Source organism: Chanodichthys erythropterus, chromosome 3 (genome assembly GCF_024489055.1).
Source record: "Chanodichthys erythropterus isolate Z2021 chromosome 3, ASM2448905v1, whole genome shotgun sequence".
NCBI lineage: Eukaryota > Metazoa > Chordata > Actinopteri > Cypriniformes > Xenocyprididae > Chanodichthys > Chanodichthys erythropterus.
The window spans coordinates 2,295,640-2,367,728 of record NC_090223.1 but is presented as its reverse complement, the minus strand read 5'-3'; the positions used below and the strand labels follow the sequence as shown (position 1 = coordinate 2,367,728).

Genomic DNA, 72,089 nt, shown 5'->3' with positions numbered 1-72,089 from the left:
ATTTGGCACAGTTGTAGAGATGCTCATGAATAGTGATTGGACCAAATTTGGAGTCTCTAGAACCAACTCTATAGCGCCACCACCAGTTCAAAATTCTAACGGTTTTAACATTTGAACTGTTTGTCATAGAAAAATTAAATTTAGTTCATCTGATTCGTCTCTTCATGCTGATGCTATTCAACTTCTTACATTAAGTCTCCACCCATTACAGTAGCGGCCATTTTGAAAAGTACAGTATTTGTTTTTTTCGCTTCTCCTCCTTCAAAATTTGTCCAATTTTGTCCAATCTTTGATCAGATTATCTTTGGACGGAGCCGCACAGAAATGACTGAACAGATTTTTTTTATTCATTTTTTATTCAGCGCCACCTACAGGTCATGAGATATGAAAAATGGCTATTTTGGCCAATAACTTTTGAACAGTTTGTCAGAAAATCAAGATCTTGGTGTCTATGGATTCCTTGGATCATGCCGAATCCGACGATACCGATTCTGTCAATATTGGATGTATCACGTGTCCGCCATTTTGAATTTTGTCATAAATTGCGATATCTTTTAAACAATTTGACATATCTTCACAAAAATTGGTATGTATGACCTTTAGAAGGTCGTGAAGGTACCTGAGAAGTTTCAGCACAGCGCCACCTACTGTTCCACAGATGTAATGATTATTTCAAAAACGCTTATAACTTTTGAAAACACTTTCCAAAATGTGTTTGCTTCATGTCATTTTATTCCCTGGCTTATGCCGATTCCGACAATGTATCATTTGCCATTTTCCTTAAATGTACCTGTCTGCCATATTGAAGTAAATGAAAAACAGTTTTTTCGCTACTCCTCCTACAGATTTTGGTCAATTTTGTCCAAAATCAGCTCAGATGATCTTTGGACCGAGCCGCACAGAAATGACTGAACGGATTTTTGATATTCGCTACCATTTCCGAGATATTCATCTCTGAATGTGACCTTGCTTGTGTTTGTTGTCTTATGCTAGTTAGCTTAGCACAGTAATTGCTTAGCATGCTAAACTATTGCTATTCTTTCTAATGTGGTCTTCAGTCAACAGGTTAACCAAAACTTAGTTGGCATTAAATAACTTTGCATACTAATATGGTTAACATGCTATGAAGCTTTTTTTTTTGTGAACTCTTTCTCACACTGAAACCTCTGCTTAGCATACTGATGAACTTGCATGGCTGATTAGCTCAATGTGTTACGCCACGGATCCCGAATGCTCTGCATCGTGGGTTCGAAACTCAGTGTGACACATGCCCAGACCGCATGAGGTACTGTGGCAGGAAAAGATGCAGAACTTGTGTCTGTTCTAGGCATTCTGCCTAAAACTGGTCTAATCTGAAGCTATCGCATGCAATTCCTTTATGTCCAAATTCGTAGTTATTCTTCTTCCCCCTGTATGGTAATCAATGAACCATAAGAAGGAAAATTATCAAATTTGGCATGCTTGTAGTGATAGTAATTAAAAGTAATTTGACCAACTTTGGAGTATCTAGGACTAAGTCTATAGCGCCACCACCAGTTCAAATATTCACTTTTGTAAAGGTTATAACTTTTGAACCCTTTGTTCCAGAAAAATGAATGTCAATACAACTGATTCCTCTCTTCATACTGATCACATTCAATATCTTACATTAAGTCTCCACCCAGTACAGTAGTGGCCATTTTGAAAAGTACAGTATTCCGTTTTTTCGCTACTCCTCCTTCAAAATTTGTCCAATTTTGTCCAAACTTTGATCAAGTGATCTTTGGTCTGAGCCGCACAGAAATGACTGAACAGATTTTTTTTATTCATCTTTGTTCAAAAGTTATGATGTCACGAAGTTAACAAGGTTGACCCAAAATTGCTATAGAGGCTGTATCTCGGCCAAACTTTGAGCAATCAAAACTAAAATTGGTACACTTGATCAAGACCATGATCTGAGGTTCCATGCCAAATTTGGGAACAGCGCCACCTACAGGTCATGAGATCTGAAAAATGGCTATTTTGGCCAATAACTTTTGAACACTTTATTAGAAAATCAAGATCTTGGTGTCTATGGATTCCCTGTGCCATGCCGAATCCGAGGATATCGAATTCGTCAACATCGGATGAACCACATGTCCGCCATTTTGAATTTTGTCATAAATTGCAATAACTTTTAAACAATTTGACATATCATCACAAAATTTGGTACATATGACCATCATAGTGTCCTGAAGGTACATGAGAAGTTTCAGCACAGCGCCACCTAGTGTTCCACAGATATAATGATTTTTGCAAAATTGCTTATAACTTTTGAAAACATTATCCAAAATTTGTGTGCTTTATGTCATTTTATTCCCTGGCTTATGCCGATTCCGACAATGTGTCATTTGTCATTTTCCTTAAATGTACCTGTCTGCCATATTGAATTAAATCAAAAACAGTTTTTTCGCTACTCCTCCCACAAATTTTGGTCAATTTTGTCCAAAATCAGCTCAGATGATCTTTGGACCGAGCCGCACAGAAATGACTGAACGGATTTTTGATATTCGCTACCATTTCCGAGATATTCATCTCTGAATGTGACCTTGCTTGTGTTTGTTGTCTTATACTAGTTAGCTTAGCACAGTAATTGCTTAGCATGCTAAACTATTGCTATTCTTTCTAATGTGGTCTTCAGTCAACAGATTAACCAAAACTTAGTTGGCATTAAATAACTTTGCATACTAATATGGTTAACATGCTATGAAGCTTTTTTTTTTGTGAACTCTTTCTCACACTGAAACCTCTGCTTAGCATACTGATGACCTTGCATGGCTGATTAGCTCAATGTGTTACGCCACGGATCCCGAATGCTCTGCATCGTGGGTTCGAAACTCAGTGTGACACATGCCCAGACCGCATGAGGTACTGTGGCAGAAAAAGATGCAGAACTTGTGTCTGTTCTAGGCATTCTGCCTAAAACTGGTCTAATCTGAAGCTATCACATGCAATTCCTTTATGTCCAAATTCGTAGTTATTCTTCTTCCCCCTGTATGGTAATCAATGAACCATAAGAAGGAAAATTATCAAATTTGGCATGCTTGTAGTGATAGTAATTAAAAGTAATTTGACCAACTTTGGAGTATCTAGGACTAAGTCTATAGCGCCACCACCAGTTCAAATATTCACTTTTGTAAAGGTTATAACTTTTGAACCCTTTGTTCCAGAAAAATGAATGTCAATACAACTGATTCCTCTCTTCATACTGATCACATTCAATATCTTACATTAAGACTCCACCCAGTACAGTAGTGGCCATTTTGAAAAGTACAGTATTCCATTTTTTCACTACTCCTCCTACAATTTTTGTCCAATTTTGTCCAAAATCAGCTCAGGTGATCTTTGGACCGAGCCGCACAGAAATGACTGAATGGATTTTTGATATTCGCTACCATTCCCAAGATATTCATCTCTGAATGTGACCTTGCTTGTGTTTGTTGTCTTATGCTAGTTAGCTTAGCATGCTAACCAGTTGTCATTCTCTTTAATGTGGCTCTTCAGCTATCAAGTTAACCATGAGCTTCATTAGCATTAAGTTAGCTTAGCATGCTAATATGGTTAGCATGCTAAGTAATGCTTTTTTGTAAATTCTTTCTTACACTAAAAGTTCTCTTCCACAGATTTTTGAATGTGCATCCTCAAGTAGCTCAATATGTAAAGCCAGTTACCTGATGAGCTCTGCACCCCAAGATAGTGGGTTCGAATCCCAGGTGGAGTGGTTTTATGAAATAGTGTGTTTTGATTCCTTTACTGCCTCTTGGATTAGAAATAAATGCTTTTTGTTTCATGCTGTGTTCATTTTCATCTAAGCTTATGTACATAAGTTCTGAGTTCATTTTCGCCCGTAATTCTGAACCAGCTGTTTCATGTTTGTTCATTTTCTGCTGTTTTTCCTCTTCCTGCTCTGTATTGCGCTACAGCATGATGAGCTGCAGAATGATCTAAAGTAGTTATTAAATATAACATTCAGTGCAGTTTTATAAAAATTCTTCATTTTGAGTTCATTTTCACATGAACTAATCAACTTCGGCAGGTATGCCAACATTCACCTGCACAGTGGTGCAATGAGTTGAGAAATGGACATTGGACCTGGAGGTTGTGGGTTCGAATCCCGTGTGGGGTGCCTTTATACAATTGTGTGTAATGAGTCATTTTGATACCTTTTTTATCCAAATAAGCATTGTACTAATCTTTATTCCTCTTGAATGAGATACAAGTGTTTTTAGTTCATTCCGTGTTCATGCTCTGAACTTCTATTAATTTTCATTTCATTTCCACCTGTCCTTCTGAACGAGCTGTTTAGCATGTACATTCAATTTCTGCTGTTTTTGCTCTTCCTGCTCCGTATTGCGCTAATGCCCCTTCTGGGGCTTGGCCCCGAATTGCTGCTTGCAGCTATATTTACTTTATTGAAATTAATGCAGTTATCATAAAATCAAACTATATTTAGATTAATATGGACATATTGTGTGCTGTAGTTATTTATCTGTAGAGGTTGATGAAGATGAGTGTCATTAGTGTTTGTTTTTTTGTTATTAATGTCATATTGTGAGAAATATCAGTATTGTCTTTCAATAGATCAGTTTTATAGTCTTTTCTCATATATCCTGACTCAAATAATCAGTTTCTAACAGTAAACACTCAGAATAAAGTGAGATGATCTGAATGTCTTGTTGAATGAGTGTTGATAGTCTGAGAATCATCAATATTAACAGAGAAACTGCTGAAAACACTCTTTATTTCATGTCAATAGTTCCTGTTTTCACCTCATTTATTATGCTGATGTCTTCAGATCTGCTGTAAATTGACACGTAAAGCTCATTTCATTGCTGTCAACAGACTGAGGTGATTTAATGACTACAAATATCTACATTTATTTCTGTCTTCATGCTGCATTTGTTTTTCTTATCATTATTTATATTTGGAAGAATTTACATTATTTATATTCTCTTATCAAGACATCAAGATAAAACACACAGTAACTGACATAATTTTTATTTTGGCAGATCAGCTTCTAGTGCAGTTCATCATCAGTGAAGCTCCTCCCACAACAATCACATCAGCAGTGAAGCTCCTCCCACACCACTCACATCATCAGTGAAGCTCCTCCCACAGCAGTTCATCAATAAATGCTGGAATATTCCCATCAGACGAGCATCAGAGCATCAGGAAGAGCTGAAATCTGCAAAGACTGAGTTTATTAAAGAGGACAGTGAGAACATGAGTGATCCAGAACCCTGCAGAATGAAACACACTGAAGATACTGAAGAACAAAGAGGTTGGTGTTTATTCTTCATTCATTCATGATGCTGAACAACATTCATGATAGAAAGATTCAAGCACTTCTGCACATTTAGAGAAACAGTCAAACTATGAAATGGTACAGAAGTTTCTTGTTTGTGTTCAACAAATGGTCAGTAAAAGGAGGTTTGAGAAACTTTCATACTGATTTTCAACGTCAAGTAAAGTATATTATTTTAACAGATTTATTTTATGTCACCATAATTCTGGACAGTTTTCAATATAGTTTACATAATTGATTTTTAAGAAGTAATCAGATTTATAGTTACTGATGCATTTATCATAAATTATAGAAGTTATTCATACTCAGAGCTCAACCCTAATCTGTGTCATGTGCTTGTATAAAAATCATGATAATGAGTAGAGATGCACCGGAACCAAATATAAAGAAACACTTGACTAAATACCGAACATGTTTTTAACACATTTTTTTCTGATTTATTTTGCAAATGTCTTCACTTTTGTATAACTTAAATTAGCTTTTAATTATTTTGTCTTGCTTTTCAAAGAAGAAATCAATTAACATACTACATTTTAAAAATATTATTTAACACTGAACATTTTTCAACATTCCAGCAGACATTTTACCAACAAAGCTCAATATAACTGAATCCTCTGGGGTCTGAGGGGGTTTTGGGGCAGAAGTTTTGACATGTCCTGATATTTGTGCTTTTATCAGTTTCTTAAAAACATTTTCATGTCTAAAGTCTGATTCCACTGTATTCAGCACAATGATAGACATGATAGATGATCGCACCGGCGCCTCCGTGTCATGCAGTAAACACGCTCTCCACACAAATATATGGACATGAGCCAGATAACAGCACACATTGAGTGAACTAGACTAACATTAGAGCGAGAGGATTGTAAAGTTACTACTGCTTACATGTTTCAAGTGACAAGCCATATTTGATGTTGATGAATGATAGGCGAATGTTTGGGTTCCCTGCTAAGTTTTTTTGCACCTAACCGACTAATCCAATCTTGGTCGATCAAGCCTCTTCTAGCTCATTAATGGTTAGTCGACTATTATGGGTCATCCCTATACAAAACTATATAGTGATTTATCTTTTGTAAGACACTCTTAGTGTCAGAATGGCTGTATGTGGCGAGGGCGTGAAGCATCATGAATAATGCTGTGATTCACACCTGAGGAGACAAAGACCCTCTGCTGGGCCTGTCCATGACGAATGTGAAGAACTAGAGAATGAATGTGAGGAGACTTGATGATTTAATGTGTTGTTTGTAGATTATTCACAAAATCAAGTTTACTTTAAAATAAGTAATCTAACTATACATATTCTATGTGAATATATAGTAAAAATTTTATTTGTTCATGTAATTAAAGCTGAATTTTCAGCATCATTACTCCAGTCTTCAGAGTCACATGATCCTTCAGAAATCATTCTAATATAAAAATGTATTTGATGAACAACATTATTATTTAACATAATATTAACTTTTAAAAAATAGACAATAGTGGCATAATTTGGGCTCCAACTTTTAGATTGACATTTAATTTATTTTACTGAAAAGCTTTTAATTATTAAGGGACTGTCACACTAGACCTAAGATGATTTGATACACAAGATGCCTTATATTGTGTTACATAATGACATAATTTTACAAAAGCCGTCCATTTCCGATAAATGTTGTTCTTTTGAATTTACTTTTTATCAAAAAACAGGGTTTTCAACATTGTTTCTTGAGCAGCAAATCATCATTTCTCACCACTCAAACATGGGATTTGTGCCTATAATGTTTAAAAAATAATAATTGGAAGATTTACCGAAAATAACATTAAACATTTATATATTTTTTCAGACCTGATGGAAGTGAAGGACGAGAGTGAAGAACTGAGTGAAGTGGAGGAGAAACATCATGTCAAACCAGGAGAAAAACCTTTGAGTTGCTCAAAGACTAAAAAGACATTTTTAAAGAAAAGAAGAGCCAAGAAATCTGCAACCTGCACTCAGTGTGGAAAGAGTTTCTCAACAAAACAAAATCTTGAACTTCATATAAGAGTTCATAGTGGAGAGAAGCCATTCACTTGTTATCAGTGTAGAGCTTTAAACAATTAGCACATCTTACAGAACACATGAAAGTTCATACTGGAGAGAAGCTGTACGCATGTGATCAATGTGGAAGGAGCTTCACACAATCAGCACACCTTAAAAAACACATGAGAATCCACACTGGAGAGAAGCCGTTCACATGTGATCAGTGCGGCAAAACATTTCCTGTGTCATCAGACCTGAAGAAACACCTGAGAGTTCATATGAAGGAGCCGTTCACATGTGATCAGTGTGGAAAGAGTTTCAGTTTTAAAAGTCACCTGAAGATACACATGAAGATCCATGCAGTGGAGAAACCACATCACCACAGTCTGAGATCATGGTAAGAAGTTCATCTGTATGTACTGAGTTAGTTTCCTAACAGCCACGAGCAACAGCACATTTTCACACATACATGTTTGGCATGGAAATTCAGTCAGTTTTTCACAGTTGAGTACAAAATATAAGAAGCATTCTCATAATTATGACTTATTTTCACATAATAATGAGAATTTATAATAATAGTCATAATATTCAGAAAATTTATCCCATAACAAGATACTTTCTTGTCATAATGACAGATTTGGTAATATTGAGTATTGTAATAATGATATTTTCATAATAATCAGATGAGATTCTTTCTCATAAGGATACTTTGTTGTGATAATGACATACTTTCTCGTTAAAATGACATATTTTTTCATAATTACGAGGTGAAATACTTTCTCATAATTCTTTCCCGTAATAATGGATACTTTCTTATAATGTTACTTTGTCGTCATCTTTTTTATAATAAAGAGATACAGTTGGCCCGAGCCGCAAGGAATGCAAGCCAAGCCGCCCTCCACAAAGAGGGAGTGCAGCCTCATGAAGAAGATCACAATGCTCACAAGCTCCCTCGAGAGCTGCCTGGGCATGCTGCACTCTCAAACAAACAACACACATCTGGTGTGTATCTCTGCCCGAAATGAAACAAGGACAGGGATGAACGCACTTTCTGAAATGCTGTTCGCTTGCCATAATAAATAGTTGGTAGACAGACGACAATAAATTGGCCAAACGATTTCACATGTAGTGCTTGCTGAAGACACAGAAGCTGAATGAGTGTTTTTCGGGTAGGCTTTATAGTTCCTGGTCAGTGACGTCACCCGCCTATGATGTTCTGTCACCCTATTGGACTGATTTCATACGTGCTTCATGATGTCTCTTTCAGGGAAGACCTTGCATTTTCCAACATGACAATGCCAGACCACATATTGCATCAATTACAACATCATGGCTCGAGTTGATTTCTTAGAGTAAGTTGACATCTCCACTCTCTGTTGTCATCTTCCTTCAGGAGTGTTGTAGTCAGAGTGATGATACAGTGATATGATGAGAATAATATCTGATATCTGGAGTCTGTCTTCAGATCAACACCAGCCTGATTCACCCACAACAGATGAAGTCCTTTAGAACGAACCCAATCATCACAGGAGAATCCAGCATACAACTGACAGGAGAGAGTCACAGAGCGACCTGGACTGATCTCAGTCTGTGAGGATGATGATGATGATGATGATGATGATGATGAAACTGAACACAAGACACAAATCACAGACTCTTCAATCATCATGTGAGTTTAAGGGAGAATCTGTCCTTTTTAAATTGATCACATGATCATAAACTCACCATGAAGAACATGCAGATAAACACGTGCATCAGTTCCTTGTTTTTGTCCATTCACATATTGTCTGCAGATGTAAGATCCATAATCTTCTTCTGTGACGTTCTTGATGTTCAGAGAGCAGTCAGACCCCAGACTCAGTCTCTCATGTCTCTCTGTGTCTTTCTTCTTTATCCCTAATTCAATCAGTGCAACTGCTGCTGAATATCTGTTATAGTAGAGCCATGTAGTTGATTTACAGTCAGAAAGATCATTATTACAGGACAGACGGACATTTTCAGCAGAACTGATGAACACATGATCATAATTCACTCCACTGGACCCTGAAACACAGTATATTTGATTGATCATTATGATATATTAGGGGCAGTTGTAGTCAGATTTACTAACAGCTTGCTCCAGCACAAACCCTCTTTTGGTGTTAAAATCTCCTGTCAGGATTTACTAAAGACACACAGTGAGAAATTAGCGCTGAAAAGGTGTGGACACAGTTATCTTTGCAGCTGAGCTTATTGAATATGCATTTGTAGGAGTTTCCCTTTCAGAAGCCCTGTTCAGTAAATCTGGCCCCTAATGGTTAGAGAGTCTGTAACCTGAAGGTCACAGGTTTGAGTCTCAGTGCCAGCAGGAATGTAGGTGTGACGAGTGAATGAACAGCGCTCTCTTACACACAACTGATGTGTTTTTGAGCAAGACACTGAAGCCCCAATCACTCCCCGGTGCCAAAAACAGCTGCCCACTGCTCCAGGTGTTTGTTCATGTTCTCGCAGCTATATTTATCTTTGAAATGACAAAAACAGTAACCTGAATATATATTGACTTTACCCTTTAAAGTTTTAATGTGGAATTAGTATTATTAGTTACCTATAAAAACACATACTTTAATAACATAAAATAATGTTGTATTTGAGACTCTTGTTTTCATTAAAAACATATTTGTATTTGGTTATGCAGATATGTTTTTCTTTTCTGTACTTTCATTCCCAGTGTATAACTGTTATAATGCATTCTTAGAACTTTCTGGAGACTTTGGACTTATACAATACATTGAAATAAAGTCACCGCAGTTTTTGCAGTGTTCATTTGTGAAAACATTTTATAAGATGGTGAGTTGTGTGTGGGGGAGAACAAACTCTTTCCGCTCGTGCCTTAAGACAACTTTTATTTTCACACACAGCACAGAGAAACAACTTTCTAATAAAGCGACTAAACTGCCTGTCAAGTGATAGTGACGTATAACTGACAATGATTTCTATCTCTTTTAAACTGAAATGAAAGGCAATGTGGATAAACATTCACAGCTACAATCAGAACATGAACACCACACAAAGATAGCTATAGAAAAAAAATAATAAATACATTTTGGATCAATAAGCTGCAGGAAGGCCACACTGCAGATAGATATGCATTCTGCATGTCGGCAAATCAAATTAAATTGGCTAAATTGCCTGTGCGAGCAAGCTTTAACTTTACAGCAGAACATTGATGCACCGAAAAAACAGTCAAAAATTAATTTACAGAATTGAATTAGAAAAGAATATACCATTCTAATAAATAACAATAATTAAAAAATAAATAAATAAATGAGATAGTCATAATCAAGTCACAACTGCAAAATGCCTGAAGTGCAGGGGAACATATATTCAACACACAATCCACAAACAGTTAAATAAGATAACCCAGATATTTTTTATATCTTTTTTTCATTGATTGTGTTAAACTGCTAAATAAAATAAATTGACTCAACTGCTGGAAAGGTGTCATTTATATTTTAAAAGGACACACCATTGAAATATTAATGTTGTTTCAGCATTAACTTTGCATCAGATGAAAACACTGTTTTATGTTGTCATTACATTTCAGTTATTCAACAGAATCAAAATCTCATTGTGATTATTTTAGTTGATTTAAGTGTTAATTCAACATCAGTGATGTAAAATCAACATCATAGTGTAATGTTGATTCAGCAATATTACCGTTGATTAATTTTGTTAAGTTCAATATTTATTCAGCAGCAGTGAACATTGATTCAATAGGATTAGTGTATATATTTAATGTGTAGCCTATATTGTGTATGTAGATAGATGTGTGTAGGGGTGGGTAGAGTATCCAAAAACTGTCCTCAAGTAAAAGTACAAGTACTTATAGAAATATGTATATTATATACTACCGTTCAAAAGTTTGGGATCAGAATTTTAATGTTTTTAAAATAAGTTTTGTCTGCTCAACAAGGCTGCATTTAATGCAGAGTACAGTGAAATGTAAAAACAGCACAGTTAAAACAGTAATATTGTGAAATATTATTATAATTTCAAATAATAATAATGTAATTTATTCCTGTGATCAAAGCTGAATTTTAAGCATCATTACTCCAGTCTTCAGTGTCACATGATCCTTCAGAAATCATTCTAATATGCTGATCTGCTGCTCAAGAAACATTTATTATGTACAATTGTACAAAATATTTGTGTACAATATTTTTCTTTGTATTTTTTGATGAATACAAAGTTCAAAAGAACAGCTTTATTTGAATATAATATTTAATTGAATATAATTTTTGTAACATTATAAATGACTTTACTGTCCATTTTGATTGATTTAATGCATCCTTGCTGAATAAAAGTATACATTTCTTTTAAAAAAAAAATAAAATAAAAATACTTATTGACCCCAAACTTTTGAACATTAGTGTATAATGTTACAAAAACTTTGTATTTCAGATAAATGCTTCTGTTCTCAAGGAATGCTTAAACTGTTTTCAACATAATAATAATCATAAATGTTTCTTGAGCATCAAATTATTATATCAGAATGATTTCTGAAGGATCATGTGACACTGAAGACTGGAGTAATGATGCTGAAAATTCAGATTTGATCACAGGAATAAATTACTTTATAAAATATTCAAATAGAAAACAGTTATTTTAAATTGTAATAGTTCACAATATTACTGTTTTTTACTGTATTTTTATTTAAAGAAATGCAGCCTTGGTGAGCAGAAGAAACTTCTTTTAAAAACATTAAAAATCTTACCGATCCCAAACTTATGAGCGTTGTAGGCTATGTAGCCAAAATACAAAAGTATGTTATTAAGACATTCAAATTATTATTATTATTATTATTATTATTATTATTATTATTATCATCATAATTAGATATCTTTGCAACAAACACAGAAGAGACTAGCATTATTTCTGGCATCTGTAGCCCAAATATCATTCTTTAGCTTTGTATAATAATAACTTCTACAGCTACATTTGAAAGAAGAAAGAGAGAAATCTCTTTACATGCGCTCGCGCTCATAACCTCAACATCTGAACACAAACAATGATCAAATGTACATTGTTGGATCTTCTTCCATCTGTTCTCCAAAATGTAATCAAATGTATATTTCTGCGGGCGCGTGTAAACTGGTTAACAGTGTCTATGCAAAGGCGTTCATTTTCAAGAAGAAAATGTCGCCGGCGCCGCCATTTGCACTACCACAAATTACCGCGGGACGCCGGGTGTTCATTTCATACTCTCTGAACAATGAGCACTTATTTAATGTATAAATTAAGAATCTCTTTTAGACTCCTGGCCAAGACAAGCAGCCACAGATATTCACACAATGTTGCTTAACAAAGCATCGATACAAATACAAATACTTAACATTTAAAAATCAAATTTTCTTTTACTAACTCACAAATAAGAGATTTAAACATACTCATTGACACCAGACTTTGCATCTTCAAATCATTTGGTGAATTATTCCGATCACCAGGTGGGGCACATCGAAAAGTTTCTTTCTAAAAAAACAAGTAGAAATTGCTTGAGTCTATGTGTCAAAAATGAGAATACAGCTCATAATTACAAGTTTTAAAAATTACAAATTGTTATAAATTAAGTTCACCATGATAATGAATATCTGGAACATAAAAATAGGTGGGTGCTGTATAGCCTACATTTGTTTATTTTTACATCAGTTACTTCTGGTCCTCTAATCTGATTGGCTGAGCTGTTAAACATGAGATATAATTTGTTTTGGGTATAATATCTAATGTCCAATCTTTGGTCTCAATTTGTTCTAGAACAAATAGATTTGGCTGAGGGCAGTTTCATAACTTTATATTGTTATATAACTTTTATGCTGTATCAAAGTGCTGCCTGTGTACTTTTGACTAAATTGCTTATTAACTTTTATGATGCTATTGTTATTTATTAAATATTTTTGTTCAAAAAATAATATTTTATATAAATTATAATTGTGCCTGCTGTTCTATAGAAACTACAAATTGATTTTAGTATGTACATTTGCTTATGGGTGTAGATCACCCTGTTGAGGTTTATTCTGAGATTAACCAGCTGACTGAAGTATTTAATATGAACGATTTTATTTTATTATTATTATTAAGTGAGAAAAGACATGAAACACCCCCCCCCCCATTTCTACAATCCTTAACTTCATCATAAGAATTGGTCTTACCAAGGATTGAGAGCGTTGAATGACGATCAGAGGTTTCAAGGTGGAGTCCTCACCAGCTCAGTCAGGGTCCGGTGCTCTTGAGGCTCGATGGAGTAAAGGAATTACAGGTTCAGATAATAGTCTTATGTAAAAAGTAATTTCACTCTGAGTCTTGTTTAGAAAAGTTTACGAATCGCCAAATACAATGGCTTTGGTTTAATAACAAGATACAGAATAAAAAATTAAAAAGAACATAAAAGCGAGTAAAGTCTTCACCCGAGGTGTGGCAATTTTCTGTTGTACAACTTCCAGTATATATAGTCTAAACACATCCTCTTTCCTGACATAAAACATCTCCTTGTTTGTCAAAGTACAAGATACAGAGGTCATCTATAGGTTGCACACGTGCAGCACATCTTAACACTTTTTACTAACTTGAACTCAACGACTTTCACACTAAATATTCTAGTTCTGCAAAAAGGCATATAGCTTGCATTAAAAATACACATTTCGGTTAACTTGTGGTAAACGCATACGTTAGCTTTGCATTAGTTCCTCTTAATACTTCTCCTTTCTGCAACTGAAGCATACATTGTGGTTAGCGTTGCTTAACACTTCTAAAAAATAAGAAAATGTAAAAGAAACAAAGAATACATCTTGGCCATTCTACATTTTAACCTTTTTGGCCTTTACCTACAAACATAAATGAAAAGTGCTAATATGTAATATGATATTTTGTATCAATTTGTTAATCTTTTTGTTTTTATTCAGCATTCCACAATATTATCAAATGCAAAATCTGACATTCCAGGTGAAAAAAAGTACATTTCTATAATCTACTTAAAGTGCTCTATTTTCATGCACTAATTTTGTACTTAATATACTAAAAAAACTTATTTTGTACTTCTTAAGATAATCTTAAGAACATCTAAGTGTACTCACCTGTGCTATTTTTAGACACCATGAAATATGAACTAAAATGTGCTTTTAATATTCTATCTCTGTATTTATAAATATATATTTAATTACCACTTGTAGTACATTATGGGTTCAAATACACTATAAGTGGTATCTAAATACAGAGATAGTATATTAAAAGCACATTTTAGTTCATTTATCTCAAAATAGCACAGTTGATACACTTAGATGTTATTAAGGTGATCTTAAGAGGTACTAAAGAAGAATTTTTAGTATATTAAGTACAAAATTAGTGCACGGAAATAGAGCACTTTAAGTATATTATAGAAATTTACTTTTTTTTTTTTTTTTCACCTGGGACATGCCATTATAAAGACAGTGTATCATTCCAATTAATAAACTTGCATCTTCTCTCGTCAAAAAGTTCTCATGCCCAACAATACAAATGCATTTTATACACAGGAATTATAGAGTTACATAACAGAATAAGGTTATCAACAGTGCAAAAGCTTTATTACTGACGACTCCTAGCCCGGTCCACATTTCCACTACTTTCATCAAGCTTGTTCCATGCCTCATAGCACCATCCTATGAAGATAATGCCCAGCAATATATAGATCAATGTGGTGGTCCAGAAAGCAAACAGGTACAGTGTCTTATTGCAGTAATCAGTGCCAGTGTAATTAGGCGGGTGAATAGAGTAGATCCAAACATTACCTGTAGGGGAGACAAGGGTAAATCATTTACTAAAAAACTGGAATTGGATATAATACTTTTGACAAATCTTTTTAATAAAGACCATCATGTAATGTATAAAAATATACATGGTCTTTAACCTGTGCATCCTTAAACAGGCATCTTTTTGAGTAATGTTGCTGGGCATTTTTGCTGTTGCATTGAGAATGGGCAACACATTTCGATCTAAATAGAAATTTGTTGCACATACTCAATGGGAAAGTGCCTAAACATCATTGCTGAGCAACACTGCCCAAAAAGTTGCCGTATCACCACCTTTAGTCTGCACTTTTCTACACATTCCTTGAAGAAATAACCTTGTGGCCAAGAAAGCAGCTTTATTATACATGAAGCCAGTTCCTCCAGTGGTCATCAGCTTGTTGAGATTGCATGACCAGCAGAACATTTCTACCCAACAATTCTAAATCCAAAACAATTTAATTAAAGTTGGCTAGGATATGCCTATGAATAATATATTTTTAAATAGCCAATGTTCAAAGTGGGGATAAAGTTGTAGTAAGTAAGTAAATATATTTATAAGGAATAGCTAAATGTAACTAACAATAATATAAAAATATTTAATAAAAAAATGTACAAGGCATATTCTTTTTAATATTGATAAACTTCATTCGAATGCTGTAGGCAACATCACAAAATACAATATAATATGCACTGTTAATATAATAATTTCTTAATTCCGTGCTTTTTCTAGATTAAAATTAAATATTATTATAATCTTATCCATTTCTGATAATTCCAGGTTGCTATGGTTGCACAGGTTGTTTAAACAGAAATATACAATGTTTTCAAACTTTTGACAGGTCCTGTATAAATTAGTGTAAATTTTATAGCTACTAAATGTAATAAGAAACATTTAGTATAATGTTCAAAACATTGTGTCATTTCGTCCACGAAATCAAACCAAAAAATATTTAATGCGCCTTAAAATTAAGAAATGTATTTAAATGCATGAGCAGGTCAATTTAATTGTAAATATAAGTGGGATTTTCTGTTTATGCTTTTAATTTGTTCACATTAAAATAATAATAATCATGGGCGACGTTACCAGGTGCTGAACTGGGCTGGGTTTCCCGATAACGTTGTCTCTTAGTGCGCTACGAAGACTCCAGAGGTAGACCTTAACTGAAGATATACTGTTTGTAGGCGTGTTCCCCGAACTATCCTTTATGAGGTTTCTTAAGGTTTATCTTCTTAAGTGCGACATTACTAGGTGCTGTCCTTGGCGGCGGTGCTGAATTGGTTGATATCGATGGCTCGAGAATCGATAATTCACTCTATACAGTCGCTGCTTCGCTGCGTTATGTGAGAAATCAGTGTTCTTTATAAAAAGAAGCACTTCAGAAGTAGAAATTGCATTTATCAGGACTCATGGGATGTTATAAAAGTAATCTAAATTGCAAACTAAATCTATATTGTAATTTATCTATATTCTGGGGGCCCCATCAGCGCGAGTTTAAGGCGACCGTTATTTTAGGACACAGTTTTAATTCCTTGGAGACGCGTCATGCAGCTGACAGACATGTAGGTATCGCGTTTATAACGTTTTTTTTATTTTTATTTTTTTTCTTCTTCTTTTTTAAATCAAAATATTAACAATCTTGTTAAATATATCATGAATTTTATGATATATTCAGATTGTAAAATATGTGGAAGTGAATGTGTTTTGTTTTGCGATGAGTTTGCATGGCAAGAGCTGTCGGATTTACGAAATCTTCCCCGAAATACATAAAAGTATGTGGCCGGTGAACTGGGAGAAGAAGAGAGTAAACTTTATTGTTTCATACACATTGCGTATCTGATATAAATAAAACACTTCATCAAATTATATAATTGAAAGGGTTATGGTAGACATAAGCGTATGGAATTTAACAAACTATAAATGTATTTTTTATGCAGTAGCCTACTTAATTCAAATGTGTATTTAAATGTCTGAAACCTAAAATAAACCTGATGAGGTTAAAAACACAGAATAGCCTAGTTGTGATACATGACAAGCGCGTCTGTCTCTGGCTCATAATCCTAATTGAACACTGGGTGTATTACAGCTCCATTATATTCGTATTGACTGTCAACAGTGATAAGGTATAGCTAAGAGTGGTCCAGACCAACCTTACGAAAGTATGACTTACAGAAGGCACACTTAACCAATAAAGTTTCGGGAAACACGTATTAACGTTACATCTTAAGGTATAATTTAAGAACGACGGAGAGTTTTGAAGGTTTCAGGAAATCCAGCCCTGGTACAGCTAATTTCCCGCATTCTGCTACATCTCATGCACAGTTAAGCGCGAGGATAAAACAGTTAATCGATTTAATGCCGTGCCCGGACGCCGTTTATCCCTTCACAGTGGCACTTGGGGCTATTAAATTATTATTATTATTATTATTATTATTATTATTATTATTATTATTATTATTAGGCCTATAATTGTTATTATTTTTCTATTCATTTTATCAATTTTTCATTTTTGCATTTGCATTGTATGGTCTGAAAATTGAATTGTGAAGCGTTACACGGACCACATATCGTCCACGTTATTTCCTGTGATAATAAAAATTATAATAAATATATAATTATATGATAATAAATAATTGAGTAAATAAACAATAAGCAAACTTAAACTTGTTTTCTTAAAATGTCTGCGAATAATTTGGAGATACAAAAAGACATTTTGTACCTGCAGAAAAAAAAAAAATAAATAAATAAAATCTTGCCTACCCTAACTCGATACCTGCGCTATTTATTTTGAATTTAGTAATTCATTATTAGGCCATTTCTAAAATAATAATAATAATAATATTTTTGCACACGGTCAAAACTAGCGTTGTAACAGCTTCAAGTTAATATAACACATAATATCTTACCAGCAATGTACCAGCAGAAGAGGAAAAGGCACACAAGTAAACTGCAGCCACATTGAAAGAAGAAACATCGAAGAATTTCATCATCTTGTATTTTAATGTCCGGAAGGCAACAAGCCAACAGACCGAGCACCAATGTAATCACACCTGACACCACCAGATAAATGGGAATATAGGGCTGCTTTGGACAGTCATGCATATATATTGCACCTGTGAAAAAAAGGGAGATGATAGGCTTGTTTATATGCCCATAATAAACTAATGTGCATAAAGATCTGAAATAATAAAGACATACCAATTGCTATCTCAGCGATAGGCAGGACAGTCCCGAAGAGTTTGGAGATTCCTGTGAAACATTGGTTGTAGACCATTAATCATTATTTCATGCATTTCTCAGTTTAGTAGTTGCTCTAGTTTTATCTGTTGGACAAGGTTTATGCATAATATTTGTGTTTGTATATCCTGCCATGAAGCCTCTAACACTCTAGCTATACTCTCTATAACTGTCAAGGCATTTTCACATTTTCATTTTCAAATCACCATTAATAACATAATTTAATGAAGTATCACATTAACATTTTACACACACACACACACACACACACACACACACACACAAAGTAATTGTGAATACTTTGAACCGGTGTGTTGAGTTTGGGTGGCGTGGGAATAATTTTCAATAAGCCTTCCATCGTCTTTACTTCTGGCCTGACAGAAAAAGGGAGAAAAAAACAACAACAACAACATATATTAGGCTATGTATTATTAGTGTGTGTATACACACACACAAACATATATGTGTGTGTGTGTATATATATATATATATATATATATATATATATATTAGTAGTAGTAATAGTAGTAGCTAACAGCACTTCCTTATTTTAACCATTACGTTTTCTTGCATACCGGCACTTCTCACATGTCCATAATTAATTGTATACATTCGCGTTCGGAGCTTTTATAAGCTGTACGAACTGAACGGATCAGTTGTCTGTGCAATATGACAGTGACTGAAGCCCAGTTGTTTAATTTTGCACGAGTGGCGCGCGAATCACTGTAGGCGCGTTCACCAGCGCGTGTTAATATTTGCACGGGCCTTTCCTATGCGACGCTGATGATGTTGATGATGAAAATGTGCGACCCATATAGATTCTATTGAGGGTAGTAAAACCTTATGGAGAAAGGTGAACATGATCTAAAATGCCATGCTATTTCTCATAATGCTATTTCTCATAACAAATTTTCTAGATAAAGAAAGAAAAAATGGTAATGAGGAGCCATCTAGTCTTACCTGTAATTATATTCTTATTGTAACAAATGCAGAAAGAGGGCTTTTGACAAGCCTGCAATATCAAACAGGCCACATTAATCCACATTAGAGGATTTAACATGCTAGTTCAGATTCTGAGTTCATAAGTGGATCAATAAATATCCTACAGAATTTGCTCCTCAAATATCACTATAAACACATTACGCCACCAAAAAAAGAAAAAAAAAAACGTTTTATTGGTTTTTATGGAAACATGTTTCACATTTTTTTTTTTTTTTTTATGGAAACTGATTAACCTGTAATTAATTTATTTTCTGGGCTCATCTTTTTGCCTGTATAGTATACATCATCAATAAGGTGTAGGCTATATCCTCCAGTATCACGATCTTGATGCATTAAACCACGTTAAACTTTGTCATGATTCACCTATAACCTGTGAGAGCCATTATACGCACAACATGAATCCATTCTGACTAAGAGTCTCTAATATCTGTTCTGGTAAAGCTAAAATAAAATTTAACTGATGAATGTAATAAAAAAGAAGTCAAACCTGAGGATGTCTGGATTCCTGCTGGATGTTATACAAGATGTGTCTTGATTCCTTTAATTAGTCTTTTATCACTGCATTGTGGGCTTAAATAACTGTACTTATGCTAAACAGAATGCATGTCAGCCAATCAGAAAAGATCTGTACAAGACTTCTGCTCTCTCTTTTTCTTTTAAATCACATGACTTTAAGGAAAAAAGCAAAGTGGCTCTGGGTGGGGGGGATTTAGAAATGAGGAAGACCATGAATTTCCTTTTGAGTAGAAAGGGGGAATCTGCAAAATTCAAGGTCCTTTGAGTAAATGTTTTACTGAAGATTAACATAAATGGAACAAAATATCAAAAGTGCATAACAAAAATGTGACAAAATACAAAAAGAGGGAACAAAAAACAAAAGCAAACATTCCAGTCCATCTTGGACCATCTTCAGTGAAGATGTTAGTTTAAAACGTTTTATTGGTGTTTTTCAATCAGAGAGTTATACAGCAGTTTCTCAACATATTGACCAAAGAGATCCAGATGTGATTAAACAAATGCATTCCTTACTCTGAGTCCATTACAACAAAATAAAGAAAAAAGAAAAGAAAAACATTTTTATAGGTATCGAAGAAGTGTTTTCTGTCATGGGTAGGTTTAGTGGTAAGGTTAGTGTAGGGCAATGTTTCCCAACCACATTCCTGGAGGCCCACCAACACTGCACATTTTGCATGTCTCCTTAGACCATGGTTAATACTGCAGTAATTAAGTGCCCTATAACTATAATTTTTTTTTTTTTTTTTTTCAGTTGACAACAGCACAAGTTCCCTTTCGTGGGATTGTCGACGCTGCGTGGTAACGCATTGGGAACCTTCTGCGTGATGTCGTCACTGAAGCACTCATGTATCTAACCAATCACGTAGCGAGACGTCAGAGACGGGTGACGTCACGGACCAGGAAACTATAAAGCATACCCGGATGCAGAGCACGCTAGCTTCTGTGTCTTCAACAAAGCGCTCTATGTTATCTTGTCTGTCTGTTGCGGTTTCTTCCCCCTGGAGAGAGGCATCGGCGCTTCACCTCTCTTCCTCCGAGGAGGTTGATGTGGTGAGCGTCGAGACTGGGGAAGAGGACCCACCATCCTCTTCCCCAGCATATGAGGAGCTCCTGGAGGTAGTGACCAGGGCTGTGGCCAAGTTAAAGATTGATTGGCCAGCAGAGCGGGCAGAACCGAAACCAAAAAGTAAGCTAGATGAGCGCTTTCTGCCCGCTCGGTCCCCACCCCAGCGTCGGGGTTTGCCGTTTTTCACGGACCTCCACACCGAGGTGTCAAGGTCGTGGAAAAGGCCCGTGCAGCACCGCGTATTCAGCCCCCAAACATCTGTATATAGTAATATAGTGGGGTTGAAACGGCACGGTTATGCGGCGATGCCCCGGGTTGAAGAGACGCTTGCGGGCTATCTCTCGCCCGAGTCGGCATCGTCACTAAAAGCCCCGACGTTGCCCACCAAGCCCTTAAGAACAACATCAAGCTTGGGCAAAGCATACACGGCAGCAGGTCAGGCGGCGGCATGCCTACACACCATGTCGCTGCTTCAAGCATATCAAGCAGACCTGCTAGGGTAGATTGATGAGAGCGGGGAGGCCACTTATGATTGTATTCAAGAGATCAGGATGGCAACTGATCTCGCTCTCCGTGCCACCAAAGAGACGGCCAAAGAAATCGGCCGGTCTATGGCAGCCTTGGTGGCTACGGAGAGACATTTGTGGCTGAACCTCTCGGACATAAGGGAGCGAGACAAAGCTGCCCTTATGGACGCGCCGCTGTCCCCTGCGGGCCTCTTCGGCGACGCTGTAAATACAGTCGTCGAGAGGTTCCAGGAGGCGAAAAAACAATCGGCGGCGTTCCAGATATTCATCTCCTGCCGCTCTATTCCCCCCGAGGCTGCTGAGCGGGAGCAGCCTCGGCCGTCCACGAGCTCCTCAGCGCACCACAGAGCGCAACAGAAAGTGAGCGTGGCCACTCGAGCTCCCCCACAAACAGCTTGGGGACCGGGTCGGTCCGCTCAGAAGAAGCCTTCCAAGGGCAAAACGGACCTGCGGGCCGTTATCATCGCCAGGAAGGCTTCAAAGCGGTCCTGACATCTGTGGGTCAGGACCCAATGAGGGTGGTCCCCTCCGGAGGAAGCCGGGAAAAAATACATCTAATCCCCGCTCCCCTTCGGCACCCTCAGGGGGACAGTCCGTCAACCCTGCCACCCAGTGTGCGTCAGGGCACGGCGGTCCCCGCCGGTCCTTCGAGGAGGGCCGGCCACTTGTTTCGGTTGTCTGCCGGCACGCCGTGTCAGATCACCGAGCCAAGTGCTCAAAAAACACCAGAGACCAGTCTCGAGAGACTGGTTCCCTTAGTAGATTTTTTGGCAGAGTGGAAACTACTTCCAAATATATCAAATTGGGTGCTGCTCATGATAGAAAAGGGTTACAGAATACAGTTTGGGTCTCGCCCGCCCAGATTCAACGGGGTCCTTCCCACAGTGGTGACCCCCGAGCAGTCTCTGGTGATGGAACAAGAGGTTATGACACTCTTGCAAAAAGGAGCTATAGAAAGGGTCCCTCCTCCCAGCAAGCTGTCAGGCTTCTACAGCCGTTACTTCATTGTTCCAAAGAAGGATGGAGGACTACGTCCTATCATAGATTTACGCGTGTTAAATCGCTCAATCCAGAAGCTCAAGTTCAAGATGCTTACACTCAAACAGATTATACCACAGATCAGGTCCGAGGACTGGTTTGTGGCAATAGACCTGAAAGATGCATACTTTCATGTGTCCATCCATCCTTCTCACAGGAAGTTCCTCAGGTTTGCTTTCGGGGGCGAAGCTTACCAGTACAAGGTTCTTCCGTTTGGCCTATCGTTATCACCCCGCACATTCACAAAGTGCGTGGATGCGGCTCTGGCCCCGCTGAGGCTTCAGGGCATCCGCGTACTGAATTACATCGACGATTGGTTGATTCTAGCTCAGTCAGAGCAACTGGCAGTCCAGCATCGAGATGTTGTTCTGCGTCACATGGAGAGGCTTGGGCTGAGGCTCAACGCAAAAAAGAGTGTGCCAACGTGATACCTTTTGGCCTCCTGCACATGAGACCCTTACAGTGGTGGCTCAGGACCAGGGTATTCTCCCCGAGGGGAAATCCTTTTCTCACGACGATGCCTTCGTGCTCTGGTCATGTGGAAAGATCCCTGGTTCCTGTCCCAGGGACCCGTGCTGGGGACTTCTGGTCGTCGCGTAATGCTTACGACAGATGCTTCCCTCACGGGCTGGGGGGCGATCATGAGTGGCCGTCCAGCTCAGGGCTCATGGGAGGTCCATCAGCTCTCCTGGCAAATAAATCGGCTGGAGATGATGCCGGTGTTTCTGGCATTAAAACACTTTCTCCCAGACCTGAGAGGCCATCATGTGTTGGTGGACAACACTGCTGTGGTCGCCTATATAAATCATCAGGGGGGTTTGCGGTCTCGCCAACTTTATTACTTGGCCCGTCAGATCCTCCTGTGGGCCCCTGAGAGCAGCTTACATCCCAGGGCGCCAAAATATGGGAGCAGACGCCCTGTCGAGGCAGGGCCCGAGGCCCGGGGAGTGGAGACTTCACCCAGAAGTGGTGGATCTCCTATGGAAAAATTTCGGTCGAGCGGAAGTCGACCTATTTGCTTCGGGAGAGTCAACCCAGTGTCCACTCTGGTACTCCCTCACCCATCCAGCACCTCTGGGGCTGGATGCCATGGTACAGACGTGGCCGAGGCGGCGTCTGTATGCATTTCCCCCGATCGCCTTGCTCCCGGGAGTTCTGGAGAAAGTACGCTGGGAGGGGGTCAGCCTAATATTGGTGGCCCCCTTTTGGCCAACCAGAATATGGTTCTCGGACCTAGTGTCCCTACTAGACAGCTCCCCAATGGAGCTTCCCCTCAGACAGGACCTCCTGTCACAAGCGGGCGGCCGGATAATACACCCCCGCCCAGAATTATGGAAACTATGGGCTTGGCCTCTGAGGGGGCCAGGTTCGTAGATGCTGGTCTCCCAACCAAGGATGTGGAGACCATATTAAACTCCAGAGCTCCCGCCACGAGGAAGCTTTACTTATACAAGTGGAATCTGTTCTCTGCCTGGTGCAGACGTATTAATGTGGACCCTGTCCATGCCTCTATTAGCCACATGCTTACATTTCTCCAAGAAAAGTTCTCGGAGGCCCTATCCCCTTCAACATTTAAGGTTTACGTTGCGGCTATATCTGCCTTTCATATTCCCCTTGTAGGTGGCCTTTTGGTGGGTCGAGACCCCCTGGTCACTCGCTTCCTCCGTGGCACACTGAGGTTGAGGCCTCCAGTGCGCACAAGGGTTCCGGCCTGGGACCTGGCCGTGGTTTTACAAGGGTTGGCTGAGGCGCCCTTTGAACCACTAGAGGAGGTTCCTGAGAGGTTCCTCACTCTAAAAACTATCTTTCTACTTGCTATCACTTCTTTGAAAAGGATAGGAGATTTACAAGCACTGTCAGTTGCTCCCTCATACCTTGAATTTGCTCCAGGAATGGTGAAAGCATTCCTGCATCCTAGACCGGGCTATGTCCCTAAGGTCCCTACCCACGTTCCAGGTCCCATTGTGCTCCAGGCTTTCTGCCCTCCTCCTTTTAAATCTTCGGATCAGGAAAAACTAAATCTGCTCTGCCCTGTGAGGGCCTTGGATACTTACGTCCACAGAGCTGCCCTGTGGCGTAAGACTGATCAGCTTTTTGTCTGTTATGGGTCCCCTAAGAAAGGGGGCCCTGCATCTAAGCAGAGGATGAGCAAGTGGGTGGTCGAGGCCATCACACTTGCATATGATGCGGCCGGACAGCCTTCTCCTCTGAATGTCCGTGCCCATTCTACGCGGGGTATGGCAGCATCAAAAGCCTTGATGTCAGGTGTCTCCATCGGTGACATTTGTGACGCGGCTGGCTGGTCATGTCAGCACACGTTTGCAAGGTTTTATAACCTTGATGTCGGCTCCACTCCGGGGTCATCAGTTCTGCCAAGATAACCTGGCAAGTATTTGCCGCTACGGTACAGTTGGGATTGCGTTCCCAATGCGTTACCACGCAGCGTCGACAGTTCCCAAGAAAGGGAACATCTCAGGTTACAGATGTAACCCTGGTTCCCTGAGTAGGGAACGAGACACTGCGTCTCTTGCCGTACCCCCTGCATACTTGCGAGCATTTGTCTCAGACTTATCCAGAAGCTAGCATGCTCTGCATCCGGGTATGCTTTATAGTTTCCTGGTCCGTGACGTCACCCGTCTCTGACGTCTCCCTACGCGATTGGTTAGATACATGAGTGCTTCAGTGACGACATCACGCAGAAGGTTCCCAATGCGTTACCACGCAGCGTCTTGTTCCCTACTCAGGGAACCAGGGTTACATCTGTAACCTGAGACGTTTTGCTTCTTTATTAAACTGATTTTAAAGGTGCCATAGAATGGAAAAATGTACCTTGGCATAGGTGATAATAAGAGTAAATGGAAATGAAATACTGTGATCCTCAAACACTAGTGTTTCCTCCTTCATATGTGAATCTTGTGCGTGCAAAATACCACAGAAAAAAAGGGCAAATACCAACAAAACACAATTACATAATGGTCGGGATCATTATTTTTTACGCCCCCAACATTTGCATATACCAGCCCATGTTCAATGCAGTATTAACATCTGGAGCTGCACAGCCGAATCATCAGACGTTCTGCAGGTATTGTCAAGCAAGCAATAGCAAAAATGGCAGATGGCATGATAATAACTGTTCATGATCCATGATATCATGATATTTTTAGTGATATTTGTAAATTATCTTTCTAAATGTTTCATTAGCATGTTGTTAATGTACTGTTAAATGTGGTTAAAGTTATCAGCGTTTCTTACTGTATTCACGGAGACAAGAGCCATATCATTATTTTCATTTTAACCTGAAAACGCTTGCAGTTTGTATAATTCATAAACATAAAAATCTTCATTCTTATTGAGTTTCTCCTAGTGTGTAGCTTTAGCCCTGTTAGCCGTGTAGCACACTATCAGACTAATTCAGAATTGAATGTTAGCAAACATCCACAAAATATATGCCATACTTGCGTGATCTGATATGCATCACCAACAGTTTGTAGAGTTGCGAGCTTGGGCGCGGGGAGCAGGAGCTCATTTAAAGGCATGAACCGCCAAATCAGCACATTTTTCTCCCACCCCAAAATAGGCAGTTAAAACATGATTAAACTTAAATTGATTTACATGTATTTCTGAATTAGTAAGATCAGAGTCATGTCTTCTTGCAAACTTTGTGCACACACATGCAGTACCATCTTTGCATTTTGTGAGGCATATGCAAATTCACATACATGTTTCCAGTTGCATACAGAATACATCCATAGCTTACAGACACTCACTTAATTATTCACTCATCTCTGGCTAACTGGAAAACACACAATCACTTCCTTCACTGCAAAAAATGCTGTTCTTACTTGGATTTTTTGTCTTGTTTCTAGTCAAAATATCTTAACTTTCTTAAATCAAGAAGCATTTTCTTGACAAGTAAAAATTATTTTCTTGTTTTCAGGAAAAATAAGTCAAAATTAAGTAAGTTTTTCCTTAAAACAAGCAAAATAATCTGCCAATGGGATAAGCAAAATAATCTTATTTCAAACCAAGAATAAGCTATATAATCAGTTTTCAGTTTGGACTAAGATTATTTTGCTTACCCCATTGGCAGATTATTTTGATTGTTTTAAGGAAAAAAGTACTTAATTTTGATTTATTTTTCCTGAAAACAAGAAAATAATTTGTACTGTACTTGTGAAGAAAATGCTTCTTGATTTAAGAACTTTAAGATATTTTGACTAGAAACAAGACAAAAATTCTAAGTAAGAACAGCATTTTTTGCAGTGTTTTACACTGTCTGGGCATGTCTTGGCCCCTGCTTCTGTTAAGATGATTTTGTCTTGTTTTCTCTACTGTAACAAACATACACCCTCATTTATTTACTTTATACGTATCTAATTATGTTCATCTAACAGTTAATTTTCTGTTTAATTTAAAAGCGTGTCCAGACTGTATATGATGACTATATTTTGCCATGTGCTACATATAGTCACTAACAGTCACTGTTCTTACTTAGAGTTTTTGTCTTGTTTTCATTCCAAATATCTAAAAATTCTTAGATCAAGAAGCATTTTCTTGACAAGTAAAAATGATTTTCTTGTTTTTAGGAAAAATAAGTCAAAAGTAAGTGAGTTTTACCTTAAAACAAGCAAAATAATCTGCTAGTGGGGTAAGTAAAATAATCTTAATCCAAACTGAAAACAAGATTATATAGCATATTTTTGGTTTGATATAAGATTATTTTACTTACCCCACTGGCAGATTATTTTGCTTGTTTTAAGGAAAAACTCACTTACTTTTGACTTATTTTTCCTATAATTTTTACTTGTCAAGAAAATGCTTCTTGATTTAAGAATTTTAAGATATTTTGACTAGAAACAAGACAAAATCTCTAAGAACAGCATTTTTTGCAGTGAAGTTTTCTTATCAGACCTGGGCGTGTTGACCAGTTTCATCAGACTTCTTGCTAGATTAGATCCTTCCAAAGTTGGTGTGATGTATGAGTCTTTATTTATTTATTTTTGTCTCTTCTTAAGGTTTATTCACACACTAGTTCCTCTCATTGGACTGTGCAATTTACACTTTTCTCTTTGACGTTGTTTCTTCCTCCTTTCCTCCTATCTTTCAAATATTAGCATTCTCATTATTCTCATTACTCATTTCCATGGTTATGCATCTACAGATCTTACTGTTTGTGTTTATGCTGGTATTGAAATGGTAGAATTACAGTAAATGGCTGGAACCACAGCTGCCAGTACTCTACTGTGAAATTACAGTAAAGCTGTAAAATGAACAACGGTATTTGTACTGCTGAATTACAGTAAACAGCTGTTAACTGGGAAAACTGCACTGAAACCACAAAATTACGGTAAATGGCTGGAACCACAGCTTTCTTCCTTTAGTCATCATCAGCTCCTTCTGTGCTTGTGAACTTCCTCTGATCTGAGTGATGCCTTCATGCTAGAGTTGATATAGAGACACTGTGCCAGTTCATAATGGAGAAGTGATTCAAGTTTTGAGTGAAACTCAACTAACCCACATCTGACCACTACCCTGACAGAGAACAGACTTTGACACAACACTGGTTGTGAAACATGTTCTTCAGTGTGAGAACTGCATACTGTAAACCACACTGACTCAACACACACATCTGATCTAAATCGTTCTGAATCGGTGTGTCGTGTCCGGCATAGACACGGTGTTGCGCCACGCCGCCTGCATCCAGTGTAGACATTATATTACTGATTATAATCAATGGGTTCTATTGTCAATGTAAAATGCCACATACTATTCAATTTTATTAAATTACACTTGTCTATAATTCAAATTTACACAATTCAAATTCAGATATTGTCATAATTCTAGCTCCATAACTGTGAGGCTGATAAAGGAGCTCTTCAGTCGTTGCCTTAGTAACGCAAGAGTTTACACACGATGTGCGATGTCTTGTTATGTAGGATGATCAGTTATCTTTTAATTGTATGATTAATTTGTGTTCATGTTACTCAAATATCATGTTTATCAAGCGTCTATAAGACAGTAAACTGGCTCCGTAATTTATGGTCATACAGGTAAAAGCCAGACATAATTCATACATTTACAAAAGACACTCAAATAATGAAAACAAGCAGAATGTCTGTTTCCTTTCCTAGATCTTTGGAGTGCGCCAACCACTTTGTTTTGTTCATCTGTTGACCCAATTATGTGAGTGAAATATTTTGCGTAGCCTATAGGCCTAAATATTTCCTTTTCTTTTATGTGTTAATTAGGTTTTTTTTTTTTTCGTTCACAGAAGTGCTGCAGAGGCGTGATGTGATGTTGAAAATTGTAGGCTAGGCCTACTATCCTTCAATTTTCGCTGGTTTCAAAAAGCACAAAGCTGCATATTACTTGACATTCATTTTCGTTTGTTTCCGGTTTTCGTTTTCGGTTCAGAGCCCTGCTCAGCAGAAAATTAAAAAGTGGACAATAGCAATGAGTTTAATCAATAATTTTTTGAAGCAAATGCAAACTTTAAGTAAAAGTGACACCGAATGAGACAGATATTTCTCTTTACTGACTTATAAGAGCCAAAGCATCTCAAGAGAAGAAGCAAAGCGTTTCAAAGATACATGAAAGAATATCTTGCATTTTTATGGAAGAGTAGAAGTAGAAGATAAACTAGATTAAAACAATGAAGAATGAGTTCATTAATATCAGATTCATGTTTCTCTTAAAGCGTTATGACTCTTCTTCAGCTCCTGAACTGTGAGAGCACAAGAACACTGAGTTCGTTTAAAAAAACTTCTGCTTTCCTTCATGAAAGAGAACTGAGTGATGGAAATTCATTAGGAACATTAACACAAACTCCTGAAGATGAATTTTGTCAAATGTGGATGATGTTTGTCTGTCGTGTCTCTCGTTTCAGCTGATCAGGACAGATTTCTATAAGAGAGGCTTTATCGTGTCATGTTTGGTGTCATTGCTGGATCTGAAAATGATCTATATACTGTGATCAAGACCATAGACTAGATCATTGATCAAACTCTTGTAATAAATTTTTTAAAGTATTTAATCAATTTATGGGTGAATATATGAATATAATAAATCATAAAGGCTTATGATTATTTATGATACATTTATCGACCCAAGAGGGAATTATGCACATATATATTGTGAATTAATTAAAACAAATTATAATCAGTTGCATATATGATCAGATCTAGTTTAATAGTTGTTTAGAGAAACCATCCAAGTTTGTCCAGCAAACTGTTAGTTTTCTCACAGACTATTATAAAAAGAATGTTATTCTCTGGCCCCGAGAATAAACTCCTATTACAGCATCAAAGTGTAAAGCAATGGTGCCGGACCGAACGTAAAAGTGACTTAGGTTTTCTGAATGAGCAGCAGAACAATCGAACATGAATATAATGTATTTAATACATGAAATTGATAATACAAAGGTTATATGGCTAAAAATACACAGAGGATGTACAGTATACAGAAGCGAAAGTAAAGAAAGGGAAAGAGACAAGACAAGTAGCAAAACTTACTAACAGGCCTTGAGAGCCAGCAGAGAAATCAGTTTCATTAAATAGTATTAGATGTATTGCATCTAAGATAGAGAAAAGGTCCTTGAATTAGTTTGTGCTGAGTTTCAAAAGATACAGGTGATGGTTCAGTGCTGCTGCAGTTCGTTGGCTTCTTCCGTTTCCGCGGGAGGATTTGAACTGAGGAATTCAAAGTTCGTTTCGCCGGAGATGGTGGTCCCAGAAGAAGACTCTAATACTATTGTTTAACATGAAAATTAACCCAACTACAGTCATTTAAAGTGCCCGTCTTTCTTAGACCGGCCGGAGCCGATCCGTGATTTACATGCACAGATTAGCAGGCTAAAAGCATTCTGAAAATTTCAATGTTGGTTGGCTAAGAGTGATTCTTGTACAGACGTTACACTCTGATGTGTTTCTCTCCAGTGTGAATCCTTTCATGTGTTTCCAAGGTTTCAACATATAGCACCGTGTCATTTCTGCTGTAATATTACGAATGAATCTTCTCCTTTGTGTGAATCTTCAGGTGTTTCTTCAGGACTGATGGTCAATGTTTACCGCACTGATCACAGTTAAATGGTGTTTCTTCAGAACGAGAAGGCAGATGTGATTTCACTGATCCGCTTCTTCCCAGTGTGAACTCTCATGTAAATATTCAGCCTTTATTTACATGCATATGCGTTTTTTTGTTTTTTTTGTTTTTTTTTTTGGCTTGTTTTTCTTTTCTTGTTCATGTCCATCAGGCATAGAAGAAACATTAAATCATGTGAGATTTCAAATGAGAGACAAACATGAAATGAAACGTGAAGCTCATGATGAGTTCAATAGTCATTTTAATCCCGTCAGATCTGCTCGACAACTGCTGTGCACGATAATGATCTATTTTAATGTCATGAAGATGATTTGTGTTATAAATCACTAGTTTGGTCATAAAGCTCTAGATGGAGCAGGCTTGACATGTAATCTATAAGATATTACATAATTTCCTACACAGCACAAGCTGATTGGCCGATGCTGCTTCTGCAGCCAATGAGATGCTTGCTCAGTATTTAAATAGTGGTTCAGTGATTGCTGTAAGCTGCTCAAAGACTTGCTGAAGAATTAAAGTATTGCTTTATTAGTGGGTGAATATTCAAGCCCAGTGTGAATTTTTCATCAGAATCCAATGTTTCTGTTTAAAATCTTTATGCACCAAGCATTTGCCTTTCCTGAGTCAAATGTGTTTAAAATGTCAAATAAATAAATAAAATAGAAAAATAAATAAATATTTAACTTGGGGTTTTAGATGCTTTAATTTGTCTTTTTTATTCTCGACCTGAAACAATGTACAGTAACTCTAGTGAAGATGAGCATGTTCTTCAGTGAGGAATGAATGAGGGATGACGAATAAACACTTCTTTGTTCTTCAGCATCTTGATGTTTCATTCTGCAGGTTCCTACAATAAGTACTAAGACTAATCACATTAACAGAAATAAATAAATAAATAAATAAATAAATAAATAAATAAATAAATAAATAAAGAGCAGTAAATGTAATTTATTGGGAATACAATAGTTCAATCTAAAATATTAAGATATAAACTGAAGTAGAAAAATAACATGAAACAATAGCATAATCATACACTCGCCACAATGTGACGCCAGGCGCGACTCAAGTGTTTTTTGCTAGTTTCAGCCCGACGCAGTTATCATTTTCACGTCCTGGGGCACTTTGTTCAAATAGCAAATGCAATTGCGCTCATCAGTGTGCTGGTCTAAAATGAGGTGTGTTCAGGCGCATTGTTGGCGTGTTGCTATTTTGAGGCAACTGAAATAGACTGCAATCATTTTTGTTATTTAAAGAGATCGTAATATGACTATTGGTGAGTGTACAATGTGCGTACACTCTGCTTATTACACACGCAGCAGAACACAAACATGCCAAATATTAAAAATAAGAGGATTCCTCTCTGGAGAATCGTTCAGTTTTTCCGCCTGCTAATTCTGCCATGAAAATAGTGAATCCGCCATGGTGCAAGGGCAGCTGGCTTTTAAAGGGAATGGGAGATGAGACTCTGATTGGTTTATTGCATGTTACGCCCAAGAAACATCCATTACTTATTAAGAGAATAGGGACACTTTTTTCGATAGCACACTTCAATATTTTTACAAGATTTCTGAACAACTTTGTCATCTACCTGTGTGCGTCTGCGACTGTTTTTGGACTGCAGGCGCGGGTTGAGTGCTTTTGACGGCGAGTTGGGGGATCTGTGGCTGCGTTTACACTGGCACAAAAAATCCGATCTTTCTTTTCTTGCTCGATTTTTCTTCAAAGAAATTGCGCACGCACACATACATTCAGCAGCTGAATTTCAAATTTGCCCGGTTAATGAGACCGCCGTGTTGTTGTTTTAGGGGACTTGAATTGAAATATGTTTGATCCTCCATCATCCTTAAAATTACAACTAGATGCTCTAAACTGGTCCCAGATTGTGCAGGCCCTTACAAGATTTAATTGTAAGACTGTGGAATCTGGCTCATTAATCAATATTATTCTTACTAATAGGCCAGAGAGGTACACATCTGGAGTGTTCTGTCAAAGCCTTAGTGATCGCTGTACTATAGTCTGTGTCTGCAAGGGCTCCACCTTAAGAAATCCTCCGGTGCTTGTTTTTAAACGTTTTTTGAAAAAGTTTAATGAACAGGCTTTTCTGAATGACCTGTTTGCTATGGACTGGTACAGAATTGGGCTTATTCCTGACATTGATGAGGCATGGGCATACTTTAAATTCTTGTTCAGTACTGTTTTGAACAAACATGCCCCTCTTAAAAAGTTTAGAGTAAAAAATTGTCTCAGCCCTTGGTTCAGTCCAGATCTGTCCGAGCTTATTCGCCAAAAACACACTCTATGGCGCAGAGCAAAGACTTATAATAATATCTCTGACTGGCAAACATACAGGGCTATGCGGAATAAATGTACTCAGTCTATTAGACAGGCAAAATCGAGTTTTTTCAAGCACCATTTGACTGTTAACGGCTCTGATCCCCGAAAATTCTGGAATACCATCAGAACAATGGAAAATGAAAACATCTCTTCCCATTTGCCCACTGTAATTAAACATTATGGTGTTGTAATCACAGACAAATCCAAAATGGTTGATCAGTTTAATCAACATTTTGTTAATGCTGGCTGTACCTATGCGAATAGTTCCGGTATTTCTACCTGTTCTTCTGCCAACTTGGCATCTGTTAGGGATTCTCAGGTTCCTACTCCTTTTCCTTTCATTCAATACAAGAGATTGAGGTACTTGAGAAATTGCTCAACATGGATACTCACAAATCTGCTGGATTGGATGAATTAGATTCATTATTTTTAAAGAAATCAGCTTATATTAGTGCAGCGCCTATCACTTGCATTTTTAATCTGTCACTCCATGTTTTCCCGAGGGATTGGAAATCTGCTGCTGTAACCTCACTTTTCAAAGGGGGTGATAACTCAGATTTAAACTGCTATAGACCTATTTCCATTTTGCCTTGTCTCTCTAAAGTATTCGAGAAGTTGGTCAATAAGCAGCTCACGCACCATTTGGAGACTCATAATGTTCTTCTTAATCAGTTTCAGTCTGACATCACATTTGCCATTGACAACAAGGAATATTGTGTAGCTGCATTCGTTGATCTAGCAAAGGCTTTTGACTCTGTGGACCATGAAATATTGTTGGATAGGCTACGAGGTATTGGACTCTCTTAGAGCTGTCTGGCTTGGTTCATGAGTTACTGCTCTGGTCGGAGTAAGGGTGGAGGGGTTTTGGTCAGATCTGCTGCCTCTATTTAAAGGGGTCCCACAAGGAAGCTGTCATGATCACTAGTGGGAGTGCCCTAATCAGTCACTAGAAGGCATTCCAACCCGGACTCTTGTTTTCCACAGACTACATTTCCCATAACCCACTTCCCGGACTCATTATCCTGTCATTGCACCCAGCTGTCTTATGTTCATTAGTGTCTGTCTATTTATACTTGGTTTGTCTCTGTCTTTTATTATTGTGGTTTCACTTTATGTCACTGGCTTCTGTTTGTTTTCTTTGTTTTCTGTTTGGACTGCTTTGTGGATTTTGACCCTTGCCTGTTTGTGGATTACGTTTTGGATTACCCCATTAAAGCTGCATTTGGATCTTACCTCCTCGTCTCTGTGCATTCCGTGACAGAAGCACACTACTTTTTAAAGGTCCCGTTCTTCATGATCCCATGTTTCAAACTTTAGTTAGTGTGTAATGTTGTTGTTAGAGTATAAATAAAATCTGTAAAATTTTAAAGCTCAAAGTTCAATGCCAAGCGAGATATTTTATTTAACAGAAGTCGCCTACATCGAACGGCCAGTTTGGACTACATCCCTCTACTTCCTTCTTTAATGACGTCACTAAAACAGTTTTTTGACTAACCTCCGCCCACAGGAATACACAAGAGTTGCGTTTGTAGAGTGTGTTTGTCGCCATGTCGTCGAAACGCTGTTATTTTCATCCCGCAGTCCAATCACTGGGTCTGATTCCGGCTCAAATTGATAGGGTAAAATTAAAGACATGTTTACAGTAACACTGGTATAGACACACGTTATGGTAAGTGCCGTGACTTTTCCTGGCAAGGAGCGCTAAGCTGCTGTCGAATCACAACACAGGAACCGCTGGCACAATCAGAACTCGTTACGTATTTCTGAAGGAGGGACTTCATAGAACAAGGGAGTCATCAGCCCGTTTTTATGACAGTGGAAACAGCGGTATACAGATAAATTATGTGAAAAATACTGTGTTTTTTTACACGCGAAACATGAACACATGTTATATTGCACACTATAAACACAATCAAAGCTTCAAAAAAACACGAAAAACTTTTTAATTGAACTTCACTGTTTACAACATATATTTAGCTACCATATATTTAAAATATATTTTGGCCGGATAAAATACGTTTTTCCCCTTCCGTGCACGCTATAGCGTACATTCATTTTATTATTCTTTCTTTGTGGATTTGCTTGTTCACGTGACTGACATTTACAGCAGCATATAACGTAGCCTACTGTTTCCTGCACAAGAAAGGAAGAGAGAAGCAGAAGAAAATGGGTAAATGTCAGTTCAGTAACTGTTGTAAGTTCATTCACTATGTGCGTAAGGGTGTGATACATCGTTTATGATGATATTTTTATTGTTTTAACGGCTGGGAGCTGACATTGAGTTTGTCATGCTTTCACTGCGTGATATGTGCGCTTAAAATTCAATGTGCACAGACATTTTTGCCCCGATGAGTTTTTGTCTTATATTTATATCATATATGTAGTTATATTACAATATCAAACAAGCAAAAATGCCGTTTCCCCCAAATCAGCACGATTGCAAATGTGATATTTCAAACAACCATGAACAGTAAGTTGACATTGTGAGTTACATTTTAGACACAATACTTTATTTCGCCAACGAAAATTTCAAAATTAAGAACAGAACAATCTCCGTGCAACAGACAGTTTGTTTTTTACTGACTGAATCCACGTTTTGAACGAATAATTTTAATTAATTTTAAATAAATTAACCCGAGCCAGATTAAATAACCCTTCGTTCCTGAATTAGTCGTTTGAACAAATCAATTGATTGAATCACTCATTAACAGTTGCTGCCACCTAATGGCAGTTTAGTTTCATATTTAAAGTACATTTTAATTAAAAAGTTTAAATTAGAAATTATTTCATATTTAACTATGGAATTTAATTTATGTAGACTAATTGTAAATGCAGTGTAAATATATTAAAACCACTTCTGATGCCACTTCTGTTACCTCTGCATTGCTGTGCTGTTATTCTAATTGAATTTAATTTGAATGTTAGAATTTGACTTAAAAGGTGATGCATACATCTAATAAGTTCAGAAAAAAAGGCCCTTATATAGGTAACAATGCCCCTGGAAATCAATTTAAGGTGGCAGATATTGCCCCTTAATAAAACTGTTAATTTCTGTTACTGCTGTGATCTAACCTCTGCATAGAATATGAATAATATTAACATCTTCATGGGTCAGCTGTTCACAACAGGCCTAAACCAGCCATGGTACCAGCACAAAAACACACTCAGAAAAATATAATCTAATTATTGTTATCAACAAACTTTGAAACTTTTGAAACAACTTTGAAAATATTGAGAATTTTCTATCAATATTGCACACCCCTAATGTACAATATTAATTTTTATTTCTTCAGGTCTTAAAAAGCCTTAAATTTGACTTTAAAAAAGTGTGCAGCAGCCCTGCTATAATGTTTTAAATATAATAACTGAAGATTAGTGAACCTCATTCATGTCAAGTTTCAGGGTCATATAAATCATTTATAAAAAAATGATCAGAATATTTCATAGCAGTTGTCTACTTCGGTACATGAAAACTCAATTTATGCCCTTTCACTTCATATTCTTTATTTTTTAACAGTTTTGATGTACTCTTTCATTTTAGACCTGATGGAAGTGAAGGAGGAGAGTGAAGAACTGAGTGAAGTGGAGGAGAAACATCATGACAAACCTGGAGAAAAACCTTTGAGTCGCTCAAAGACTGAAAAGAGATTTTTAAAGAAAAGAAGAGCAAAGAAATCTACAACCTGCACTCAGTGTGGAAAGAGTTTCTCAAACAAACAAAGTCTTGATGTTCACATGAGAGTTCATACAGGAGAGAAGCCGTTCACATGTGATCAATGTGGCAAAACATTTCTCTGGGCATTAAATCTGAAGAGACACCTGAAAGTTCATACAAAGGAGAAGCCACATTCATGTTCTGTGTGTGGAAAGAGTTTTTCACTGCTGCAATATTTACAGAGACATCAGAAAACACACACTGGTGTGAGAGAGTACATGTGCTTTGAGTGTGAGAAGACTTTCACTAGAGCTGACCATTTAGAACGACACCAGAGGATCCAAAATTAGTTTCCTTAAAGCCACAATAAGCAGCAGGACAGTTTGGTGGTTGCTTATCTGCTTGGAAAATTTCTCTTTATTATTAGAAAGAGTTTATTATGAGAAAGCATCTCATTATGATATTATGAGATGGTCATAAACCAGTATTTGAAGCGTTTCATTTGGATTTTGTTTGTAACATTTAGCTGTAATTTCTGCAGAGATTGAACCGACTAAAGATTCGAACACATTTCTTCCGATGATGGTGTTTCCAGTGGCCCTTTCCCAGATCCTGTTTTCTGATCTGATCTTTCATCTCAGGAACCTGATGAATCTGGATCTTCAGCTGGAGACTCTCCAGAAACTACAACAGAATCAAATCACCGTTAAACAGACTGTATGGATTATTCCATTAAGATCAGTGTGACAAACTAACAAACTGCCAGATGTTTCTGTTATTAATGTTATTTACAACTTTCACAACAATTAAACAACTGACAATATTGACACTGCTGTTGTTCCTCTTCATTCATTCCATGATAAATCTCCCACCATTTTCCATCATCATTCCTTTGATCTTCTGCAGTAGTTCTTGTGCCTGAATATCTGAACAAAATCATGATGTAATTCTGAACTTCAGGAGCAAATAAACACTTAAAGAAATCCAGGATCTCTATAATAATAATAATGATCAAATATATATTATCATATAATAATATATAGGTTAGTCAGCCAACACCCACCTACACCAACGCATCGTCACCAGATCTCCACACTCCACCCACTCATTCACTCTCCCCTGAGTACTGATCACGAGCACCTGCACCTCATCTTCATGAGCACTATAAAGACTCTGGTTCCCCACTCTTCATTGTCTGGTCTCGTCAATACAAACCTGGACTCCTTACCTGCTACTTACCTGTGTTATCCTGCTGTCTTCTCTCCATCTCTTGTGTCCTGTTCTCCAGCCGATCCTGTTAAAACAAACCCTTGATTACTCTTCAGCTAAGTGACTGTGTCAACGAGCTTGCATATCTACTCAACTCAGAAGACCAGACCTAATGCAGAACTCCACGAACACGGGCGAGGATCGTGCACCGGATCCGCAAAGCAGATGCTTTATCTCGACTATATCAACCCGAGCCAGAAAGTTCCGACCCCGAACCGATCCTCCCTCTAGCCATGCTCCTCAGCCCTATCCAGTGGGCCATCAACCAACAGATAACCCAAGCTAACGCCTCTGAACCCTCTCCGCCGGGAGGTCCTGAGGGGCTCCTCTGTGTTCCACCGGCCCACCATCAGCCCCTCATGGACTTAGCTCACTCCTCTCCAGGCTCTGGACACCCAGGCAGTTCACGTACCTTCTCGCTTTTGAAGGCAACACTGCTGGTGGCCATCCATGAGCAATTTATCTTAAAAAGTGAGCAAAATCAACAAAAAGTGTCCCGCAACCTTCACCCCTAACTATAGGACATGTGGATGGTGACAAACAGTTCACAGACCCTCGTTGTAAAGTCTTCTGGCAGTACATTTCTTCCCTTCAATGCCGAAAGTCAAGACACACACACAAATACACGTATGACAAAACCTGTTATCCACAGCACCAATAAAGATGAACAGACAGTGTAAATGGTGCAATGAAAATTCTGTAACAAAACAAACTAATATTTGACCTAATAAGGTTGTATTAAAATACTCAAGCTTCCTACTGACAGTAATGCACTTCCTAGGATGCAAAGACAAGGGGACCACACTGATGGGAGAAATCAAAATAAAGTTTGTTCATTGATGTTACTTGTTGGGGATAGGCTAACACATACACTGTTGCCTATACACATGCATTTCATACACTCCAACAGTACATCTAGGTTAGTAAATATATCATTTCTGACCTTGCTGAATATTTTGCCATGACATGCATTTTACCTGCTTTGTTGCCTAATAGATAACTATTAACTGTGATAAAAGTAATTAACACCCCTATTCTTATTTTATCAGTGGACTGCAAATATAATAATTTTGAGCTTTAGTGCAGCATCAGTGTGTATGACTATAAAAGTGCGTTTTTGTCACTGACAGGCTCGGATCGGACAACATTATATAAACGGGACCCGACATTTATGTTAATAGCAAGATTGTTTTGGTTTAAACTAGGGCTGTCAATAGTTTTCAGGTACAGAAATTGAACAAAGTAATCAAATAGGCCTCTGAAGACAAAAGACCTTCTGATGCATCTGCGGCACATCTAATTATTGCCTCGCCTACGACGCATTCCAATGACGTCACGCAGGCTATAAATATAGGTCAATTTCATTGACGTTGTTTGACACATATATTCACAGCTGGTCATGACTAAAGACGTTCCCATAGCACTAAGCACAGCTTTGAGTGTAGCCTTTGAACGGGAACAAGTTTCATCCTCATGCGTACTTCCCATTCGTGTGTATTCCTGACATTGTCTGCAAAATTTCACCAAACAATGGTTATTTTGACAAATTCAGACTATTTTATTTATTAAAGCTAGAGTATTGTTTTTCCAGAACAGATTCCATTAGACTGCGGCCTACAAACACAGTCTGAGTTTAATTCTTTGGATTTCTGCTGCATGTGTTTATATTTAGTTGTGTCTGAAGATTTGATTTGATTTGGTACATCAATCATAGAACATATAAACTAACACAGATTTCACTTGACTTTAGTTTATGTATTCAATAATACTCATTCACATACAGTGTACATTAAAATCTGTCATGAGTGTTACAACAGCTTTTAGGAAACAGACACTAAAGCAGTGTTCATCCACTAGAGGTCAGACATGATAAGAAATGAATACCAGCAGTATATCTATATCTTATGAGCATATAATTTTGTCCAACCGACTTGCAAATGAGAATTAAACAATCAAAAGCAATAAATCCAAATAATTATAAACAGAATTCACAGTTAATAAATTCTTTGTTATTGTATATGTCAAAATGTGCAATAGAAAATGTGCAAAAAATCAGTTACACTGTAAAAAACAGTTTTTTCCGTAGCTGTGGTTGCCAGAATAATTTTGTAAAAATACAAAAAAATACATTTTACAGTATAAATTACAGTAATTTACAAACAAGAAAATCTGTAAACCAGTAAATTCAACAATGCACACTACTACTAAAATCTGTTTTGTACCTTTAACATATACTGACAATCACCATAAATATAGCTGCGAGCAGCGATGGCGGGCCCAAGCCCGGTGGCACCGCCACCCCGGTGGCTTCAGGGCAACTGTGCACAGCGGGCAATAGGCACTTAAAATGGTTAAACATCAAAGGACTATGTCAAATTCACTCCACATTTACTGCACTACAAGGTGCCGTTATAGAGCCCCTCCTCCCTGCCCATTTTCAAAGGATTACATGTGCCAAGTTTTAACATTATTCTGATGAATTTTGAAGCAAATCAGGTAAAAATAAGAGGGTGATCTCAATGTATGCTGAAAGTGACACATTTTCTGCTTCCAGTTGGTGGCGCTATGACTTTGAATCACAATAGTCAAATCCATGTGATCAGCCTTGTACAACGAAGACTAAGCCAAAGTTTCATCAAAATCAATTAATGTATGCAGAAGTTATAACACTTTGTTTCCCTTTTCTTGCCATAAATTCGTTGCCTCGCCACGGCCAAACCGTTTGAGATATCCAAAATCCGTTTGCAATTAAACAACTTCAATGTGTTAGCAACAAGTTAAAAAAGCTTGGTGTAAATTGGATAAACCCTGTAGGAGTAGTAGTATAAAATTCATAGCCTGTTTTTTCAAAAAATTAACATTCAAACAAAAATAGCCGACTTCCTGTTGGTCGGAGCTAATGAATGTAAATTAGAAAATTGTCCGGCTTGATGAGAACAATATGTGTACCGAGTTTGGTGACTGTAGGAAAAACTAACCCCCCACTTTTGTCAAAAGGTGGCGCTACTGAGCCCCTCCACCACGCCCATTTCTATGGCTTTGTCCATGTCTACTGGTTGACAATATTGATGTGTGTGTCGAGTTTCATGCAATTTGAAGCATGTTAAGAGCCTCAGAAACACTCAAGAATATTATTACAGTTTGACCTGTTGCCATGGCAACAATATTTCAAATATCAAAAATCCTGTCATAGGTCTACATCTGCTGTGTATTGACATTACACTGATGAAGTTTGAAGCAAATCAGGTAAAAATAAGAGGGTGATCTCAAAGCATTTCAAAAAGTGATACACTTCCTGCTGCCAGTTGGTGGCGCTATAACTTTGACTCACAATAGTCACATCGATGTGATCAGACTACTACAACCAACACACTCGTGAAGTTTCATAAAGATCAAAATATGTATTAAGACGTTATAACACATTTCCTGTTTCCTTTTTCTCGCCATAAATTCGTTGCCTCGCCACGGCCAAACCGTTCGAGATATCAAAAATCCCCTGGCAATTTTTAATCATCAGTGTCTTGACTTCATGCTGACCGAGTTTGGTGGCGATCGGATTAATCGTCTAGGAGGAGTATATCAAATTCCAGAGCATGCGTTTTTCAAACAACCCTTAATAGCTGACTTCCTGTTGGCGTGGCGATTAACTTAGAGCGCGAAAGTTGTTCGGCCCGATGAGGTCTATATGTGTACCGAGTTTCATACTAATACGTGCAAGCATGTTTAATATATGGACCAAATTTTCAGACTTTTTTCAAGGGGGCGCTGTCGAGCCCCCCTGCCACGCCCGGGTACCAGCCTCTCCGGCGTCCTAATGGCCGCGGATTCCAATGTGTGTGCCAATTTTCAAGAGTTTTTGAGCATGTTAAGGCCCCCAAAAAGCCCCGGAAGACGAAAAAAAAAAAAAAAAAAAATCCTTAGAAGAACAAGAGGGCCCTGCGCGCTTAATTCGCTTGGGCCCTAATAATGCAGGTGGTGAAAGAGAAAGCCACATAAAGAATCAGAGTTCATCACAAATAGCTTTTTCATGAGCTGAAGTATATACTGATATAAAGAAGGTGCACAGAGTCATTCACGCAAATGCAAACACTTACATAATGCAATAAACATTCATTAAACAACAGAAGATGTAACATTAACCCTAATGTACATAAATAATAACAAAAACTATTAAGAAACATGATTATTTAAACAAAAAGACTTTCAAATGTGAAGTGTCACACAGGGAATTGTGGGAATATCAGTTTACAGTTTTTTACTGTAAATTATACATTGATTTTGTCTTTTTTACTTATAAAAATTGTTAAATTTACAGCATTTTACTGTGAAAATTACATAAAATGTCTGGTAAGAGCTTTTACTGTTTTCCCTTTATATAATACTGGAACTGTTAACCTATTTACATTTTTTTCCCATAGCGTTTTTACAATATTTTACCATTAAAATCACATTCATGTTTTACAGTTTCATTTGTAGTAATGCTGTCCCCTCCTGCCCATCTTCTGTATCTGTATTTTGTTCTCTCTCTGTAAGAAAACAAAGAATCTGTTAAAAAGGAAGATTTCAGGACTAATCATGTTAAAATCAATGATAATCAAAATCATTGATTTCTATCTAATCAAACACAATCAAAATGACTAGAGTGTTGAGTGTCAAACCATAAAGAAGCCACAGTATACTTAGACTTAAGAATTAGAATTCATTATCTTTAAATGATATTTGGAAAAAGACTGCTCCACCTAAATAATAAAAAAATATCTGTTTGAAAAAGCTTTCTTGAAAACATTGGTCAGTTTTGTAAATGGATATGCAAAACTAACAGAGGAATGAAAATGCAAAATGCATGAAAACTGTGAAAATGAACCCTAAGCCAAACCAAATAGGATCACATGTTACTCACCACGGATCGTAACTTTAAATCTCTTGTATTTAGTCTCTCGGCTGCTGACGATCAGTAGTTTATAAACTCCGGTGTGTTCAGATGTGCTATTTGTTAAGATCAGAGATCCAGTTTGATGATCCAGATTCAGTGTGTTTTTGAATTTCCCTTCAGCACCGTCATATGTGCAGAAATCTTTATTTCTTTCTCCTTTCGCTATGAGTCTGTCTTCAGCTCCAAACAGCCACAGTATCCGATCATCATCTTGTATTTCAATATCGTTGTCTAGCATGACCAAATCTCCCTCCATCTCTGACACAGTCTTCTCTTTATTTTGTTCCAGCACCACATATAAGAAAAAAGCAGAACAGATCATGTCATTATTAAGGAAACCTATTTAATTAAGAGGGCTTATTTTTTCAGTATTAGTTAGGGTTACGGCTCATACAGGTTTGGTGCATACATTTTCTTATTTAAGCAAACTGCAAAAAAACTCAAATAATATTATATTTGAGCAAACATTAACAATCAAAACCAGTGTTTCTAGACAGAGCCGTGGTCATCCCGTGGTCATCCCGTGATTCTTGATTATGCAAATGTCAAGGGAACATAACATTTTAGAATTTTGTTACAATGTTACTTTTAAATGATCTCAGAACATTCTGAAACAAGCAGTAACATTTAAAAAAAATTTAGATGAATAAAAGTCTTATGGATTTACAACAACATGACGGTGAGTAAATGAGGGTGAACTAACCTTTAACTGCTTATCCTTCCAAACCTGTGAGACTTTCAATCATTTTCAGAACACAGATAAAGATCTTTTTGATGAAATCTGAGTGCTTTCTGTCCCTCCATAGACAGCTACACAACTACCACTTTGACGCCTAAAAAAGCTCATAAAGAGATCATAAAACTGATCCATATAAATCGAGCATTTAGTCTGAATTATCTAAAGAGACACTATCACTTTATATGATGAACAGATTGAATTTAGCCTTTTATTCACATATAAACATTCATCAACACACACATAAGATCTGATAAACTGAAGTTCAAACATGCTTGCTTGACGTGTCAGTGAGAACCAATGAGGTTCATTCTCGTGTAACACAGTACATAACTGTATGTTTATATGTGAATAAAAGCTTAAATTCTCAATTAATAAGGATTAGTTGTACAATACCTTGATAAACTTTAAGCATCAAGGTAATAGTTGCATGGATTTCAACGGAGGGACAAAAGACTCCTGCAGTGTAAAAAAAAAAACTTGCTGCCTTAGATTTTTAAGTGCAATGAACTTAACTTTGTAAGTCATTTCACATTTACACATTTCACATTACATTTAAACATTACACATTACATTAAAATGGCTTAGAAATTATTTGAATTAATTAGTTTTTTAAGTTATACTAGTATCAACTCTTTTTTAAGTCAGTTTAATGTAATTTAAGTAGAAATAACTTGCAAAGCTAATTGCACTTAAATTTAAGACAGCAAAGTTTTAGTTTTTTTACAGGGTGGATTTAATTTCAAGTATCATAAATTGTTTCGAAGATGAATGAAAGTCGTACAGCTCTGGAACTGTGTGAGGGTGAGTAAATAATTTTTGGGTGAACCCTGTTATTGTTAATATTCTGTGTTAAGAGCATTGAAAGCTTTAAAACGATTGGTTTACTCACCGTGGGCAATAACCACGAATCTCTTGCATGTGATCTTCTTGCCACTGGTGATTTGTAGTGTATAAATGTCTGAATGTGCTCTGCTGATGTTCCTGATGGTCAGATCTCCAGTTCGCTGGTTTATTTGCAAGCGATCTCTGAATCTCCCATCAGGACCTTCATAGAATAAGGCCTTACTGGTGGCTCCGATGAGTTCGGCTATGATAGTCTCTTTATCGCTAAACTTCCACAGTATCCGATCATCACTGAGTTCAGTAACACCAGTTTGAAGAGTCACAGCATCTCCAACTGTATGTTTCAGCGTATTCACTGCCACAGCAAGAGAAACATTTAGAAGAAACATGTGAATGTGAACCAGATTATCGATAATGTGATTATCTTGAGCTACTCACTCCAGACGAGAACGTTGAATTTCTTGTATGAAACTTTATTGCTGCTCTTGATCTCTACTTCATAAACTCCAGAGTCGATGCTTTTAATGTTTATGATGGTGAGGTTTCCAGTTCGACTGTCCACCTCCAGTCTGTCTCTGAACCCCTCATCGTCAATGCTGGTATTATCTGTTTTTCCATCAACTTTGGCTATGACGGCATTCTTAGGTTCAAACTTCCACAGTATCAGATCGTCTTTCTGTATTTCAGTAACACCGGTCTTCAGATGGACAGTCTCTCCTTCAGTGAATTTCAGTGTGTCCACTTTTCACAGTAAAAAACACAACAATTAAACACATGTTGACATGTGCAGGTGAACAACTCAACACCCAATGATGACCCCAATGAAAATCAAAATGAATAAATTCACACATTTACAGAAAAATACAGTATGGGTATATTATGTATTCGAGCTACGCACCTCGTACAATCACTTTGAATCTCTTCATTTTGGTCGCTCTGCTGCTGGTGATCTCCAGACAATAATCTCCAGAGATTCTGATCCTGATGTCGCTGATGGTCAGATCTCCAGTCTGCTGGTCCAGCTGCAGTTTGTCTCTGAAGTGCACATCGCCGGTATACAAAATATTACCGTCTTTTTTGTCGATTTGAGCGATGACATTGTTTTGTGGTCCAAACATCCAGCGAACTTCATCGCCTCTCTGGATTTCAGCTGCACCGGTTGTCAGCGTGACAGAACTTCCTTCTATCACTGACAACGTTTTCTTTTCTGTCTCAACACCAAGACATGAAATCTTTTAACAGATGACTCATTGATCCAGTTATCAAAATTCAAAACGTTTGTGAATGAATAAGCCACTGTAAATGAAGTTTCGTCAGAAATAATAGCTATGCTACAAAACTTTTGTTGTTAAAGTGTCATGAAACCCCAAAACACATTTTTGAGATATGAACAGATGCATTTGTAATGAAGGAGTTGTTCTAACAAGAAACAGACCTGGTTTTCAACATGATTCAAAAGTGTTGTTCACTGACATTGTTTTCTTTTCTGACTCTCGCCATCATGAAGATGTTTGATTTTTAAAATGTTCAAGTAGTCAAAAGAGCCTCTAACTAAAGAGTTACCTTCATGTACATTTTTTGAATGAACAAACTACTGTAAATAAGTTCAGAGCAAAAAGCTCCCAACATAAGTAGAATTTTAAGATGCATATCTAATGAAGGAATGTTCTTTTTCTGTTGTTTTTTAATGTAACTTTTTAAAATGCATTTAAATGATTCTAGAACTTCCTCTAATATATCTCAAATAAAAACAAGTAATTCTCTACAGCAACAGTAAATTCCTGTTTTTCTTAAGATCTGCTGTACGATTCAGTAGTTGCACAATATAAGAAAACATAGTATTTAGTGCTGTCAAATGATGAATTGCATCCAAAATAAAAGTTTGTGTTTGCATAATATATGTGTGTGTGTGCTGTGTATATTTATTATGTAGATATAAATACACACATGCATGCATATATTTAACAAAAATACATTATATTTATATATAAAATATTTCTAATATAAATTACTTATGTATATGTATATAAATAAATACATACATATCTTAAATAAATACATGCATGTGTGTTTATTTATATCTACATAATAAATATACACAGCACACACACACACACACACACACATATTATGTAAACACAAACTATAATTTTGGATGCGATTCATCATTTGACAGCACTAATGCAAATGAAATCTCTTATATATGCCTATTCCTTTCACTATATTAGCTGTAGTGCGATTACCTTTCCGTTTAGAGTATCTGAACATGTAGTAGTAAATCACACCCAGAGCTGAAGCCACAAACAGAAGGACACAAACACAAATCAGCACAATATATCCAGTGGACAGTCCCGGATCTGGAACGGCTGAAAAGACAGTGATTATTGTAAGGAAATAGCATGTGCAAATTCATCTAACATGATATAACATGAGCTACTTACCAACAAAAACATTGAATCTCTTGTATAAGGTCTCTTTACTATTGGAGATCTGTAGTTGATAAACGCCGGCGTCTGCAGTTCTGACGTCTCTGATGGTGAGAGATCCGGTCTGATTTTCCAGATGTAGTCTGTCTTTATATAAATGATCTGAACTGAATGTGATCTGATGAATCTTTATGTTCATTTCAGCTATAAGAGTGTCTGGATTCAAAGGTCCAAATGTCCACCGCATTAGATCATGTTTGTGTGAATCAGTAAAACCAGTATATAGAGTCACAGAATCTCCTTCTCTCTTGTTTTCCAACCCGGCAAAAATCACATCTGGAAAACAAACAGTTATTTGATGTTTAGTGCGTTTTTAATAATAATTAGACATATGTGAGCTACTCACCATGGACAGTGACACTGAATGTATTGACTAAGGTCTCAGTGCTGATGATCTTTATATAATAATCTCCAGAGTGTTTCGTTCTGATGTCACTGATGGTCAGATATCCAGTCTGATTGTCCAGCTGCAGTCTGTCTTCGAATCTCCCATCATCAACATCATACAAAGAGACAGTTTGAGTTGTCCCCTCGATTTTAGCAATAATAGTATTTTGAGATTCATACATCCACATCAATAAAGATATTCTCTGTATTTCAGTGACGTTAGATGGTAGAGTTAAGGAATCTCCCTCCTTCACTGACACTCTTTTCGTCTCCCCAAACACACCTGAAAAACAAACAGAACCAGTAGATCGTTTTCAATTTCAGTAAACAAGCCCACTAAATACTACAGAATACAGTGAATTTACATATCATGAAATGAACCTGATCTTGTCATTGGTGGACGCTCGATTATATTTGCATAATAAAATAGCGTGAATAACAGTGTGCACTTGTGAAGAATCTGTACAAGGCTTTTATATAAAATAGTCATGAATATATCTTTGACTTAAGATGAGTTTATCATCTTTATCATCAATAAAGATGTATCACATGTAAGAGTCTGATTCACTGACCTCTGAGGACATTATTTAGATTTAGCCCTAGGATACCACTGCATGAAATTTATTCTTGCTTTAATATTTTGAACATTTTCAAGTCATTATGAGGAAATTATTCAGCCAGGACCATGTAGACTCACACAGACATCAAGATTCAGTGTATGAACCTCAACAATGTTGACACAATTTTCAGATAAACAGATCAACTCTAAGCAAGCTAAAGTCACAAAAAAGCTTTTTGTTGATTGTCACCATCGTTGAGGTTCATACACTGAATCTTGATGTTTGTGTAAGCCGTGGACACACTTAAAGATTGTAAAGCTGATTATGAATGTAAATTGATACTTATGACTGATCGCTCTCAGTCAGAGCCAGTCACGTACAGTCGGTGTTTAAATTCTGTGTGTAAGTCTTCTTCAGTCTTAGAAAGTTAAGTGTGTCCCCAGCTTAAAAGACAAAGCTGAACGCACTTCGTATATAATTAATAAAAAACTCTGAATTTCTGATTTTTTTTAAATCTACAAAGTGATATGTAAAGCTGCAAAACTAACAGCTAATGTACTCAGAGATCAGACTCTGGATGAGATCAGTGAATCAGACCACTGTATGATGATTGAATCATCAATAAGTAATTGAATTCATCTGACCACAATTTCTCTTGCAATTTTTGCTATAACAAATATGCATCAGAAACACACAGAGAGAAAAACTGACGCTGAAAAGTCAAGGGTTAAGAGCCCAACTAAAGCATACACTGACCTCCTTAACAGTGACTTCAAACTTTATTATTTTCAATAAAACATCAACATCTAAAAGTTTTGAATGCAAGAAATAGTCAGACTGGATTGTTGTAAGTGAAGATGTTGAGATCTAGTCAGATCTGTTAGAGTTTAATGTTCTGCTGCTGGTCATGTGACAGTGTTTTCAGCTTATTTAAATAAGGAGATTTTACTTTAATTTTAAGGCTTTTGTTTGGCAGCTGTTGCTGCCAGTCATTTGATCCTTTTATCATCTGTTTTGTTATTGTATTAATTACAGATTATTTTTGTAATTTTACATACATCTGTATGTAATTTAAGAAAACAGAAAAATACTGTATAAACTCATTATAAATTACTGTAATTTGTCATTAATTTTTATTGCTTCTGTGCAGAGTTATAAATTTACGGAGCCCCTATGATGGGATGTAGTGGTGGAAAAAAAATAGGATGAGAGGAATTTTTTGTTGTTGTTTTCAAATCTTTTGAGTTCCCTCGCGCAACTTTCGCGTTTCCCTGAGAAACGTTGCGTTCCCTCGCAAAGTTATAATCGTTCCCTTGCTGTGAGCTCGGACAAACACTTCCTCTAATGTAGTGTTTCAGTTAGTAACATACGTTAATAATGCACACAAATAATGCGCGGCTCATAGAGTCTGAACTTGTTGGAATCAAATATAAAGAAATGCAGTCAGTGCTTATGTCAAGCAGTTCAGCAAAGTTGGCAATATATTCACAGATTCGAGCTTCCCAGATTAATAACTCGTGAGCTAAACTTTGTTAAACACAAATGCAGCTTCTTCCAATCATAGCAACCTAGACAACCAGCTACAACAACCCAATTTTCCTCAAATATGCTTTATAATAAATTGGTCTCTATGAGCAGGTGGCGGAGATACATCCATTTTGCTCATTTTACATTATGAAAAATACTCAATAACTTCACTGTAACACACTGTACTGTCACTAAATCAGTTCATACATCACTGCTCTCCTGCTGGTTAGGTACTACAACACTTAGTTTGGCAAGTAGCACATAAAGGCCTTTTTTACACAAATGATGTTGGTACACAACTTACTTACAACAGCTTTTGCATGATAACTGCTTACTGAATTTGATGGCATTACAATGTATTTAATATTTTTTTCTAATAACAGTGAAGTTATTGATTGTTTCATAATAAATAATCATAAAATGTATGCATTTTTTTTTTTAATCAAACTAAGTTTCCCAGTACAACCAGCAGGAGAGCAGTTATGTATGAACTGAATTTGGTGACAGTTCAGTGTGTTACAGTGAAGTTATTGAGTATTTTCATAATATAAAACTCAATTCAGCAAAAGGGTTTTGGGTTTTGCACTTTTCAGACGGTCCCTTCAGACTTGTCTCTCCGCTGCCTGCTCATAGAGATAAATTTATTATAAAGCACATTTGAGGAAAATTGGGTTGTTGTAGCTCGTTATCTAGGTTACTATGATTGGAAATAGGGTTATAAACTTTGTGTTTTAACAATGTTATTGATCTGGGAAGTTAGAATCTGTGAATATTTTGGCAACTTTATTTGCTTGACTTAAGCACTGACTGCATTTCTTTATATTTGAGTCCAACAAGTTCAAACTCTAAGAGCTGCGCATTATTTGTGCGCATTATTAACGTTACTAACTGAAACACTACTGCCAGCCAGCGGGACATTAGAGGAAGTGTTTGTCCGAGCTCACAGAAAGGGAAATATGTTTGCGTGGGAACGCAAAAGTTTTGATTTTTTTCCCCCTCCCATCTCAATTTTTTCCACCACCTTGTCCCTTTAGGGGCTCCGTATAAATAAATTAAATTCTTATTGAATTTCACATTAAATTTTAAAAATACAGCCAAACAGAGTATGGGAAACGAAAGTGGGCTGCCTACACAAAACCTGCATGGGCCCAAAGGTACAAAAGTTGCTCTGGGTCCGAACGGGCTACAGGCCACATTGGGCCATCATGGGCTTAAAGGATTAGTTCACTCTCAAATAATAACATAATAATAATAGAATATACGATATGAGCACTGTGTCCTGGGTCAATATATAATTGTGGGAGATTTTGAGTTTGAATAATTCTGGGAAAAAATATATTTATTTACAAAATATTATTATCTTCCCTGATAAATTATCCCTGAAATATTTTGTTTTTAGTAATTGCCAAGCTCAGGCATAATTGATTTCAGATATTTAGTTTTAAAAACAAGAAGTTTACTCATTATTTGGTCAACTATGTTACGGACAAAACCTATAAGTTTTAACTTTATGTAAATGGCAGACATTTAAAAAAATCATTACTCTTGGAAGAATATGTGTCTATTTACCTACCTTTTCAATTAAAATACCCAATTAATTAAGAAAATACACATTTTGTTCAATTGAAACCCCAAATTTCAAGTACTGAAGTAACCAGTCTGTATATTTTGTTTCCAAACTGCTTGATTCATGATAATTTTCTTGATTAAATTATGCTGAGGTATATATTTGACAGCTACTCAGTTTCTAAATATTTACTTGGAGATTAGGGAACCATTGAAATACATATATTTTTTTAAAAAACATAATGGTAACTTAATTGACAGCCCAGTATCATAGTTGACAAAAGTAACATAGTTGACTGGACATGACAAAGTAGGATGATGTATTTAACAAACACAATCCTAAACTATATCAATTATTATATGTTAGCTAATCTTTTATTGCATTTAATCAAGACCTGTTGAATATTTCATGACATAAAGGAGAAATACAGACGCACATCAGTTTAAACTGTTTGTGTCAAAACTAAATTTCCTTCTCATTTAAACAGTCAGTGCCCCCAAAATGCTTAGTTCCTTTGGCATTGTGTAAGCACTGCAAGTCAAAATGTTTAGATGTTTTGTCACTATGGCAAATATCCCTCATGTCCACCTTTCAGTCTTAGTCCAGTCCTTCACTGACAATGGTTACTGTACAGTTTTTGTCTAGCTAACGGAATACAATTGTGTGTAAAACTGAAAAAAGACAGGATTTTAGGGTAAGAGTAGCCTCCAAGGTTTGACATCATATATTGCACTCATACTGCCAAGGAAATTGTAACCATTATCATTCACACACATAAAGTAACTTCCATACATCAGAGTAAAAGGAAAATGTATACAGCATAATATACTGTAATATAAACACACAAACAAAAAATAATGAAAATTATATGCAGCCTATAGTGCTGTAAATAAAGCTGGAGTTTCACAACTAACAGTTCTTCACTGGTCGCTCGTTTCCTTCCAATGCCATTATTCTCTACAATAGCGTAAAAAAAGAAAACATCAAATCAGTCATACAGAAGAGTCATACACTACATTACAGACAATTACATAGGAATGTTCTATGTTCTCCACAACTTCATTATACTACTGGCCACTACTCCAGTGGTTCCAAACCTGGGGTACATGTAGCCCTATGCAGAGGTACTACAGGGGGTATTTGACAGAAAGGGGAGGGGGAAAATCATCAATGACTAGACTTACTGAAATGTTACAGTAAAACCCACAGTATTACATTTACATGGGAGGCACTAATTGCAGCTCTTTGACCCTTTTTCTTATTGTATGTTATATTCTTCAAAATAAGGATTATAATGATAATTGCATCATACAGTAAGCTGCAGTTTTTAGGCAAAATGTTGAAGTCAGATAAGTCAAATACTTTCATACCTGGATTACCTGGATACACAAGTGAGGTAAAGTGGGTACTGAAGCCAAACAAGTTTGGGAACAACTGCTTAATTGTAAAAAAGTTATAATGATGGACAACCAGTAACTGACTTACATGTTACATTTTAGTCAAATTCTAGTTTCACCTGACTGTCAATTGCTGTAATAATTTATCAAATGTTCCAAGGATTCATATATGGTATTCATGGTATTATGTTCTTGACTAATTTTGACAATTGAACAAACTATTGTGCGTGTGATGACTTATACAATGAAATGACGCTGACATGTTTTGGAGCAAACAACCATTAGACTGAGAATCGACAATCAGTTTAGATCAACAAGATCTATTCACTTGGAAATTGTGCTAAATGTAGGCTACCTGTACTTAATCATTTGCAAAGATGTAGTGAGACATTGAGACATGTACTTAGACATTTGCAATTTGCAAAATGAATGAGAAATTCAATTCTGTTGTGAACAATTGCCAAGTGGTTTAGAGGTTTGTCCATGTAGTTTTGAGAATGTAATTTCTGTTTCAAGAAATGAGCCAAACCAATGGAGAAAAACTGTAAGATATGATTTGGCAATATCTTCCCACACATCTCTTTTTATTTCAACATGACATGCTGTCACGTGCTGTGGGGCAGGAATCAACCTGAGCACATCTTTTCTGCAGCAGATAATCGTGGCATTTGCCTGAAAACAAGTTTACTTTTATAATATTTATTGCAAAGTATTTTATAGTTACTGTACAATTAGAATATTAAATGAACTCCTGAAAACTATAAGAACATGTCATGAATGTCAACTATGTTACTCTTGGTCAACTAAGTTACCTTTGCAGAGTAACATAGGTGACTGGTAACCTAGTTGACATTTTTGTTGTTTTTAGGGATAAAATCAAAATGGTTGCCTAGCACCAGACACCACATGGCATTTTACGGAGAGGTTCTTCTAAATAGTATATGTACAACTGAGTTGAATTGAAATTCAAAGTTATTTATGAATTCATTGTAGTAACATTGTTGACATATGATAAGTACACATTTGCCCTAAGCACTACTTTAGGTGAAATAACTGAAAATGTGGAGGGAGAACATACCTTGGAGTCTTGCTAGTTTTCTTTTCAGGAGGAAATGACATCATGTGGAGCAGGTCATGTGATTTGGAAAACACACTCTTCCTTGAGGGGTGTATTTGCTATGGGTAACTTAGATGACAGCGACTTCTCGGACATATATTCAATTTGTCAATTTCTATTGAAAATGTGACATATTGCCCAAAAAGACACATTGTTCACAATTACTTCAACTTAATGTAAATAATATAATTAAAACTGTTTTTAAATAAGTTTTTTAAATGTTTTTTTAGGTAATGAGATTGTGGTTGTAATTCATTTCGGACGGTTATTTAGTTGACATTTTAGGGATATCTAGTAAATTTTTATAAATATATGATTTTTCCATAATAATTAACTATGAAATTTGTAAAGACAAGATCATGAAGAACACTGAAGACTTTTAAAATTTTATTTTAATAATCATGTTTGCGAGATAAATCTCATGGACATGAAAACTCCCTCAATTATATATTGACCCTCCTCATAAAGCCAGCAGTGGCGTGTTTGCAGGGTATCTTGCTCGCTGCTTTGACAGAGTGCCAAAAACTGATTACTTCGTACAAGATTTTTTCCTTCCCTGAAATGTTTCCGACTCATTAACATCAGCGAGTGTGTAATCCGTACGCGTTTCCGATTCTGTTATAGGCTACTTTTAAGTAAGTAATACACCCGACCAGTGCCTTACACCAGTATTGTTAATGATTGAGACCGAAATTAGTTTCTTCTGCTGTCGTGATCATGACATGCATGAAACGATGAAAACCCGCTGACTTACCGTCCAAACATAATGCGAAATAAAGGAGCAATAACTGTTTCTTCATTTTGTTGTAGCATTCAAGATCATATAACCATGACTCGAGTTAAAAAATGACCGATCCGTTTTCTGACGCGCTGTAGTTGACCGCGTATTCACAGATGGGAATTTCCCGGATCAATAACTCGTCATCTAAACGCTGTTACTACACAAATAACACCTCTTTTCAATCGTAGCTAATGTAGAGAAGCAGATACAACCTAATTGTTCTCAAAACCAGCTTTCCTCCGCGGTGGACAAAATGCATTGATCTCTATGCGCGGAGAGACAGATCCGAAGGGACCGTCTGCAAAGTGCAAAACCCGAAAAGCGTTACTACGAAAACAGTCAATAACTTCACTGTCACACACTATAGTGTCATCAAATTCAGTTCACACATCACTGCTGTCCTGATGGTTATACTACAACACTTATTTTCGAAAAATGTCTTTTTGCATATTTTTTATCATAAATCATACAGTGTGTGAACCACTGTAGTAAGTGTTGTATAACCAACAGGACAGCAGTGATGTGTGAACTGAATTTGGTGACTGTACAGTGTATTACAGTCAAGTTATTAAATATATATATTTTTGATAGTCAAGTTATTGAATATTTTTCACTATGAAAAATCATACAAAATTTTCAAAAAGACATTTTCCCAAAGTGTTGTAGTATAACTATCAGGACATCAGTGATGTGTGAACTGAATTTGGCGACAACAGTGTTGTAACATTGAAGTAATTGACTGTTTTTGCAGCAACTTTGCAGACAGTTCCTTCGAATCTGTCTCTCTTCTGCTCATGAGATCAATGCATTTTACGAGGAAAGCTGGTTTTGACGAAAATTAGGTTATAGCTGCTTGTCTAAGTTACTACGATTGAAAAGGTGTTATTTGTGTAGTCATTTTTTTACTTTCACTTTCAGTTCCTCATCATTTAAAGGATTAGTTCACTTTTAAATAAACTTTTTCTGATAATTTACTCACCCCCATGTCATCCAAGATGTTCATGTCTTTCTTCAGTCGAAAAGAAATGAAGGTTTTTGATGAAAATGTTCCAGGATTATTCTCCTTATAGTGGACTTCAATGGCCTCCAAACGGTTCAAGGTCCAAATGGCAGTTTCAGTGCAGCTTCAAAGGGCTTTAAACGATAACAGACGAGGAATAAGAGTCTTATCTAGAGAAACCATCGTCATTTAAAAAAAAAGTTTACGTTTTATAAGCAAATGCTCGCCTTGCTCTGTTATGCGATGCGCGTTCATGACGTCACATAATACGCAATTACGTTGAAAAGGTCACGGTTGACATAGGCGGAAGTACCGAGTCAGTGTTTACAAGTTGAACGTGCAAATACTACGTCAAATGCCGTTTACAAAAAAAGGTAAAACAACTAATGGTTCTTCCATCCTGTGTTGTCAGTGCCATCAGACTGTCATACCCTTCTCCATCAGAACAAAAACACCTCTAAAGGGGGTCGCACACCGGACGCGCACATTATATACACGCAAGCTCAATTTTGAATCGACTACTGATAGAAGAGCTGCACAATGGGAGTGTTTTACGTCAACAGGTGAAACGTTACATATGCTTTAATATTTCGCACTGAGGTTAGTGTACATGGAAAATGGCACAACAAAGCAAAGGGAAAGAAAAGGCTACGTTTATTATACATTTTTAGACTTTTTTCAAGCTGTTAAACTAAAAATGTAAAACTAATGTATCTTGCAGCACAGGGTGAAGTCAGTATGTACATCAATGACAATTTGAGAGAAATATAATATACATTTAATGTAAAACATTGTACATGGCGCTCTGTGGCACGGCAGGATTTTGAACAACTTCCTGAGTCGTAGCTGGGCACCACGCACAGGCGCCGAATGTCGCCACCGGTCTGCGTACACTCATAGAAAACAATACGTTCGAATTTTAAAGACGTGGCTCGGCGCTGAGCTTCGCGTCTGGTGTGCGACCCCCTTAAAACGCTGTTGCTCAGTAACGGTGGTAATGCAGTGAGATGGAAACAGGGACTCACCGACTGATTCTAATGGCGGGATTGAAATGGTCCAGTCGAGGCAGCATTGAGATTCTTCCTCTGTTGGCTATGGTTGGCATTTGCCACATGTGCACCACCACGTCTCGTTAGATGTTCGTCTGCCCGATGTTTGAGAGGTGTGTGTCACCGCAGCAGTCTCTTCCATCTGCCTAATGTCTTCCTCTGTGTATTCCGGTTCAAAAAGGTAGGGCAGGGCAAAAAAGTCATCTTCTCCTCGAAGTTCAAAATCATCCGACATTGTTGTTTTACCTTTTTTTGTAAATGGAGTTTGATTTAGTATTTGTACACCGAATCGGTACTTCCACCTACGTCAAGCGTGACCTTTTCAGCGTAATTGCGTATTACTTGATGTCACAAACGCGCATCGCAGAACAGAGCAAGGCGAGCATTTTTGCTTATAAAAGTTACACTTTTTTATATATTTTTTTAAATGACTGATCGTTTCTCTAGATAAGACCCTTATTCATCGTCTTTTATCGTTTAAAGCTCTTTGAAACTGCACTGAAACTAATTTTGACCTTCAACCGTTTGGAGTCCATTGAAGTCCATTATATGGAGAAAAATCCTGGAATGTTTTCATCAAAAACCTTTATTTCTTTTCGCCTGAAGAAAGAAAGACATGGACATCTTGGATGACATGGGGGTGAGTAAATTATCAGCAACAGTTTATTTAAAAGTGGAGTAATCCTTTAAGGAGTTTGTATAGGCCACTCTGCGTACATTCACATTTTCACAACAATTATACACTCACAGAGTCAACTAACTACAACATTACTTAGGTTAACATGATTCTGATTGGTTAATTAAGATAACTAGACAAGATTAGTAAGGTCTAGGTCTCCAGTAGAATGCCATCAGTCCATTGACACCAATACAGGACCTGCACACAGAACACTAGCGCACATACACAGATACACAGCTTCACAGCTTCTTCAAGGTTGAAGTTGGCCCAGGCTCCAACTATAAACAGGAAAGTTTCCCAAAACATACTGATAAGAGGTGCACACAATATTCAAAATTTATGTTCTAGTGTTTGAAGATGAAAAGGAAAATAAATGTGGTAACATACGTTGAAGAAGTCATTCAAATAACTTAACATTTAGAAAGATAAATGTTGATTAATAACTTGATTATAAATCACTCAAAAGATATTGAAGTGGCGATGGATGCCAGAATCCACCCCCTTCACCAATGAAATGAGCTTTAAGTGTCAATTTACAGCAGATCTGAAGACATCAGCATAATAAATGAGGTGAAAACAGGAACTATTGACATGAAATAAAGAGTGTTTTCAGCAGTTTCTCTGTTAATATCGATGATCCTCAGACTATCAACACTCATTCAACAAGACATTCAGATCATCTCACTTTATTCTGAGTGTTTGCTGTTAGAAACTGATTATTTGAGTCAGGATATATGAGAAAAGACTATAAAACTGCTCTATTGAAAGACAATACTGTTATTTGTTATTATGACATGGATAAAACATCAATAACACAAAAATAAACACTAATGACACTCATCTTTATCAACCACTAGGTAAATATCCATAAACATCCATAATATGTCCATATGATTCTAAATAAAGTTTAATTTTCTGCATTCATTGTAATAATGGCATTAGATCAAAACCGACAAAGATTATAAAATCTTTAAAAATAAAGAGCAAAGCGATATTTAAGGTTTCCTGTGGCAAACTATCAATATTTATCTATATTAACGTATAGATATATAATGTCTCACGTTGCTCGTTAGGCTCAATGTAAAGTATTTAGCAGTATCTGTTCCAGTATATTTTAACATGTAACTTACAAAATTGATCAATGCACAAATTAATTGTTCCTCATAATACAAAGTTAAAAATAACTCGTTATAAAAAAACACATTTGAGGCCACACACTTATCAACAGATCCCTAACAAGTTTATTGCAGAATAAATCCACAGTTTTATTTTAGTTATTTATGTGTTTTAAACACTTTTAACTGATAATTGTCTTCTGCACAAAAAGACATCCTCAGCATGTCTTGTTGACTGTGGCGGTCCTGTTTCACACGATAAATGGATCACACAGCAGGCCAGTGGCGTAGCTTCCATAGCATTAGCAGTAATGAGGAAAAGCCACATAAGTCTACTGAAAGGAGGGAGAGGCTGAAAACAAAGACGCTCGTCTGTTTACCTCCGTTAAAGCTTCAGACAGGTGGTGCTGTCCCCATTCATGCATTAATTTAACTTTTTTACAAGGAGGCAGTGTTGCAAGACATACATTATTTATCGTATTTGTACGATAATTTTGACCTTTATATGATGTACGATCAATAATTCTGTTCATCTGATGACAGCATAAATCACTGTATCATTATGATCCTGAAAGAACAGATTCTGTCCATTAATATTGATTATTATTATTATTATTAATATTATTATTTTATTAGAGCACAAGCTTTATTCATCTGAGAGTCAAACTCAAACAAAATAATTTTGCAGTAAAATATCCAAAAACCACTAGGCCATTGATATATATTTTGTTCACTCGAGTACTTACAATATCCCAAATGTTTCCAACTATTAGTAAATCGTGAGAAAATTGCAGTTTTAACCAAGGCTCCGGGACGTGTGAGGAGTCGCCTGTCAATGGCGTCATACCCGCGTTACCCTCGGTTTCCGGTTTTATTTTGTAGAAACCATGGGAACACCAAAGACGCTTTAATATTTACATGTTTTAATAGACAAGGGAACAACTGTTTTGATATATTTATGGACAGAAAACTAATTATTGTTATATAGCTCAACACGTTTAGTCTTATTGTTTAAATCTAATTTTCTTGATGTTTTGCGAATACCATGCTTTACCACGCCTCAGAGAAAAACACTATTTTGTCAAGTAGCTAACATAGCATAATCAGATGCAGCTTAATTTTTAGAGACAGTAATACAGCATTTTCTCCATCATACAATACGTTTATAAATATCTGGAGCTGTCGGCCGACTCGATATCCTGTGGTGTCACGTGTCTCGACGCAACAGCCAATGAAATACACACTGATGTCTATGGAAGCAGCAATAACAATCCATTCAAATATAATTTGCCGACATTTATTCATGTCAGAAAAAACATTGTGTAAGTATCTATAAAGCTCACTCACTCTATTGTTCTCCCAGTTCACCGGTCACATGTATTTCAGCACAAATGGATGAATTCAAGTTGTATATTAAGATCAATGTCATTATATAGGTTTTTAAATGACAAAACACGTATTTGAGAATTGGAATATCAGACATGGTGAGAAAAGTGATACATCTGTCATACAGTGTGGCCGGCTGACTGCGGTGTGTCACGTGTGACATGCATGATGCGTCATCAGGGAAACAATAAAGGGAAATGTTATAAAATAACAGTCGCCTTAACTCTGGGAGGTTGGACAGAATATTTTAAGCTTATGTGTGAAAGGGTTATTTTAATTTGAATTCAATTTAATTCAAAATTTAATTCCTCCCAATGTCCATTTTCAAATAAAGTAATTGGGTGACAGTTGTTGTCAGCACGTGTAGTGTGTAACCTCCTGTTGCAGATAATTTTCGTAGTGTCACGTAGTCTGAACAGCACAGCGATCTGCCGACATTTAAAGTCCTGTAGTGTAAACTTGGCTTAATATGATAACAGACATCCCAACCTGCAAAAAGTCATTTCAGGGAGGTACATGCACATAATTATGCACATGAAATGAAACTTGTCAACTCACCTCACTGATAATTGATTGGTTGATTTGCCGAAAAAGGCCATTCGGGATGCTCTCTGTCATACATGCGCTTCGCACACACACGCAAGGTCTCTCTCTCGCTCCCTCTCCCTCTCTGCCGTGCGCGCGCTGGTTTGAAACACAGTCTCTATGCGCTCTCTTGCTCGCTCGCTCTAGATTCCAGGAGATTTTAACTAATTTGCGGGCATCAGGGAGCTGCTATCAATATGCGGGAGACTCCCGGAACTTCCGGGAGACTTGGGATGTCTGTGATAAACAGAGCTGTGTTACCTCATACTCATGACCAGAAAAGCGGAAGCGGCGCCGGCGACTGTGTCATAATAAAAGTCCCGCTGCTCGTGAGGCGTGTGTTGATCAATCGCTCCAGTTCCTCATTCAGCTCCACAACACTCGCTCCTGCTCTGCTTCATACTACAGTAACGTTAATAATCGCATCCATGAACATGATTTCTTCCCGAGTCCAATCCCTATTCTTTTGCACCGTCCGTTGAGGTGAAGACCACACATCCCAAGATTCCGCGCTTAAACATCATCAAGCTACGCCTTTGTTTCGAATAGGCCTCTAGTGGACATAAATATTACAGTCTCTTCAGCGCTATAGCTGAAGCTCCTCCAGCAAACACTTGACACATATAAACTCCTTTATCCTCAGTTCTGATGATCTTCAATCGAAAAGAGAAGTTTCCTTTGGGGATTTCAGCAGTGAAGAACTCAACTCTGTATCGCTCAAAAATCCTCATTGTCTTAGAGCAGAACCAGAACTAAAGTCTCTGAGTCTGTTCTTCTTCATTCCACCTCCAGATCCTCCATTAATAAAGGTTCATCAACATAACAGGGCAGAATCACTGAAGATCCCAGAGGAGCGACCAGAGGGACTAAAACATTAAAGGGTTAGTTCACCCCGCAATTAATCATATTTTACTCACCCATGTTGTTTTAAATCCATTTGATCGTTTGATGAAAGAAAGTCATAACGGATTTTAAAACAACACAAGTGAGTAAAATAAGGCAGAATGATCATTTCTGGGTGTTTAATAAACATTATTCATTCAATAAAAAACACTATAGGTAGTTTAACATAAGATACAGAAATGGTGAAATATCTACAGTTTTATGGAGCAAAAAAACAAGGAAATTTAAACAAATCCACTCAGGTTGGAAAGTTTATCACTGTAACAGATTTTCTGTTCCTTTAATGGTAAAGCGCAGACTCATTGCTGGTTTAGAGTAAATGAGAAAGACATGTCCACACCTAAATATGTAATCTCCCATTAAAGTAAAATATTTTTAAATTGTTTGTTTTTTAAGAGTTGCTAGCTATAAACCAAAACTTTTTTTTACTTAATTACATTATTGAGGTATTAATATGAGGAATATGTCATTTTTATTCTTATAACAGATATTCTTATAACATGTAGGCGTAATGCTTACATTTATTAGTGATCAGAGATTCCCTAAGAGGCGTTTCATACATACGAGCTTTACACAATAAAATGTAACTTTTAATAAATAAAAGGAAAGACAGAAGAGGGGAATAAAGATATAAAGTCTACGTCAGCCTATCAGCAATCATCAGAAATACTGAGATCAAAACAATTAGATACATCTTCAAATAAATATAAATAAAATAAATAATAAATAATAAAATAAATAAAAAATAGTCATGTCTGCAATAAAAGATGGTAATTTTTAGTGACACTTGCTAATGTTCATAAGCTGTTTCGACAGAGCAACTTTAACTTTTATTTCTTTCTTTCACCTTTAAACTGCTGTGAGGGTCGAGTCATGTGATCAGATATATTAACTTGACTGAATGAGACTTCAGTCTAGAAATATCTAAAGTAAAGCTCATCAAACAAAGAGAAAATACTCATATATTAGGTGTGTCGTCATAAATGAGCATGGAGAAACTACTATTCCCATGATGCACTGTTCTGCTTATGGGGTCATGAAAGAAACAGCAACATCCGTGTCAACAGTTACATTGTTGGACATCATTTCTTTATGTTATGTGAAAGATACTCTGCATTTATAGTTATTTTCAGCTTGAAGACGGTAAACTGACATTATAGCTTTGCAATTACACTTAAGTTTGTGAATTATTTGTGAATAGATTTCTCTCTGTTGAAACTAGAAGGAATGTTTTGATATATCGATCTGAAATCAATCTTTAGATTTCACAAATGTCTCTGGAATAAACAGAATTCATGCTTTCAATAGCAATCACAATGTGTCATATCTGTCCGTTATTAGTAAGTGCTATGGAGCATGTCTTTGGGTTGTTTGAAAACCTATGAAAACCTCAAATCATGTGGACCGATCTGCAGATATTGTGAACACAGAGATAAAAAAATCAATAAACTACATCAGACTTTTCTTCACATGAGCAAGACTGAGAAACAAACAAAACTGAAACAGTCTAACCAACGAGGACACACTGAATGCTAACCTAGTGTTAGTTTGATTGTTTCTGTTGTTCTGCTCATTTATCAGTTGCTTTGAATAAAATCATCTGCTAAATGATTATTACTGACTAACAAAACAGAACAGGAAACAAAAAACAAAAACAAACAGCATAATGTATTTGAGCGTGGCTCCCTCTAGTGGACAACAGTAATATTGTGGACTTCAATTATATGCTTTAACAATTAGTTGAATTTTCAACTTTCATTTTGTAGCTAAGCAGTAATTTTACATTATTATATAACTTGTTATTTAACAATTACATTCAGTCCTGCATTAACAGTGTGATTCAGTAAGTTAGACTAATGACTTCCTTCCTGATCCTCTGACTCGACGCAGACGACCATTTAAAACTGAAAGTAAAGAGTAAGTGAAAGTAAAACTGATCCGCGGACATTTCACGAACATGATCGAGCTCCCGTCAGCGGAACATCTATATTTGTAATTATTTATAGCTGAAGGACATAATTGTTTTGGTGTAATGTAGCATTTGAAGATGCTCAAGACGAACTGTGTTTTGGTGTCAGTCCTGCTGATGATCGCTGACGGTATGTACAGGATATTATTAGCGCGCTCTCTCTCTCTCTCTCTCTCTCTCTTCAACAAAACTATTTTTAATGGTCAGTTCTTTATTTATTTCCATTTCTAAACTATTGTATATATTATTTGGGTTCAAGGCCCCTAAATCATGGCTGCCCTTCGTCGTGCTTCTTTATAAGACTTTATGCGGCCTATAAAGTCGTCAAAATGGCCAATAGCCTATCAGTATCTTAGCGAAAGTGCATTTCTTCATGTTTTCTTCCATTCAAAAAGTTGCATCATATGTGAGGTTAGCATGCTCCTGCTCAGAAGGGTTAAGTGCTGTGTGAGTGCAGGCCAGCGGGGGAGTGAGGAGGGGGGACAATCGCGCTCGGGCTCGGTTCAATGCAGCCACGCCTAGTGCTGACAAATGGCTGTCTAGAAACATTGCCAAATATAAATGAACATATTCAGATCAGACCAGTGCCTCTTGACAAATTAAGAAAAAAGCGCTATAAATAAAGGTGACTTGACTTGGCAAATTTTGTTTACTGTAAATAATATGCATTTTTTTTTTTCTGTAACTACATGATCTGGATGCTCTTCTCCATTTTTTGATGTAGTGTCTAATGAATAATCTGCTTAAATTATTGACTGATGTGTGTTTGATCTGAAAGCAATGTTTGATTTTGAGAACAGGTAAAATGGTTTGATTTTGCCAGAAGAGTCAGGGGTTTTGTGAATATAGTTTGAAGATGTGGTTTTGTGTTTAATGTTGTGAGAAAATGGGTGATGCTTTCCAATAAACGTGTCTTAGCAATTGTGAAAAACTGTAAAACTAAGCTTGCTGTTTACGCCACTCTCCCACATCTCAGATCGGGCTGTTTAATAATTTTGTCTGGCCTGACCAACAATGCAGAGTCAATTATTCCGCTTATACTACGGTTGCTTGCCACACCGACAGTGTCTCTACTAATAATAGCGAAACTGTAAGTTTATCTACCTCAAGAACCGCAGTTATTACCTCGCTGGTGAGAAATGTCATGTAGCTTTTAAATTACTAAATTATTTTACAGATTAATTTGTCAGAGCAGCGCTGACAACACGTTTGCGAGTGTGTGTCCGTACTGTGTGTGTGTGTCTGAGTGAGAGAGATAAAGCGGGAGAAAGACAAGAGTATGACCTTTCAGGATATAATAAAACATATATTCAAAAATCATGACAATAATTTGTCGTTTACTATATTTATTTGCTTGGTCTGTGTCGTTGTTTTCTTTTGCGGTTGTAGGCTGTAAGGACCTTTTGAACAGGGGCGTTTCCTCTGAGGAGGCAAGGGAGGCAGTGCCTCCTCAAAAATAGGATGAGAAAATAATCCATATTACATATAAAACAACACAAATATTACAAATTATGACATTAAAAAGAGCGCAAGTCACTCGTTTTTCTAAAGGAACAGTGTCCAACAGCGACACCTGCAGGTAAAGTTGCTCTCATACGAAACCATAGAAAATCATCAGACCCTCGGCATGCAGTGGGTTTTGTGGGGGGTAATTGAGAATGAATGGGGGAAAGTCACGTGAGAGGAGGCAACGTCTCCATCGCGCTATGATTGGATGTAATTGGTTATGATTAGATATGATTGGTTTGTGTGATAAATCCCGCCTCTTGTTGACGCGAGCGTTCCGTGTGTCAGTTTGACTGAACAAATGAAGGTGTCAATGGGAAGACTAACTGGAAAGTAAGTAAACAGATCACCCAGTTAGATATCACTGCTTTATGTCATGTCAAAATTAAAATTGAAATGGACTGAAAGCTTGATAACTGCGGAATTTTTAGTGCAATCAGCTTGGTGAAATTAAAAATACAATTTGTGTCTGTGACAGACGGTGTTTACGGAGCATGACTGATGATCCAAAATAGCCTAAGTTGACTATTAAAATGAAAAAAATCAATACACAATTAAAATATATTGTTTAAATTGCTACAGCCTTTAGTTATTATTTTGGAATGAATGTAGAATTGCTTAAAACACTAATTTGATGAGATTGACTTGGTTTTGATTAATAGAACATTTATTACAATGCATGTTAATGTAAAGTTACAAAATAGAATTGTCTTTGGTTTCTTTTTTTTCTTTTTTGATGTAAAATAATGTTCATTTAACAAGGAAGATGTCAACATTAAGAGTAATGCACATGAGTTTATAAATAATTCATAAATAAATAAAAAATGTGCCTCCTCATTTCAGAACACCACTGCACGCCACTACTTTTGAAATAACTGAAATCATTTGGTGAATTGATATGGAATTGTAATGTGGTCAAGACCTGCTAGAACAACTTTAGCCATGCGTTTCCCTGAAAATAATTGCACACCTTAGAACGCTGGTTAATCAAGCTTTATAATCAAGCTTTCAACAGCCCTGTAGTATAAACTAAATCAGCCGGTTAAACAGACAGCTCTAATATTTACACATACACACAAATTGACTTTCTGCTGCCGCAGCCTGCTGTATTTTTTTTTTTTTTTTTTTTGCATGTCTTGATTGACAGATGTCTCATAAGTAGTATCCCATTCGCAAAATACCAATACCTTTTCCATTTTGTCTATCTTGTGTTTTCTGACTTGTTATTTTGCTTACTGTGGTAGAGTTAGCCTGTTGTGCAGTGATAATTAGACAGACTCCAGACATTGCCTTTGAATATGCTTTAATCACAGCCGGAACAACAGTACTCCCACCAACAAAAGGAGTACAACAGTTTTTATAGAACAGGAGCATGGCAAATGTTACATGATTCATTACATAATTTTTCTCCACTATTATTGGTTCTTCATATGTATAATTAAGCAAACCCTTTTGTTACTAGGTGAAAGCAAATCTGGATTTCTTAATTACACACTCTAAAAAATAAAACATTGGTTCAACAAAAAAAAATATGTTAACGTTTTCCACTAGAATTTTTAACTAAAGCCAATTGGGAGAATTACAATAATTCAAAGCAATATTTTGAGTTGACTCAACATAATGTCTTAAGTAAGGTGAAGACACTTTTTGGACACAATAAAATGGCATTTCTAAGTAACATGATCTTACCAAGCACCGCTTGTCACCATGATGGTAACTCTCCAAAAAACCCACATTAACACATTAACTCTTCTAAATTAGCATAACAACACACTAATTACTGCTAAATCTTCCTTACCATTAATCTTGTGCAAAAAACATTATATAACACTTAATTTTAGCATTTACTCTCCCTTTCAAGTGCCATGGGCAAAGCATGATGGGAAATATAAATCCCAGCCCAGTTAAAAGAAGTGTTCATACAACTCAAAACAATGAAACACGTTTACACGTCATCAGATTGTATTTTACATTAACAGAACTTAAAATTAAATAAATGTTTTGATTAACTGAAAATGTTAAACTATGACAAGTCATGATAGTATATCGAATCAATAGGCATAATTTGTGTGTCATCCAAGCTCAATAAAATAACAATTAAAAGTAAAAAGTCTAACAGCATTTCAGAACTTGATTTTTTATTTCACAACAATATATATATTTAAGTAATGACTAAAGGTCCCCTGAATTAGTTTTTAGAGTGCAGTTTGTTACTCAAAGTCATGAGTTTATATATTGATGCAACTTTTTTGTGTCATTTCCCTTTTGGACATGATTCAGACACACTGACTTTGACCAAAGTGTTGGACATTTGGATTTCCAAATTATATAAATGTTAATCCTGCAAGAAAATGACATTTTAGTTATGATTAATTAAAGTTCCATCACAATACCATGACCTAAATCCAACAAAAGATCAATGTCTAATGATGCTATAATTTGACGTTAATCTTATGATGTTCATTAGACGTCGGCTGTTGGTTACCATGATTCAAAGAACTAGATACCAACACAATATCAACATCAACTGTCACCATATTCTACATCAAACTGATGTTGACAATAGACGTTGTTTTGACATTGAATTTCGCTCACTCGAACTTTTATTCAATCAAATCGCAGCATTTAATGACGTTGTGTGTCTGCTGGGTATTTACTAAAGTGTACAAAAAAGTTTAGTTTGGGACAGGTCAGCTTCCACATTCAAATCTCTTTCCTACAACTCTATTTTACTTTAGAAAGAATCTCATCCTCAGATCTTCATCTTCTAAGAATGAGTTTCAGATTACTTCCTTTAGAGATGTTTTTCATTTTTTCATAGTGATATTTTTCCAGCTTAATCATAACTGGTTTGTCTGGATTAGCTTCAGTTAAACAGAACTCCACAGTAAAGCAGAACTGGTTACAGCATGTCTTTAAATACAATTTAAATCAAGTATTTTTTATGAATTTTTTTTATGGATGAACTGGAGCTCAATATGAAGTTCATAATGTCCAGAATGTGCAGAGCTGTAAGACAAAGATGCAGCTCAAACACAAGATTTATATTTATATTTGATTAACATTTCATGTCAGGTAATGTCATGTTGAGGTGTGTCAGTCTGTCTTGATTTTTTTTCTCAGGTCATATTTCCTGGTTACCTGATTTGACCCAGTGTTTACAACTTTTTTTCTATAACAATAAAAGTGAAATAGTCTCTGTCAATGATTCATAAACACAGTTTGATTGTGAAGTGCAAAAACAAGAAACTGAATTTAATTTGATAGAGATAATCTGTGAAGACACACACGGAACATTTGATTTAAAACCATTCGGGACTGAGGCCAAAAGAAAATTGTTCTTTTAGATGTAAAATGTATATAAAAAAAGTTTGAGGTAATGGATGAGGTGAACACAAAGAAACATTACTCTCTCCCTCTCTCACACACACACATACACTATGAAACACTACACATAACATGAGTTCGAAAGGGAACTCTACACTGCGTTTTACCGCATATGGGAAACGTCACACGTGAACCGGTGTCTGAAAGCAATGTATCAAATCACGCCAATCCTATTGGCCGGCAACAGCCAATGACGTCATCAAGACACGGCTCGGAAGTATAAAGGAGCCGCCAGTGAAGCAGTCAGTATCTTTTCGTCTTTCGGGACTGTTTTGTCTGATTGCGATTTCTTCGAATCCGGTAAGAATGTTTTATTATGTCTACAAACGTTTCAGAATATGTGTTCACCCGTGTCTCAGGTATTTGACACTCGGTGAGACACACAATCTGTGTGTTTTTCTGTCTGGGAAAAGAGCCTGCGCGGACTGAGGATGATGTTGACATCCGTTCGCTGAGTGCTCTTCTAACTTCTAGCTAGGGCTGGACGATTATGGCCTAAAATCAAAACCTTGGTTAATTGAACATTTTACCTCGATTACGATTAATGAACGATTATTTTGATTCTGTTTCTTTTTTTTTTTTTTTGCCCTCGTAGTTCACTGACAAGGTTTGTACTGTAAACATGATTGAATATTAAAGGTGGGATATTTTTTCCTATTGAAAGAGTGATCTGACATCATAGCTCACTATCAGCAGTTATTTTATCTTTGTTGTTCATAACATTTCTTACAGAGTTCTGCTTATTGTAAATCAGATAAAGATAAATTAGCACAGTACCAGTATGAGTGATTGCGTGTGTGTGTTAGTCATAGCGTCTCTCTATTAATTGTGAAGCTGTGGGTTGTAAATAGTTCCTTCAAAAGTAGAAAAATATATGCTATAATAAGTTTTGAGTTTCTAAGCTACTTTAGTGATAAACTAGTTTCTGCGTTCCTCTCTGTGCGCGCGATCTTCACGTTTTGCGCAGCTACTGTTTGTATGAGTGTTCGTGCCACAATGCAGCTGTGCGAGCGCGGTAGCTCGATATAATAATACACATCCGGTCGTCTAATAGCTTGAATGTCCAAACCATAAAACAAATACAACTGACAAATTTTAGTGTATGTGTTGAACCGGCGTTCACCTCCGTGTTGCTTTTATGCTGGACGGGGCAGAGTCATGTGGCTACACACACACGGTAGTGTGTTTTTAAGGGGGAAGTATTGACAGAATTAAAAAAACTAACCGACATGGGTAAATTACGTCGGTTCGAGGTTCTGAATTTCGGTTTCGATTACTTTTCGATTAATCGTCCAACCTTGTTTTTCCTGTATAGTTTTTCCTGGGCGTGTAGATGGAAAAAGACAGGGGTTTGTTGGGCACTGAAGTTCCATTAGGTTGGCTGGAACAATTTATTTGTATTGTGTTGGCCTCAAAATGGCCTCAGCCACCTTTGGTAGAGTAGCTTCTCCTCTGGTTTTAGCTAGAGTATGTTTGAGTTAGCACTCTTTACTTCAGATAGATCTAATGTCTGGGTCGGCCCTCTGGGCCGCCTGGCATTGTTTGCTTGTTGAGCTTTGCTTTAAGTTTCCTCCTAAGCCCCAGGCAAATCTATGCTTTGTGCGGCCCTACAGGCCCACAGCTCAGCCGGCCTAGACTAGAACTAGGGTTTAGGTGATTTACTAAAGCAAATTTCACTCTTTATTGCTACTATCCTTTGTCAGGTTGTATAGTTACTAGTTCTGGCCTCCTCTTATCTGAGTTGTCAGGCCATATGCCCATTATGCCTTTGGTGTAGGTACAAGTTAGATAGCAGCTAAGGTAGCAGGCTGTCACTAGCCTCCCTGGTGCCGTTGTCTCAGGTGGTAGGCCCTTATCTTTGTTTAAATAAGTGTATGCTATGTTGCTTAGGCCCCACTTTTCTAGAACTTCATTCATACTGAATTTGTCTTTCCCCTGAGCCCCTTGAATTAGCATTCAAGCTTGAGGTTACAGTGTTAGCTTGGTTTAGCTCCCGTTCTCTAGGGTTTAGTACAGATGTATTATTTCTGTTTGGTGAAAGCGTCCATTCTTTTCAGGATGGTATGTATGAATAGCAAAGCATTGTGTTTGCTTTGGGTTCTAGTTTTTGCCCTACACGTGTGAGCTTAACTCTTTGCTGCCACAGGTTAGCACCTGTTCTCATGAGTAGCAGGCCTGTTTTTAGCCTCTGTTAGAGCATGGTGACTATTTGTACTCCCCTTGCTTTTAGGGTTATTCGTGTTTTACTGAGTACATAACCTAATGGATTGCACTTTCAGTTTGGTTCTTTTTTGCTCCCTTTAGAGTTAATCACTGCCACAACAGCTTGTGTCTGTGAAGTTGAATGCTCGGGTGAATCTGAGCCTCCTTCTGAGCACGATGGCTTGTGGTTTCACAAGTGTTGTTGGTAGATGTTCATGAGTTTTGCTCGCTTAATTTAGCACTGCCACAAGTTTATGCCCATGTCTGTCCAAAGTAGTAGGCCACTTCAGGCCTCCTTCAGACCATGGCAGCATATGTTGTTGTGCTCCCCTTTCTGTTAGGGTTTAGTGTGTCTGAGTACATTGCCTGTTGGAATGTGTAGACTTAAGCGCAGGTTGAGTTAAGCTAGTTAACCACTATTGTTTGTTGGGTTTTAGAGCTGGTTCCCTTTGAGCTTGGTCACCTGTGAAATCACTAGCTGACGCCATGTGTCTTTTGGAGTCGCAGGCCCCGCTTGGGCCTCCTTCATTTAACATGCTGGCACAGTTCTGTGTTGGTTTTGCTATCACTGCCACTGGCTACACCCGTATCTGCTGTAGCAAGCCAGGTTTGGGCCTCTCTCAGAGCATGCTGGCGGAGTGTGTACTCCTCTTGCTTTAAGAGTAAAAGGTGTTTTACTGAGTACATGGCCTGTTGGTTTGTACTGGAGTTGCCACTAGCTGGCGCCACGTGTCTGTGAGTTGTAAGCCCTGTGGGCCTCCTTTGAGAGCACATTGGCATATGTCTTTGTACTCCTCTTGCTTAAAGAGTAAAAGGTGTTTTACTGAGTACTTTGCTGAGTGGCCTTTGGCTCAGGTTGAGTTTATCTAGTTAACCTCACTTTGGTTCAGTTTTCTTATGTTTGCTCCCTTTGAGCTTGAAACACAACCATGAGCTGACGCTGCATGTCTGTCTCAAGTCGTAGGTCCGCCTTTGGGCCTCCTACAGAACATGATGGTGTATGTTGTACTCCTCTTGCTTTAAGAGTAAAATATGCTTTTACTGAGTACACTGTTAGGTGGACTGTTATGTGGGCACTCTATAGTCTTATCTGCTGGTTTAACTTGGTTTTATTCTGAACAAGTTACATGTTTGTGGGTTCTTGCTTTCAGCAAGCTGGCTGTTCGAGGTGTGTGGCCTTAACAGGCCGCCTTTGAAGCTTTCCCACCCCCACTTCTGGGTGATAAAACTTAAGCAGATTAAACATGTAGCTTCACATGTTGGCCTTTATCAAGGCCTCTGTGTTATTTTCATTTCTACACTGTGTAGAACTTTTGTCATGTTGTAGGCCCCTTCTTGGGCATCCATGATTTTGTGCCTACAGTACGGTCTATCTGTTAGGTTGAGCTCTGTACTCCCCTTGTTAGGGTCGTCCTGCATATTGCTTAGCTCCCTAAGCTGGTCAGTGGTTGAAGGCCTCTATGAGGCCTCCCATTTGTGATCCAGTCCCCAGGCTGATTAATGTGCTCCCCCTGTCGGGGTGTTTGAGTGCACAACCTCCTCAGTGCGAATAATCAGGCGCTGAGTAGGTCCTAGGATTGAGCAGAGTTTGTAGGGTTAAGAGCACTTAGCTGAGTCCTGCTCTCCTGGATGCCCACCTCTACGATCGGGTCTGAGTTGCTTACTGCCTCTTTGCAGTCGCTCTTACTGGATATCTTCTCTGAAGAATGCGTTGTTGAGGCTCTGTGTTCAGACAGGTTGCTGGCCTAGGTTGTTATCGGACTGGGTCGGCCTCCCTTGTGGCATTTAGGGTGACTATGTCCCCCTTCTAGTGACTGGTGGGGGTTCCTTCCGGCTCCCTGGCTTCATTCCCTTAAAGAGACCCTCTTTCTTTGGAAGGTTTGGTCCCAGAAGCCTTGGAGCGGCTGTAAGGGTGGACCTCCTATAGGGGTTCAGGCTTTAGGGTTGCCGAGCGACTAAAAAAACTTTGTTCATTTAAAATATCTTTAGATATTTTCAATCTTACACGGCCTTGGTAGGCCTTCTGTGGAAGGCCTCTTTGAGGCTTATAGATTGGGCTGTTGGCCGTAGGGAATGGTGTCACTGACAACCTTTGTTTGACCCGAGGGGGA

General features: G+C 37.2%; 2 protein-coding genes across 3 annotated transcripts; both read right to left on the bottom strand.

Moving 5' to 3' along the window:
• Nucleotides 1–7,691: 7,691 nt before the first annotated feature.
• On the bottom strand, nt 7,692–14,324 carry LOC137016055 (uncharacterized). 2 transcript variants are annotated; one of them, XM_067380753.1, is made up of 4 exons: nt 13,508–14,324; nt 12,749–12,830; nt 9,048–9,365; nt 7,692–8,951 (listed from the first exon to the last, which is right to left on the bottom strand). In XM_067380753.1, exons 2-4 carry the CDS (start codon nt 12,768–12,770, stop codon nt 8,650–8,652), a joined length of 642 nt encoding a protein of 213 aa, XP_067236854.1. In that variant the 5' UTR covers nt 12,771–12,830; nt 13,508–14,324; the 3' UTR covers nt 7,692–8,649. The 2 variants fall into 2 exon arrangements, with proteins under 2 accessions (XP_067236854.1, XP_067236853.1); XM_067380752.1 differs by lacking the exons at nt 12,749–12,830; nt 13,508–14,324 and having other exon boundaries at nt 9,048–9,417.
• A 27,417-nt stretch (nt 14,325–41,741) lies between these two features.
• On the bottom strand, nt 41,742–55,261 carry LOC137013711 (uncharacterized). The gene is made up of 9 exons (XM_067377669.1): nt 55,177–55,261; nt 47,208–47,531; nt 46,817–47,137; nt 46,619–46,741; nt 45,274–45,582; nt 44,814–45,116; nt 44,422–44,730; nt 42,761–43,066; nt 41,742–42,386 (listed from the first exon to the last, which is right to left on the bottom strand). The coding sequence occupies exons 2-9, from the start codon at nt 47,434–47,436 to the stop codon at nt 42,319–42,321; spliced, it is 1,968 nt and encodes a 655-aa protein (XP_067233770.1). The 5' UTR covers nt 47,437–47,531; nt 55,177–55,261; the 3' UTR covers nt 41,742–42,318.
• Nucleotides 55,262–72,089: the final 16,828 nt, after the last annotated feature.

Coding starts and splice junctions, on each gene's coding strand:
- LOC137016055 (XM_067380752.1), bottom strand. CDS start 9,393: ATGATCAATCAAATATACTGTGTTTCAGGGTCCAGTGGAGTGAATTAT. Junction 8,952..9,047: donor TTATCTGCATGTTCTTCATG/GTGAGTTTATGA, acceptor TCTTGTGTTCAG/TTTCATCATCATCATCATCA.
- LOC137013711 (XM_067377669.1), bottom strand. CDS start 47,436: ATGTGGATGTATGAATCTCAAAATACTATTATTGCTAAAATCGAGGGG. Junction 43,067..44,421: donor ATTCGTGGTTATTGCCCACG/GTGAGTAAACCA, acceptor AACAAAATAAAG/AGAAGACTGTGTCAGAGATG. Junction 42,387..42,760: donor ATTTAAAGTTACGATCCGTG/GTGAGTAACATG, acceptor GTTTTCTTACAG/AGAGAGAACAAAATACAGAT.